This window comes from Pituophis catenifer, unplaced genomic scaffold (genome assembly GCF_029215685.1).
Source record: "Pituophis catenifer annectens isolate HBS135680 unplaced genomic scaffold, rPitCat1.0.hap2 SCAF_3, whole genome shotgun sequence".
Taxonomy (NCBI): Eukaryota; Metazoa; Chordata; class Lepidosauria; order Squamata; family Colubridae; genus Pituophis; species Pituophis catenifer.
Genome location: NW_027256883.1, coordinates 74,712,875 through 74,784,963, shown reverse-complemented (window position 1 = coordinate 74,784,963; position 72,089 = coordinate 74,712,875). Strand labels below are relative to the sequence as shown.

At 41.0% G+C, this 72,089-nt stretch overlaps 1 protein-coding gene across 1 annotated transcript; it reads left to right on the top strand.

Moving 5' to 3' along the window:
- Positions 1-33,542: 33,542 nt before the first annotated feature.
- Positions 33,543-57,028, top strand: LOC139316010 (serpin B3-like). Its single transcript, XM_070942553.1, has 7 exons — positions 33,543-33,710; positions 49,206-49,256; positions 52,386-52,529; positions 53,147-53,264; positions 54,071-54,213; positions 54,451-54,606; positions 56,630-57,028. The coding sequence occupies exons 1-7, from the start codon at positions 33,543-33,545 to the stop codon at positions 57,026-57,028; spliced, it is 1,179 nt and encodes a 392-aa protein (XP_070798654.1).
- Positions 57,029-72,089: the final 15,061 nt, after the last annotated feature.

Below are 72,089 nucleotides of genomic sequence, written 5' to 3'. Positions count from 1 at the left end.
CACAACCTCAACCAGAGTACGACAGACGACTCCTGTGGACTTTGGACAGTGGTGCAGCATTGCATGTTACCTACAGAAAGGAACTTTTCACAGAAATGCACGAGCCTGAACCAGAACTACGTGAACTTTATTCTTTTTCAAATCATCCTTGTCAGGTCAAAGGAAAAGGAACTGTTTATGTTGAAGAGCTCGATGCATTCATTCCTGATGTTTATTACATACCAACAGCAACCTGTAATTTGCTTAGTCAGTGTCACTTGTCTAGAATGTTAAAGTTCCAAGTTCACCACCTTGAAAAAGCAAGTTACATAGTTAAAGATGGAGATATTGTTGCTGAAACCATATTAATTGGTGGTGTTTATTACTTAAAGCCAAAGCCTAAACCACAAACACAGGCAAGTATGCAAACTCCAAAAAGGGAAGGCACAGGCCCAGAGAGAGATGCTCCAGTGAGAGATCCTGTTGCTATTCCAAAGGCTCCTAAAGCCAACAAAAATAGAATTGGTAAACAGGTCGCTCAGAGCAAGCCTGAGGTTCCGCATAAAAATGTTAATGTTGAGAATTCACTAACTGGTAAACCTTTGCATTCCAGGTGTATCCATAAATGGCATAGAAGATTAGGGCATGCCAGTTTCCGTGTTCTTAGGAAGATGCCGGAGTTCGCAAAAGGTTTGGATCTAAAGGGGTGTAAGGTGTTTTTGGATTGTGCTGTATGCAAGAAGGCCAAATCCAAAGCAGCAGCCATTCCCAAACGCGCTACACGCCTGTCAACACGCATTTTTGATTTGGTTCACATTGACATAGTTGGTCCTTTCCCGCCATCATTTGGTGGTAGAAAATATTTTCTAACAATTGTTGATAATTACTCTAGATATGGATATGTATATCCTATGAAAGAAAAATCAGAGACCTTTCAGATCTTTAAAGACTTTGCAACCCTTGTTTCTACCCAACACCAAGTTCGCATCCAGAGTGATCGTGGTGCCGAGTTCATGTCTCAGCGTTTCCAGGACTGGATGCGTAAGAATGGAATTATTCATCAGACTTCGGCCCCTGACACACCGGCTCACAATGGAGAGGTACTGCAAACCATGATGCGTTGTCTCCTAGAAGACGCCAACCTTGATATGATATACTGGGGTGAAGCTATAAAATATGCAAATTACATTGTGAACCATACTTGGAGCAGTGTAACAAATCAGACTCCTTTCTTCATGTTGTATGGCTACAAGCCCGATCTTAAAAACATTCATATTTTTGGTTCATATGCTATGGTGAACATTCCCTTAGCTCAAAGAAGAAAAGGAAGTCCAGCAGCAAAGAGACTGAGATTTATTGGTATTGATGATAATTCAAAATGGAGCAAATTTATTGACTCTAAACATGCAATTGTGATTTCCCAATCTGCTAATTTTGAAGAAGATATTGACTGGTCCAGGATTCATTCCAATGATCCTGGAGTTTATTTTCCCAGAGATGATACTGCTGATGCTACGCAGATTGATGATCAAGATTCCACTGATTCTTCTCAACCTGATGTTCCGTCTTCGCAAGCCGCGGATGCTGATGCTAGCGACGAAAGTGAGGACGAGGATGAAGAAGAAGACTGGACAGTTGTCCCGAGACGTTCCAAGAGGGTCACAAAAGGAATCCCTCCACAACGATATTCTTGGCAACTGACAAAAGCACCCTTGCCTTTGATTTGCAATGTCACATTTCCACCTGATAATTTCACACAAATCAAGCAGCTCCCTGATTCAGAGCAAGATAAATGGTATGATGCAATGCAGGTTGAAATGGACAGTCTAAAGAAACTTAAAGTATTTACACCTGCAAAACCTCCAGCAAACAAAAAGATCATTGGCACTCGATGGGTCTACAGAATCAAAAAGAAACCAAATGGTGAGTCATTGTACAAAGCCAGACTTGTAGCTCAGGGTTTCGCTCAACGTTATCCTGAGGACTACACAAATACTTACTCACCGACAGTCAGAACTGAGAGTGTAAAAATTGCTTTAGCAACTGCAACTATCCTTGGTTTAGAAGTTTTCCAGTTTGATGTTGACACGGCTTATCTACATGCAGACCTAGACGAAGAGATCTACGTGAGAAGTCCTCCAGGATTCCGACAGCAAGAAGGGGATACCTGGTTCCTAAACAAAAGTCTTTATGGTCTGAAACAATCTGGTTTAATGTGGTATTTATGTCTTACTGACAAACTAAATTCAATGGGCTTTATTAAGTCCGAAACTGATGAGTGCGTGTTCACAAAAAGATCTAACAATGCATATGAGATAGTTCTTGTTTATGTTGATGATATTGTTTATATTGGTCCAAATAAGCAAATGAGTGAAATTTTTGCCAAAGCTTTGCAGAGATACTTCACATTGAAATCATTAGGTCATATTAGCACTTATTTAGGTGTTCAGATTGAAAAAACACAGAAGGGGTTTAGTCTTTCACAAGAAGGTAAAATTGAACAAGTTTTGCATCATTGCAACATGAAGGATGCTAACACAACAAAGACACCCATGCAAACAGATTTTCACAACTTGACACAAGAAGCAAGTCCTGAATTCGAGGATCAAACACTTTATCGTTCAGTCATTGGGTCACTGTTATACATTAGTAGTTGGACCAGACCCGTCATTGCACTTAGTGTTAATCTCTTATCTCGACACGTAGGTAAGGCAAAACAGTTTCATTGGACATGCATTAAGAAATTATTGAGATACCTAAAATACACTAAACATTTGAAGTTATTGTTAGAACCAACACATACTGATTATGCAGAATTATGTTGTTATGCAGATTCTGATTGGGCAAGTGATAAGAAATCACGTAAAAGTACTTCAGGTTATATGATGTTCTTAAATGGATGTCCTGTTTATTGGCAAGTACGTAAACAGAATTTTGTTTCTTGTTCATCTACTGAAGCTGAATATGCTTGTGTTTCAGATGCATGTAATTCTCTAACTTGGTTTGATGCTTTAGTCACAGATATCTGGACACACCCGATCCGACCGATCACCGTGATGGAAGACAATGAATCGGTGGTTTATATTTCTGAATCTCATTTTACAGGTTCTAGGTCCAGACACATTGACATTCGTTATCAAAATATAAAGCATTTAGTGAAAAAAGGTTTTGTCAAAATGCAATATGTATCTACACATGATCAAATTGCTGATATGCTCAACAAACCACTTCCAGCAGCTCAACATGAGTATCTGCGTGAGAAGATGTGCCTTATTTGATGATGTACTGATATTCGCTCAACTGGCAAAGAAGGGGAATGTCACTGCGTTATTTTATTTGCCAGCTGAACTCATTATTTCTGGACTATCAGACTCTCCGTAGCTTGACAACTTCTTATCAGTAAGCTACGTGTTTCCGTATCCACCCACATTCCATTCCTTCACTTGCCATTTTTTCCTTTGTTCTCTTTCCAGCAAGGTCCGGCTAAGATAGCCGGCAAGAATTACTTTCAAAAATGTAACAATTAACTTTTCTTAGTTAGTGAGGTGTTTTATTTTCTTTATAACAAATAAATGAGTTTTATTAGAAACCTTTCTCGCGTTTCTTTTCAGATTATTGCAACTTGGATTAAGCCACGATACATCTCCTCTAAACCAGGGTAATTAGTCCCAGAGCCAAACATGGGATTAATAAACGCCCTGACACATTATATGGACATGATGGGGTGAGTAATATAAACTAATCATATTTCTTTTGGCTACTTGTTTTTCTTGAGATGAGAAAGTCTGCTACTTTACTTTAATAATAAATTGTCTGTTCAGTTTCAAGAAAGGCCTTCTACTAAACTCATCCAGTCCCTCTACAGACATTGGTGACTAAATGGCAGGGCTAACAAATGTTTTAATTGTATGTATTTCCATTCAGATGTTCCAATAAATGGTTTTTCTTTTGATACATTTCAAAGGTTTTAAACTATTGTTACCTAATAGATAATTAGCAATAATGAATCCATTATGAGACTTCCATTACCATATCTTTTCTTAGCATATTGCTTGTCTCTTTTTCACTTTATCTTTTCTACCTACTAAACTAATGTGCTTGATAAAAAGTGGCCCTGAGTTCCTATTTTTTATTTCTTTTTTTTTTATTGAAAAGTTTTACAAAAAGTTTACATATTTCCCCCCCTTCCCTACCTCAACCTCCCCCCTCCCCCCCTCCTCTTCCCAGAACAAATTACAGGGTATAACCTTCAACAATCATAATCAATCCTAGTCTAAATAATTATGACATTCCACATCTCTTGTTCCTTCAATTCCCTAATTACCCGCCTAGCTTTATTACTTAAAGACACACCAAATATCTATATAATCATTCATAACCTCTCTGCAATTTCTTATTCTGGTCTTTTATTTTGTATATAATTTATCCATCTTCTCCAGTCTCTTAAATATCTTTCATTTGAATGATCCTTCAAGTATGCCGAGATTTTTGCCATTTCCGCTAGGTTTGTAACTTTCATTGTCCACTCTTGGATTGTAGGTAAATCTTGCTTCTTCCAATATTGTGCCACCAACAGTCTTGCTGCAGTTATTAAGTTCAAAATCAATTTAGTCTCTATAACTGTACACTACGTAACTATACCCAGCAGAAACAGCTGTGGTGTAAATTTCAACCTCTTTTTAAGAATATTTTGTAAAATCTACCAAATTTTAATCCAAAACGCTTTAACCTTTTTACATGTCCACCAAATGTGAAAATAAGTGGCATCCTCACAATTACATCTCCAACATTTTGGTTGTACATTCGGATACATACAAGATAACTTTTTTGGATCTAGATGCCATCTATAAAACATTTTATAAAAGTTCTCCCTTAAATTTTGCGCTTTGGTAAATTTCACATTTGTCACCCATATTTTTTCCCACGTTTCCATCATTATTGGCTGTTCAAAGTTCTGCGCCCATTTTATCATACAGTCCTTAATTAACTCTGTTTCCGAGTCCATCTCTATCAATATATTATACAATCTTTTTATGTGCATTGGGCTTTGGTCTCTAATTTGTTTAATTAAATTTTCATCACTTTGTATAACACCAGTTTTCTGGTCTTTTCTCCATCTGGCTTGTAATTGTACATATTGAAACCAAGTTTGAGTTATTTTCTCCTCTTTCAACACATTCACAGGTTTTAATTTTAATATACCTCCCTCCATAATGAGAATATCTTTATATGTAATTACATCCTGTCTACTTTCTATACTCGTATTCTCTATTGCGTGCCTGGGTGCTGTCCATATAGGTATCTTTTCATTTAACTTATATTGATATTTCTTCCAGACACGCAATAAAGCATTTCTCAATATATGACTCTTAAATGCTCTATCCACCCTTTTTTCATACACTAAATAAGCATGCCAACCATAGACCAGGTCATGCCCTTCAATATTCAATATCCTTCCATTTGTTAGATTAATCCAATCACTAATTGCTGATAAAACAGCTGCTTCATAATACAATTTTAAATTTGGCATTTTCAATCCTCCTCTTTCTCGTATGTCCTGCATTATTTTCAGTTTTATCCTTGGTTTCTTACCTTGCCATACGAACTTATTAATACCTTTCTGCCATTCTTCCAGGTTGGCATCCTTTTTTAGTATTGGTATCATTTGAAAGAGGAACAAAAACCTAGGTAAAACATTCATTTTTATAACTGCTATTCTACCCAACAAGGGCAGTTGTAATTTTTTCCATTTATCCATTTCAGCTTGTATTTTATGCCATATCAGTTCATAATTATGCTTATACAATTTACCATTAGAAGATGCAATATAAACTCCTAAGTACTTAACTTTTTTAACTATTTCACATCCCGTTACCCTTTGTAACTCCTCTTTTTGATTTGCTGTCATATTTTTAACTATCATCTTTGTTTTTCCAATGTTTATCTTAAACCCAGATACTTGACCATACTGTTTTATTATATCCATCAAAACCTTTGCTGATTCCACTGGATGAGTTAAGGTCATAACCAAATCATCTGCAAATGCCCGTATCTTATATTCATAGTCTCTAACTTTGATTCCCTTTATCTCATCTATATTATGTATTTTGTTTAACAACAATTCCAAAGTTAATATAAATAATAATGGCGATAAGGGACATCCCTGCCTCGTACCTTTTTCAATTTTAAAAGTTTCTGTCAAACTTCCATTAATAATTATCTGAGCTGTCTGTTCCTGATATATTGCTTTTATGGACTGCATAAAGCAATTTCCAAATTGCATCCTGTTAACCACTCTCAATAAAAATTGCCAATCTAATCGATCAAAAGCTTTTTCCGCATCCAAAAATATAAGCACCGCAGGGATTTGGTTATTCCTTTCCAAATATTCCAATATGTCAACAATTTGTCTTACATTATTTTTCATTTGTCTACCTTGTATGAAACCAGTTTGGTCAGCATGAATCATTTTTTTGCATTACTAGCATTAACCTATTTGCCAATATCTTAGCAAATATTTTATAATCTGTATTTAATAAAGATATGGGTCTATAATTTTTGGGATGTGTCAAATCTTGATCTTCTTTTGGAATTAACGAAATAAAAGCTGTTTTCTATGAAGGTGGTACCCCTTCACCCAACTGAATTCTATTAAATAATTCTTTAAGAGGTACAACCATCTCCAGTTGTAAATATTTATAATACACAGCTGTTAATCCATCCGTTCCAGGAGCCTTACCAGTTTTTAACTGTTTAATTGCTGAGAGGATCTCCTCCTCTGTTATTAATTGGTTTAACCGATCTCTTTGTTCCTCTGTAACTATAGGAATATTCTGTCTATCCAGATATGTCTCTATCTCTGCACCTTGTATTTTGTCTGCAGTATACAGTCTTGCATAAAATTCTAAAAATGCCTTTTTAATCATATTTTGGTGATACACCTCTTTACCTTTGTACTCTATTTTCTCTATGGTATGAGATTTTTGTTTTTTCCTCAGCATGTATGCCAACCATCTACCTGGTTTATTTGCATTACAAAAAGTATTATGTTTAGCATATTGTAGATTGGTTGCCACTTGGTCTGAAAGCATCATATTAAATTGCCCACATAATAAACTGATCTCTTCTTTAATTTTCTTATCCCCTGGGTTATCAATTAACACCCTTTCTTTTTTCTTGATCTCTTCTTCTAATTCCCTCCTTTTTTCCACTTGTCTACGCCTATATGCATTATTCATATTTATCAAAACTCCTCTCATGTATGCTTTACTAGCAGCCCATACCATATCCATAGATGTTCCCTTGTTCATATTAAGAACAAAAAATTCCTTCATTAGTTTTTTACATTCTATTACATTTTTCTCATATCTGAAAAGGTTTTCATTTAACCGCCAAGATCTCCTAGATCTTTCCCCACACTCCAGTTCCATCCAAACTGGACTATGATCAGTTAAAATTCTGGGACAAATCTTTATCTTCTTTACCCTGGAAAAAAAATCATTTGTAATTAGTATAAAATCAATTCTTGAAAAGGATTGATGTCTATCTGAAAAAAATGTAAAATCTTGTTCTCTATAATTCCGTTCACGCCAAATGTCTCTTAATTCCATATCCTCCATCATATCAAAAAAAGTCTTAGGCAGTCTGGATCGCAATTTAGTAGATTGTACTATTCTTTTCTTATCAATACTAGGGTCTATCACTCGGTTCCAATCTCCCATCAATATACATGAATTATAATCCCAATGTAGTAATTTTGTATGTATCAACTTATAAAATTTCTCTTGTTGTTGGTTAGGAGCATATATCCTCAATAAGAGTGTTTTCTTTCCTTCTATCATTATCTCAATTGCCAGGAATCTTCCTTGTTGATCTGCCTCAACTAATTTAGCCATCAAATCTCTTTTCAAGTAGATCACTATTCCATTCTTTTTTTCCGGGGCTGAAGCAACAAAATGTGTTTATTTGTATTTATTAAATATTTTTGATCAGTTGTCCTTATATGTGTTTCCTGCAGGCATGTTATTTCATTTTTAAATTGTCTCAAGTGGTGAAATATTTTCTTCCTTTTTTGTGGTGTGTTTAAACCATTAACATTCCAGGTTAAAAACCTAGAAGCCATCCTCAGACTCTCGAAGCTTGGTGAGAACCGCTTGATAATCCTCTTGGAATTTTCTTTTGGGTCTCGCCCCTCCCACAGCTTCTGCACCAGTATTCACTTCATGTAATAAAGCCTGCTCTTGTAACTTTTTTAACTCTTCGACTTTACGTTTAGTAACTGCTCTGGTTTGTCTTTGATCTTTGCCTTCTTCTTGTTTTTCAACTATATCCCATGCTTGGACAGCACTTGAAAGCTGCAGTACCTCCTCCTGCATACTCATAGCTCCGCCTTCCAATTGCTTCTGCAGGTCCTCTTTCCTTCCCTCTGTCGCCTCTCTTACTTTTTTAGCTCCTAGCACTGGTGGTTGTCCAGCCTTTAGTATATTACTATAAAAATCTCTTGCTTTGCATATTGTATTGAGACGATATCGCTCTCCTGCATAGTCCACCGATAATCCAACTGGGACTTCCCATCTGTATTGTATCTGTCGATTCCTCAGCTCATCTGCCAGAAAAGCATACTCTTTCTTGGATTTCAGCATTTTGGGTGGTATTTCTTTAAATACTGCAACTTCTTGTCCTGCCACTTGCAACTTATTTTTATAGGCAGCTTGTAGAATCTCATTTCTAATCCTTCTGGTGACAAAGTAAATCACAACATCTCTTGGTAGTTTCCTTTGTCTAGCTACCCATGAATTAACACGATAGATCCGGTCAACTTGCCATTCAAGTTCACCTCTGGGCACTCCTATAAACTGTGCCAGAGCATCTTCAAAAATCTCTTTCAAATTTTCCTTAGGATTTTCTTTCAAGCCTCTTATTCTCACAGCAAATTCCATCATCTTGTATTGTGTCAACAACATTTCAGCTTCTGTTTTGTCAATCTTAGTTTGTGATTCCTCAACTTTACCATCTAAAATCTCATTGGCTTGAACAACCTCATCAATTCTATCTTCTACATGACTAACATGTTTTGCCAGTCCCTGGAGTGCAAGAACTATATCTTCCCTTATATGTTGATTTCTTGTCTTAATTATGTCCTTCATTTCTTCCATTTGTTCTGAGACTCCTTTAAATGCAAATGCAATGTCCTCTTTAAAACCTTCTTTAATTTCTTTCATGGCTTCCTGAAACATCTCAAGTGTTAACATTTGTGCTTGTGGTTGTAATTGTGGTTGTAATTGAGCTTGTGTATCTGCCGGAGGCAATAAAGTTTGCAACCTGCTAGTTTGAGCTGGGGAACTTCCCGCACTCCCTGCTTTAGGCAGCACCAATTTTGTCTGCTTTGAAGCCATTTTAAAATCACACAGTTTCAGAAACAGTTCTTAAAGTTCTTATAGCCAGCAAGGAAAAATCAGAAAATCTTTAAAATCTTTAAATTTTGATTCCCAAAGTCCAAGATATAAGGTTAAATCCAAAAAGTTTTAAGCGGAGTTGTTAACTGATAGGCATTAATGAGTTAACAAGTCTGTAACAACTTTCTTCTTAACTTTCACTTTCGTCTCTTTGTCTTAATGAGCCAGCGCCATCTTCCCCTCCCTTTCCACTCCAGCTCCACTCTTAGAGGCTCGAAAAGAAACGATGTTCAAAGGAATTAAAGTATAAGTACTTGCAATTATGTAGTCTCCTGTCTTTGTTCTGCCTGCTTCAATTTTCTCTTTGTATCAATTGGTAGCAGGGGCGGATATGGCATTTTGCTCTGCCTTCTGGCAGAGGCGTCCCGGCTTTGGAGCTTTCCCAGGTTCTTGGGGAGCTCACACCTTTTGAGACCCAGAATTAATTCTAGGGCTCTTATGGAGCTCTACCCTGCACCTGGCTGCTTGCTTCCCCCTCTTCTCCCGGGGGGGAAGGTTCTTCGCCGCTAGACAGCTGATTTTTTGCTGTTCTAGCGGCTAACAAAGTCGCGGGGCTAGCGCTCACCCAGGGAGCGTCCTCAACGTCCTACGGAGCCGCCGGAAGTCTATTTTTTATTTCTAATATCCAGAAAGGATTGCTTGCTTTTGAATATCATCATTATAAACCAGTGGTGAAATCTGAACTTGTTTGCTACTGGTTCACTGGCCGTGCATCATTGGTGGGTTGCTACCGGTCCTCCCTGGTTCGGGCAAGCCGGTAGTGGAGATGGTGAGATGAGAGCAAACCGGTTTGCTCCGACCGTCAGCTGGGCCCTCCTGCCCACCCCTGCGCTATACCTACCTATATTCGTTCGTTTTTAGCCCAGCTGATAGGCATGGCAGAGCAGATTGCTGTGCTCAGCTGTTGTGAAATTCAATGCGCTTGCATGAAGTGAACCGGTGATAACACGGGTTGAAACCCACCACTGCCGCGCATGCACACAGAGGAAGCAAGACAACAATTTTGAAAAACAGGAAAGGAAATGGATTTCTCCTTCTAAACATTGTTTTTTCACTCCATTTTTTTTCCTTTTTGCAGAATAAGCAGTACACTGTATAATATATGCAAAGGATGGGCATTTACAACACAGCCACTGCTGGTATAGCCAATATGCAAGTACAGGTGTTGGAGAGGGAATGGGACAACTCGCCCCACTCATCTCACTGCAGCTACCTTGCCCCGACTGACTCGCTGTGGCCAACTCATCACATGACAACTTGTGGCCAACTTGCCACAGGACAACTTGCTGTGGGACAATTCAATGTAGGACAACTCAAGAGAGAGACAAGTAAAATTGCAGCTCATCCCAGTCTCGAGGATTCTAATTTGAGAAGGTTCAAATCAAAAGCAAGAGAAGGTCCACTGCAATTCACTTTTTCTTCTTTTGAGTTATCCCATGTTGAATTGTCCCACAACTAATTGTCCTACAGCGAGTTGGCCATGGCAAGTTGTCCCATGACAAGTTGGCTGAGGTGAGTCAGCCAGGGTGAGTTGGCCATGGTGTTGGAGATTCTCTACAAAAACAATGAGCTGAGCTTTTCTATCCTGCTACCAACAGATTCCAGTGCTGAGGTTCTTCAACAGGTAATATAAAATGTACTTTCTAAGAGAATATTGACTCTGTGTAATTATTCAGTGCAATCACTCCTGGCACCCCATAACCTAATTTTGGTGCAGAAATCAGTTGTTAACACCTTGGTTTTGCAGTCCTCCTGATTTTTGCCTCTTGCTATTCAATCTGTTTGTTCCTCTAGCTAGAAGATGGACTTTGCTACAAGAACCTGCATGAATGGTTCTGGATTCTAAAGCATGAAGAAATGTTGGTATCCATTCCAGTGTTCATTTTAGAGGCGAGCCACTATCTTGATGAATTCTTGGATCTTCAAAATCTGTCAGATCCTGAAAGAACAGATTTCTCTGGCAACAAAAGAAGGTGTGACTTTGAAGCAGTTCCACCATGGTACTTTTGTTGAGAGTTTTTTATTTCACTTGTGAGTTGGCTGTCACTCACCTGGCTTCAAAAACTCTGTTGCAATCACCACTCCTGCTCAATACTTAGTCCGGTTGCCCCAGCTTCTTGACAGCTGCAATGTCTACTGCCCCCACCACCGAATCGGAGAGAGATTCCTCTGACCTTCAAGGAACTTGCCTGTTCCTCTTGGTCTTCCAAGGTGCCTCTCCTTCTTCCCTGTCCCTACAGGGGAAGAGGAACTTGCCTGTTCCTCATGGTCTTCTGAGGTGCCTCTCCTTCTTCCCCGTCCCTACAGGATGGTTCCAATCCAAACACCCCTCGGCAGAGGTTCGTCAGTCTGGGTTTTTGCAGAGCTCATCGGAGCCCGCTAAATCCCTGACTGTCTCGCCGTGACGCTTCCGGTTGAATCCTTTGTGGGATTCTTAAATAGGCCTGTTTCTTTAAGATAAAATGACTCAATTCAGTCTTTCCCCCACCTGCTTGGTATCCTCTAACTATATAGACTTCAACTCCCAAAATTCTCAGTTATGGCCATTCATCAGAGAAGGGACTTCAAATTAAGTGCAATGTATTTGATACCTGTTTATTACTTACAGTGCTAGCTGTAAATATTTTATATATCTGATACATAAGAGCCAAAGGATGCCCACCGCTATTAAGAATTATAATTAGAGAACCATAAAGTTAAGAAGGATCTCAGCTGTATTTATTCTAACCTTTGTTGAAAGGAAAACCTACTAAAGCAGGGGTATCAAACTTGATTTCATTGAGGGCTGCATCAGGGTTGTGTTTGATCTCGGGGGGGTGAGGTGGGTATGGCCGGGGGGGGGGGGCATAGTGAGCATGACATAACTTGTGGGGGCACCTGTAGTGCCTGAACACTCTGCCAACGAAAACGAGCTCCTGAGCTGCGTTTTCAGCTGTGACAGCCTCCTGCAACCTTCTAACCATGCACAGCCCTCACAAGCTCCATTTTCACTGGCAGAGGCACTGCGGACTGGTCCTTTGCTATTTCCAGGGTGGCCCCACAGGCCGGATCTAAGCACCCTAGGGCCTCCCGGGCTAAAATATTCTCAACAACTGGTATATAAGCCTCTGTTTGAAAAACTCCAGATTCTTCATCATAGATGACAAATCTAGATGAAGCCAAGAACAGGAAATGAATAGAAATTGTTTTGGATAGACATTAACATGTTGCTTTGGAATACAGCTGCTAGGTAAGATTCTGCTCTCTTACTTTAGCTAAAGTCAATATTGGTCCTGTATTTTTTTACATGGGAGTATGCCCGATTGAACTGAATGGGATACACTTTGGAGCAGAGTTGTGTTGAAACTAATATAATTTGGATTTTTCAAAGAGTGGATTTTAACCATCAAAAATGTTTCTCTGAAGCTTCTGAGATGCTTGCTTTTCATGGAATGTATGAATGTCTACTGCCTCTTTGTTTGTTCCTGCTAACTGGAACACATTTCAATAAACAAAGGATTTGTAATCATTAGTCATTTTCAGATTCACATTTGAATATGTATGTTAAACATATTAAATTTATTCTTCACAATGATTTTATATTTTAATTGTATGTTTTCAGGTCAAATCTTTGTTGTGATAGTTGCTCTCTTTAATTTTCTATATTTAATGTATATAATGGACACTAATCATGAATTTACTGTTTTTTAGTCTCAACCTGGAAAGGAACCCGCCTAACTCACTTTACACACACACACACACACACACACACACACACACACACACACTATGAAGCTATTGCTAATAAACAAATAATTCTCCATGTAACATTTTATTAATTTATCTCCTCTATTATTGAGCTTATCTAGTTCCAATCTTCCTGTGACTTTGGATTTCCCCATTTTTTAAAATTGCACCCTCTGCATCATACTAAACCCTGGGGAATGTTAATAATGAATGTCTATTTCTAGTAAATCCTTTTTGTTTAATTTTAACACATCACAATATATTCTGGGAGTAGAGTTAATAATTTGTGATCCAACTTTTCCATTATCCACAGAATCAATCATAAAAAAACCAGTACAAATCACAAAATAACATCAAAAACACATTTTCTAATAAATGGAAACAGCAAACATAAAACCCAATGTGGTTATAACAAAGACAAGAAATCAGCAATTATTTTTGGCTATGTTTCTGAGCCTGAGGCACTGAATGTGTTAAGGGCCATGTTTCCTGGATATATTAATAGCTGGCCAAATATTTTGCTCTTGTATATGTTGAATTTGGATTTTTCATCTTTTAGCTGTTTTTATCATTCTTATTGTTTTAATTTTGTAAAAAATGTAATTGTAACATATTTTCTGAATTGTAAACCACCCTGAGTCATTGCTTGAGATGGGAGGCCATAAGAATTGAATAACAAACAAATAAACAACCTAGATGATTACAATTTCTGGATGTCCTAGCATTACGTCAAGTATTTTCAATCAGGAAAAAAAGGACCAGCTTTTGATGTTCTGTTCTCTAAACTATCTACTGAATATGTAGTAAACTTCGTAATTCCAGAATTTTTAATAATTAATTTTAGTTTATTATACATGTTCAGTTTGCACAGCATGCTGTTTTCATAATGCATTTTGATTTAGTCAAATTGTTGCAGATTTAAAAATGCAGTCATTGTGTAAATGGACATGGGCGTTGAAGTAGTTCATTATAAATATCTGCACTTCACTGTTGAAGGCATCTCACTCACTGGCAGCCTCAGATTGCGGTATCACATCTGAAGTGAGGAAGCTTTGGCCTACCTTTGCTTTGGCATCAAGACTGAACACAGTAAAGAGGTAAGATGAGAGAAAGAGGTCTCTGCTGGATTATCAGGTATCTTTATGTTGACTCAGGAAATAGTGGACTGCTGTGCTTTTCTTTTCTTTTCTTTTATGGTCAACAAGCCATTGTTTGCCAAAATAACAATTTTGGCAACCACTGTTTGGAAAAAAAAAAATCATTGCTGACCAGGTAATAAATTGAGGATATTATAATTCACTCGTGGATAAATGTTAGTTGCATCCAGGGTTGCTATGATGAGATGGTTAGTTATATTAATGTTATAGATAGATAAATAAGCAAGCAAGCATTAAGATGTGAGAAGAAAGTCTTTTTGAATACCAATATTTAATAAGAGGTTCTTGGATTAAAAAAATATTGTTTACCAGGAAAAAAAAATCAGCTTATGTGTTTATGTAACTGCTGCCTGCAATTTAATGTAGAATTATATTTCCTCTAGGTGTTACATTTATTAACAACTAGCTATTTCAAAGACTTTTGCAGCATCCAATGGTATAAGTCCATGTTTGACTCTCTCTATCCTTATTTAAATCAATCATCCATGTCAGTTTTTAGAAGCATTAAATATTTAAGATACTGGGCTAAGAATAGGGAAACATGTCTTTAGTCTCCAATTAAGCAAGAAGGCAGTCGGGTAATTTTGGGCCAGAGAAACTCTCTCAGTTGAAGGAAGAAGGCAAGCCATCTCTAAAACATATTGTCAAGAAAACTGTATAGACCTGCCCACGTAGCCACCAAAAACCATGTCTTTTGATGTTACTTTTTGCAATTGTTTTCAGCTAAAAGAATTGTTAATTTGTTCACTAAAAGAGTTGTCAATTTTTTAAAAAAGTGATAGGATAATAATTGAAACACAAACTATGAACTTTACCTAGTTTTGGTACAAAATATAGCTTTACTGAACGCCAATAAAAAAATACGTTCTTCCAAAACATTTTATAAGCCGTAACACTGAAGAAAAATGTATCAGAAAACATCTACCATTCCACATAAAATTGATCTTGGTGCTTTACCATTCAAAGAAAGTATCACAATTTTTATTTCATAAATAGTAAATGGATCTACTAACTCTTTTTTTTATTGCAAAAGTTTTACAATTACATTTTCACCCCTTTTTTCATCCCCCCACCTCCCTCCCCAAACTTCCCATCCTCCCTAACCCTCCCTAACCCTCCCCCCCCCAGACTTCCCTATTACATACTCATAACACTAATATATAAACCGGAACCCATCCCTCCCCCTATATAATTTTTCCTCTTTGTCTCTTTACATTAAAATATTTCTAATACATTATTTTCAAATAAAAGCTATTTGATACTTTCTAGTTTGGTATTTGTTCTGAACATATTCTATCCACCTTTTCCATTCCCATTCATAAGTCTCTTGTGAACAATCTTTTAAATACGCCGAAATCTTCGCCATCTCTGCAAAACTAGCCATCTTCAAAGTCCATTCCTCGATAGTAGGCAAAGCTTCATTCTTCCAATATTTACCTATCAACAATCTTGCTGCTGTTATCATATACAATATTAGTTTTATTTCACCCCGTGTAAAACCCTTAACTATACCCAATAAAAACAATTGTGGAGAAAATTGAATTTTTTTCTTCAAAACATTCTGCATGACCCACCAAATTTTTATCCAAAAAGCCTTAACTTTCCTACAGGTCCACCAAACATGATAATACGTAGCATCCAAACATTCACATCTCCAACATTTTGGCTGAACATTAGGGTACATACATGACAACTTTTTGGGATCTAAATGCCATCTATAAAACATTTTATAAAAATTTTCCCTCAGGTTCTGCGACTGTGTAAATTTAACATTCTGAACCCAAATTTTTTCCCATGTTTCCAACATCACTGGTTCTTCAAAATTTTGTGCCCACTTAATCATACAATCTTTAACTAATTCAGTTTCTGAATCCCTTTCTAGCAAAACATTATAAAGCCTTTTAATATGCATTGGACCTTTCTCTCTTATATGTCTAACCAATTCTTCCTCATGCAACATAATACCAGTTTTTTGGTCCTCTTTCCATCTCAATTGTAGTTGATTATATTGTAACCAAGTTAAGTTAATTCCTTCATCCAACAGTGTCTGTAATGTCTTCAGCTGCCATCTGCCCGCATCTGTAAAAAGAACCTCTTTATATAAAAACCCCCCGAGTGACATTATATTTGTATTCCACATAGTATGACCAAGATCCAGCCATAACGGTATTTTATAATCCCATTTGAGTCGGTGCTTCTTCCAAACTCTCATCAAAGAATCTCTAAGTATATGACTTTTAAATACTTTATCTGCTTTGTCGTCATAAAATAAATAAGCATGCCATCCAAATTCAAGATCAAAACTTTCTGCATTCAGTATTCCAGTCTTTTTACTTCCAAACCAATCACTTGTTAAAGTTAAAGCTGCTGCATCATAATATAACTGTAGGTTTGGAAGTTTAAGGCCTCCTCTTTCTGGAACATCTTGCATAATTTTCAGTTTCACTCTCGGCTTCTTCTCGTTCCAGACAAACTTATTCACACCAGACTGCCAAACTTTCAGTTGTTTATCATTTTTAAGCACCGGAATCATTTGAAACAAAAACAGAAATCTTGGCAAAATGTTCATCTTAACTGCTGCTATTCTTCCAAGTAAAGACAGTTGCAGCTTTTTCCAAGTCTCCATATCTTTCTGGACCTCTCGCCACAACACCTCATAATTATTTTGAAACAATTTCATATTTGATTCTGCAACCTGAACTCCAAGATATTTTACCTTAGGTACAATTTCAAAACCTGCCCTCCTTTCAAGCTCATGTTTACGATCTTGTGTCATATTTTTTACTATCATTTTAGTCTTTTTTGAATTCAGTCTAAAGCCTGAAACTCTACCATAGTCTTGTATAATGTCGTTCATCAAGATTATTGATTCCATTGGTTGTGATAGGGTAACCACCAGATCATCTGCAAATGCCTTTATTCTATAATCCTCTTGCCTTATCATTATACCTTTCAAAATTTTAGAGTCCCGTATTGTATTTAGCAAGACTTCCAATGTTAAAATAAATAAAAGTGGGGACAACGGACATCCCTGTCTTGTTCCTTTTTCAATTTTAAACTCTGTCGTCAAACTTCCATTAATAATAATCTGTGCCTTTTGCTCTTGATAAATTGCTGAGATCGCCTGTATAAATTGGTCCCCAAAGTCCATCTTTTTTAAAGTCTTTAGTAGAAAATTCCAATCCACTCTATCAAAGGCCTTCTCTGCATCCAAAAAAGCCAGCACTGCAGGAATCTGTTTATTCTTATCAAGATATTCCAATAAATCTATTACTTGCCTTACATTGTCCTTCATATATCTGCCTTCAATAAATCCCGCTTGGTCCTCATGAATCACCTTTTGGATTACTGGCATCAACCTGTTGGCTAATACCTTCGCATAAATTTTATAGTCTGTGTTCAAAAGAGATATTGGTCTATAATTCTCTGGTTTTTTAGGACCAACTTGTTCTTTTGGTATCAAAGATATATAAGCAGTTGTCCAAGATGGGGGTATTTTACCCCCTTGTTGAATATTACAAAATAAGTCTCTAAGTTGTCCCACCATTTCAGCTTGTAAAGTTTTGTAATACACTGCAGTCAAACCATCCGTGCCAGGAGCTTTGGCTGTTTTTAACTGTTTAATTGCTACTGTTATCTCCTCCTCTGTTATAGGATAATTCATTCTTTCCTTTTGTTGATCAGTAATTTTTATAACTCTCTTATCATTTAAATATTTTTCTATAAGTCCATTCTGCACCTCTTCTTTAGCATATAGTTTAGTATAATAGTCCACAAAAGCTTCTTTAATTAATTTTTGTTGAAAAATTTCTTTCCCTCCAATATCAATACTATCGATAGTCCGTATACTTTGTTTTTTCCTCAATGTGTAAGCCAACCATCTGCCCGGTTTGTTAGCGTTGCAAAATGTATTATGCTTCACATATTGTAGACTTGTTGCAACTTGTTCCGCCATAAGCATTTGAAATTGGTCTTTCAAAAGTTTTATAGCACTTCGAATTCTTTCATCTGTTGGGTTTTTAATAAGTAACTGTTCTTTATTCTTTATCTCCATTTCCAACTCAAGTCTTTTCTTTTGTCGGAACAGTCTATGTTTAGAATTCATATAGATAAGTACCCCTCTCATATAAGCTTTACTTGCGTCCCAAACAATTTCAATTGGAGTACCTTTATTCAAATTTATTTCAAAAAATTCTTTCAGATGCTTTTTAAGTTCTATTATATTTTTTTCATATCTAAACAAGTTCTCATTTAATCTCCAAGAGCGTCTCTCAACCTTGTCCATCTCAATTTCTATCCATACAGGGCTATGGTCAGTCAAAGTTCTTGGAAAAATCTTTGTTCTTTTTGTCTTGACAAGTAGATCATTTGACAACAGGATAAAATCAATCCTAGAAAAGGATCTATGTCTATCAGAGAAAAAAGTGTAATCCAATTCATTTAAATTATGTATTCTCCAAACATCTTTTAGTTCCATATCTTCTTTCATATCAAAAAAAGTCTGTGGTAGTCTAATTCTAGACTTTGCCAAGCTCTTTTTGTCTAGTTTAGAATCAATTACTCCATTCCAATCTCCCATAATTAAAATAGATCTATAGTCCCATTGCAATATTTTAGTATGTAATATCTTATAAAAATAGTCCTGTTGTTGGTTGGGAGCATAAATTCCAATCAGAAGAATTTGGCCATTTGCTGTAAGCAATTCAATTGCTACAAACCTACCATCTTGATCTACTTCTATAACTTTCGCTGTTAATTTTTTATTTACATAAATAACCACACCATTCTTTTTCTGCGAAGTTGAAGATATAAAATGTGCTCCTAGTTTTGAATTTATCAAATATTTTTGATCTTGAGTTGTGATATGCGTTTCTTGTAAACATATTATATCATTATGAAATTGTTTCAAATATGTAAATAATTTCTTCCTTTTCTGTGCTGAATTCAACCCATTGACATTCCAAGATAAACACTTAAAGGTCATCAGCCTCTTTCTGGAGCGCAGAGCAAAATATTTGAAGTTCATCCGAGAGCTTCGATCTCGCTCCTCCCATAGCGCCACTCTCTTGTACGGTAGTCTTAACTGCCTTCTTGTCTTGTCTTTCCTGTTGTTGTTGTTGCTTTTGTTTAAGTAGCTTGGATTGAGCTCTAGTTATACGTTGATCTTTAACTTCAGCCAACTGAATCAAATCCAAAATTGGAGAAGAGTCCAGCAAGGGCTCACTCAGAAAACCTCCTTCTGCACCTTGCACTGTTTCTAATTCCTGCTTAGACTGTTCTTTCAGTTGCCTCTCTTCACTCTCCTTAATCTCCAAAACCGTAGATGTACATGGAGATGGTGTTCTTTCCTTAAGAATAGTACTATAAAAGTGTTGTGCCTTCTCCACGGTATTCAGCCGATATCCTTCTCCCTTATATCTAAAAATTATCCCAGCTGGTGCGTCCCACCGGAAGGGTATCTGTAAATTTTTCAATTCCTTAACAAGAAAACCAAATTCTTTTCTGGCTTTCAGCATTTTAGGAGGTAATTCTTTAAAAATTTCAAGTCGTGAACCCCCCACTTGTACAGAAGTATGAAAAGATTTTTGCAGGATATCATTTCTAATTTCTCTATCAGTAAAATATATGACCACATCTCTGGGCAGTTGTCTTTGTCTGGCCACCCAAGAGTTCACTCTGTAAATTTTATCTATTTTATGAAATACCAAATCAGGATTAGCTTGTAAAATCTTAGCCAAGGCTTCAGAGCAAACTTGTCTCAGATCCTGTCTCTCCTCCTCTCGAATTCCCCGAAGCCGTATGGCAAATTCCATCGCCCGGAATTGTATCATAACAATCTCATCTTCAATTCTCTGCATTTTATTGTCAACTTCATCAATTTTATAATCATTGTCTTTCATCTTAACATTAACTTCTGATTTAAATTCTTCAACTTTAAAATCAACTTTCCCAATAAATCCTACCAGGCCAGACGCCACTTCTGATATTTTTTTGGTCACCTTTTTTTGATTCTGATTCACCATGTCTTTAACTTCATTAATTTCCTGCATAAATTTCTGATGTGATTTTTGAAGTTTATCATCTATCTCCTGTTGAGATTTTTGAAATTTATCATCCAAAGTTTTAGAAATAAATTCTTTTAAATCTCCCACATCAAATTCTTTTTTCTGAGTTTGTAGCTGTTGAGCAGGGGGAAGTTGCGTTTCATGTTTGTGTGTGGGGGATCCCCCCCCTGATGCCTTCCCTTCCTGCTTCTTTGAAGCCATCCTGGCTCGTGATCTGGTTTTTCTAAAGAGGGAAGTTCCTTTTCCTTTCCCTCCTGCACAAAGACTTCTAAAAAAGTCCCCCAGATTTAATCAAATAAGGGTTAAAATAAAGCAAAGTCCAGTATTAAAAGGGGAGAAATTGTTGTTTCTCTTATAACAAACAAGGCAACTTTGTAGCAACTTGGAAACTTTGTAACAAAACAAGATAACTTCACCAATCCACATTCGCTGGCTCGTTAACTCTGAGGCTAGGCGCCATGTTTTTTCAAAGCACTTTCACTCACTCGCATTTCTCAAATTGAAAGTCAATAAAGTGCTGATACTTGCGTTTCCAAATTTCAGGATTCAGGTAGTTTCGCTGTTTATTGAATCCGGTTCTTTCACTTTAAGTTTCCTGCAGCCGGCTTGTTCTGCAAAAGCAGAATCGTCCCACGTCGCTCGGAGTTTCAGCAGGCTGGAAGGGAGCCACGCCTGTTCTCTCCCCAGAAACTTCCCTGGGGGGTTACAGGGGCTCAACCTGTGCCCTGCGATCTCTCTTCTTCAATCCTTTAGGATTTAGAAGTTTTCGAGCCGCTTCTTCGTCTCGAAGCGGCTCTACGGGCGGCGGGGCTGGCGGAGCTTCAAAGAGCGCCGCCGTCGCCGAAGACAAGGAAACTAACTCTTCTTATAAAAATCTTTTATAAGATCGGGGTGTTCTTTTAAATGCATATGCATAGCATAAAATTGAACTAGCTGGGCATGCATTTAATTCAAAATCTTGAAATGTTTCTGAATCAATCTGTTTTAGAAAATTGACATTATTCAACAAATCTATAATGAAATAATAATGGCAAGCAGTTAAGAATATTGTTGAAAATGTATTTTTATATAGTTGAACTATGATCCTATATGCATATAGTATCAATATTAAAAGGAGAAGAGATAAAAAATTATAATTGAAAAAGGTTTTGGTGAAGTGTTGAATAAAACCTGTATCCCCATTGTTTAAGATTTGGGAATCACCAATGGTAAATTAAATTTATTGGGTGAGCAAGGGCGAGCTGAGGATTTTGCGCATTATCTGCATGATAAAATTGCTTGAATCCGGGAAGGCTTGGACTCTGACTGGGTGGGTTCAGGCAGGATGTCCGAGGTGGGTCTTGAGAATGTTATCTGGATGAGTTTGACCCTGTGACTCCCGAGGACGTGGACAGGATGCTGGGGAGGTTGAATGCAACCACATGTTTATTGGACCCATGCCCCTCCTGGCTGGTGCTGGCTACCCGGGAGGTTACACGAGGCTGGCTCCAGAGGTTTATAAACACTTCTTTGAGTGAGGGTTTCTTGCCTCCCGCCTTGAAAGAGGCAGTGGTGAGGCCCCTCCTCAAGAAGCCCTCTCTGGACCCGGCTGTTTTGGCAAACTACTGCCCAGTCTCCAACCTTCGCTTTGTGGCGAAGGTTGTGGAGAGCGTGGTTGTGCGACAGCTCCCGCAGTACCTGGATGAAACTGTCTATCTAGATCCATTCCAGTCCGGCTTCAGGCCCGGGTACAGCATGGAAACGGCATTGGTCGCATTGGTTGATGATCTCTGGAGGGCTCGGGACAGGGGTTGTTCCTCTGTCCTGGTCCTATTAGATCTCTCAGCGGCTTTTGATACCATCGACCATGGTATCATGCTGCGCTGGCTGGAAGGGTTGGGAGTGGGAGGCACCGTGTTACGGTGGTTCTCCTCCTATCTCTCCGACCGGTTGCAGTCCATTTTGGCTGGGGGGCAGAGGTCAACCTCAAGGCTCCTTGTTTGTGGGGTGCCGCAAGGGTCGGTCCTCTCACTTCTCCTGTTCAACATTTATGTGAAGCCGCTGGGTGAGATCATCAGTGGATTTGGGGTGCAGTGCCATCTGTACGCTGATGATACTCAGCTGTATATCTCCACCCAGACCACCCCAATGATGCCCTTGAAGTGATGTCCCGGTGCCTGGAAGCTGTACGGGTCTGGATGGGGAGGAACAGGCTCCGACTCAACCCCTCCAAGACCCAGTGGCTGTGGTTGCCGGCGTCCCAATATAGCCAGCTGATGCCATTGCTGGCTATTGGGGGTGAGTCATTGGCCCCCATGGAGAGGGCTCATAACTTGGGCGTCCTCCTGGATGCACGGCTGTCTTTAGAAGAGCATATGACGGCCGTGGCCAGGGGGGCTTTTTATCAGGTTCATCTGATATGCTAGTTGCGGACTCCTTATGCACAGTCACTCATGCCCTCGTTATTTCCCGCCTGGACTACTGTAATGGTCTCTACATGGGGCTCCCCTTGAGGAGCACCCGGAGGCTCCAACTGGTCCAGAATGCAGCCGCACGGGTGATTATGGGGGGGACATGGCGCTCCCATGTAACACCTCTTCTGCGTGAGCTGCACTGGCTCCCAGTGGTCTTCCATGTGCACTTCAAGGTATTGGTTCTCATCTTTAAAGCACTCCATGGCTTAGGGCCTGGGTACCTACGAGACCACCTTCTGCCACCGACAACCCCCCACCGACCAATACGCTCCCACAGAGAGGGTCTCCTCAGGGTGCCGTCGGTCAAGCAATGTTGACTGGTGTCCCCCAGGGGGAGAGCCTTCTCTGTGGGGGAACCCGCCCTCTGGAACGAGCTACCCCTAGGGATACGATTGATCTCGGACCTCCGTACTTTCCGCCGGGCTCTGAAGACCTTCTTTCAGCAAACCGGGCTGGCTTAAAATTTTTAGTTGTTTTATGGGTAAGGAATTTTAAATTGGGGAAGCCAAATGGATTTAATTATGTTTTAAATTATTTTAATTTTCATATTGTATGTATTTTAATCCTGGCTGTTCACCGCCCTGAGTCCCTCTGGGAGAAGGGCGGTATAAAAATTTAATCAATTCAATTCAATTCAAATTCAATTCAAATTTAACCCTACCACCAATCTTTGAATTGTAGCTTTCTGCTAATTATTATTAGGTAACTTCCGTCTAGTTTAAAGACAGAAATATCATGAAGGCTCACTTCCATAATAATGTAGGATATGATAACTCTGCTAACTTATGCAATATACTAGAAGAGTCCAAATTAGGTCCCTATATACACTGCTCAAAAAAATAAAGGGAACACTTAAACAACACAATGTAACTCCAAGTCAATCACACTTCTGCGAAATCAAACTGTCCACTTAGGTAGCAACATTGATTGACAATCAATTTCACATGCTGTTGTGCAAATGGAATAGACAACAGGTGGAAAGCATAGGCAGTTAGCAAGACATCCCCAATAAAGGAGTGGTTCTGCAGGTGGTGACCACAGACCACTTCTCAGTTCCTATGCTTTCTGGCTGATGGTTTGGTCACTTTTGAATGCTGGCGGTGCTGTCACTCTAGTGGTAGTATGAGACGGAGTCTACAACCCACACAAGTGGCTCAGGTAGTGCAGCTCATCCAGGATGGCACATCAATGCAAGCTGTGGCAAGAAGGTTTGCTGTGTCTGTCAGCATAGTGTCCAGAGCATGGAGGCGCTACCAGGAGACAGACCAGTACATCAGGAGATGTGGAGGAGGCCATAGGAGGGCAACAACCCAGCATCAGGACCGCTACCTCTGCCTTTGTGCAAGGAGGGACAGGAGGAGCACTGCCAGAGCCCTGCAAAATGACCTCCAGCAGGCCACAAATGTGCATGTGGCTGCTCAAATGGTCAGAAACAGACTCATGAGGATAGTATGAGGGCCCGACATCCACAGGTGGGGGTTGCGCTTACAGCCAACACCGTGCAGGATGTTTGGCATTTGCCAGAGAACACCAAGATTGGCAACTTCACCACTGGTGCCCTGTGCTCTTCACAGATGAAAGCAGGTTCACACTGAGCACATGTGACAGACATGACAGGGTCTGGAGATGCCGTGAAGAACGTTCTGCTGCCTGCAACATCCTTCAGTATGACCGGTTTGGCAGTGGGTCAGTAATGGTGTGGGTGGCATTTCTTTGGGGGGGGGCGCACAGCCCTCCATGTGCTTGCCAGAGGTAGCCTGACTGCCATTAGGTACCGAGGTACCGAGATGAGATCCTCAGACCCCTTGTGAGACCATATGCTGGTGCGGTTGGCCCTGGGTTCCTCCTAATGCATGACAATGCTAGACCTCATGTAGCTGGAGTGTGTCAGCAGTTCCTGCAAGACGAAGGCATTGATGCTATGGACTGGCCCACCCGTTCCCCAGACCTGAATCCAATTGAGCACATCTGGGACATCATGTCTCGCTCTATCCACCAACGCCACATTGCACCAGACTGTCCAGGAGTTGGGGGATGCTTTAGTCTAGGTGTGGGAGGAGATCCCCCAGGAGACCATCCACCACCTCATCAGGAGCATGCCCAGGCATTATAGGGAGGTCATACAGGCACATGGAGGCCACACACACTACTGAACCTCATTTTGACTTGTTTTAAGGACATTACATCAAAGTTGGATCAGCCTGTAGTGTTTTTTTCCACTTTAATTTTGAGTGTAACTCCACATCCAGACCTCCATGGGTTGATAAATTTGAGTTCCATTGATAATTTTTGTGTGATTTTGTTGTCAGCACATTCAACTATGTAATGAACAAAGTATTTACTAAGAATATTTCATTCATTCAGATCTAGCATGTCTTATTTTTATGTTCCCTTTATTTTTTTGAGCAGTGTATTAATCATGAGTATAACCATGTCATACTCTTTGAGAACCAAAAATAAATTGATCATTCTTATTGGTTATAAGGGGCTGAATCTGACATGGGAAGCTTACATGATATATAGTACATCCTTTTGCTCTGATTAAAATATCAGTTGGATAGATGTATGTAAAATGTATCTCCAACCCGATCAGTGGTGTGTTTCACATTTTTTTTAAAAAAAAATTACTACCGGTTTTGTGGGCGTGGCTTGGTGGGCATGGCAGGGGAAGGATACTGTAAAATCTCCATTTCCACCCCACTCCAGGGGAAGGATGCTGCAAAATCCCTATTCCCTCCCCACTCCTGTGGGAAGGATATTGCAAAATCTCCATTCCCACCACACTGTGCGGCCAGCCAGAGGTGGTATTTGCCAGTTCTCCGAACCACTCAAAATTTCCGCTACCAGTTCTTCGGAACTGGTCAGAATCTGCTGAAACCCATCTCTGAACCTGATGTAAAAAAATGTTGAGACTCTAAAAAAAGTACAGAGAAGAGCAACAAAGATGATTAGGGGACTGGAGGATAAAACATATACAGAACGGTTGCTGGAATTGGATATGTTTGTTTAATGAAAACAAAACTAGGAATGACATCATAGGAGTAATGTTCCAATGCCTAAGGGGCTGCCACAAAGAAGAAGGGGCTAACCTATTCCACAGAGCACCTGAAGGCAGGACAAGAATCAGTGGATGGAAATTAATCAAGGAGAGGTCCAACCTAGAACTAAGGAGAAATTTACTGACCATTAGAACAATTAATCAGTGGAATGATTTGCTTCCAGAAATTGTGGGTGCTTCAACACTGGAAGTTTTTATGGAGAGATTGGACGTCCATTTGTCTGAAATGGTATAGGATTTCCTGCCTGAGCAGAGGTTCCAAGGTCCCTTCTGTTATTCTGTTAACCCAATCTCCAAGTTAAGTCACATTTAACTTATGTTAATAAGACGCTTTTCCTTTTCAAAAGAAGCATGGATGTTGTTGATAGTAGAATATAATTTACAATTTACAGCCCTCTCCCTCCATAGTGTATTCTAAATGAAATATTCATACTGTATTCTATACCATTAAATACCCTATCTTACCACAAAAAAGAAGAAATAATATTAATATTAACATAATTACAGTGGACCAAACATCTTACTCTGATAGAGTTCTGGCCTTGCTCACGTCTTGGTTTCTGTGGAGATCTTCCCAGGCTAATTGCAATCAAAACACCATCCGTTCCATGGGCATGTGAATACATGTACAATGCACCTGATTCAAAATCCCAGATGAAAGAATATAATTCTTAAAATGAACTGACTGATTTGGCATGCTGGAAAAAAGGAGAGTTGAAGTCAAACTCCATTGTTAATCAGACAAAGCTCAAGTCAAGCAAAGAGTAAAGAGATGTCCCATTAAGCAGAGAAGGAGATCACAGCAAGAAGACTTCCTCCACAAGAAATCTGTTCACGAAGAATCAGAATAATCTCTGGCCATTGTGAACAAGGTGTAACCTCTATTGTTCAGTGGATTTAGTTGTGTTCTATTCGGCAAGCATTACTATTTATAGCAGATCTTCATGTTAAATGTTCAAAATGAGGACCATAAAAACTAAAAATACTTGGGATATCTTAAGGGCAGTGAAACACAGTTTACTGTGTAAGCTGTGTAAACTGCATTTGGCCAACTTAAAGAAACCCAGGAACAATGGTGGGATTCAGCCAGTTTGCACCACTTCGGAAGAACCGGTTGTTAACTTTCTGAGCAGTTTGGCAAACTGATTGTTGGAAGAAATCATTAGGGCAGAGAACCGGTTGTTAAATTACTTGAATCCCACCACTGTCCAGGAAGTAAGTAAGTAAGTAAGCTTTTATTGCGGTCAAAGACCAAATTAAAATACACATAGAAGGGGAGTATAATTTTACAAATATAGATAGATCATGTGACAGTACACCATCTACTGCCTTAGATACAGTCTGTACTAACAATACTAGTGATCCTCTGCCGTAGGGGTTACCCGTCTCTTCCCCCATTTTTTTTCAGCCACGACTGCAGCAAATTTTTTTTGCCACCTTGGGAGTTATATTGGGGTCTGTGTCCTGGAGTAGGAAATAAAGGCTGAACAGATCAGGTGAACCAGGGAATCTCTGGGAAATAGGAGAAATGAATCTTGATCTTATGTCTCGGTAGTGGGGACATACGAATGTAATGTGGAACAGAGATTCCGGGGATCGGCCATCACATGTACAATAGATGGATTTTACTCCCCCCGAGAACCTACTGTCGAGGACAGTTGAGGGGACCACGTTAAATCGTGCCTTCATAAATGTGAGCCTATGTTTGATAGAGTGTAACGTGGAGAGATAAGGTGGAGGGTGAGGCAAAGGAACAATACCAAGGGAAAAAGGTGAGCATGTTCCCGATCCGTTTGCCAGATTTAATTGTCTATCAATGTCGTCCAGCCGTTGAAAAATCAATGATTTGGCAGCATCAGGGCCTAAAGTAAAAGCTTCAATGGGGGAAATCGCGATCTTCAAAAGTTTTGTATGGATATTATGGGCCCAGGGACTATGAAAAGGGTCCCGCCATAGGCATTGGCCTAGGTAATAGCCTGGGAGTCTATTCCACAGGGACAACCAATAGCCAATTGCACATTTCCACAAGATTGTAGCAAGTGAGGATATGTCCAGTTCCAAACGAATTGCGGCATTACTTACGCAGGGAGGGACTCCCATCAAACGGTGTAGGAACTGGCTGTGGACAGACTCAAGAGAGGAGATGTTGGACTGGACCCATAGGGGGGCGCCATAGGTGATAGCAGCTATTACCTTTGCCCTGTAGACTTTTATTGCTGAGGGGATGTGATGAGCTCCCTCAGTATGAAAAAAGTGCACGAGGGCATGGGTGGAAATCTTAGCCTTATTACAGAGAGACTTAACCTGCGCAGGCCACTTGGTATTGAATTGAAAGAGGATACCTAGATATTGAAATCTGTGGACCTGTTCCACTGGGATGCCATCAAGGTTCCAATGATAAATTTTCCTGCTTCTTGCAAAAACCATGATTTTAGACTTAGAGTGGTTTATATGCAGTTGGTTAGCAGAGCAATAAGCAGAAAGGATTTTTAAGGCTCTACGTAGGCCCACCCGGGAAAATGAAAGTATTGCGGCATCGTCAGCGTAGAGCAGGAGCGGACATCTATAATCAGCTAATCTAGGGGCATGGATGTAGACCATGTGATCCAAAAATGCCTTTCTCCAGTCACTGATATATAAATTAAAGAGAAAGGGTGCCAGTATACACCCCTGCCTAACACCCTTGTTAACTGGGATAGTATTAGAAAGATCCCCCTGCGGGGTAAGGCGCACTTGTGCTTCTGTTCCGTCGTGCAATTGGGAGATAAGACAGAGTAATCTTTTGTCAATACCCCAGGCAGAAAGTTTGGCCCACAACTTAGCTCTAGGGATGCTGTCGAAGGCAGCCTTTAGATCTATAAAGGCAATGCAGAGACGACCCTTCCTGGGGGTAGAATATTTTACGGCAAGATGGTGGAGGATCAAAGCATGGTCAATTGTAGAGTGGTCTGGACGGAACCCCGCCTGCTCATAACCGAGCAGGTCGGCCTCTTCAGCCCAGCACTCCAGTTTGGACAGGAGATAGCGGGCATAGAGTTTCCCCAAAATTGAAAGAAGACTGATGTTACGGAAGTTGCCAGGATCGGAGTGGGCGCCTTTCTTATGTATTGGGATGATTATGGCATCCTTCCAGAGCTTGGGGATAAGGCCCGTTTGATTGATCGCATTGAATACCTCAGTAAGAACCGGGGTCCAGCAGTCCTTATGGGCTAGGATGGCTTCGGCTGGGATGAGATCCGGGCTGGGAGCTTTTCAAAGTTTGAGTTGTCCGATTAGCTTGGCAATCATGGATGGTTCAACAGGAGGCCATCTGGGAAGGTGGTTAGGAAGAGAGCCTGAGGTCGAAGAAACTGGCAAGTCAGTGTCGTAAAAGACTTGGCATAGAAAGAGTTCCCATGTAGTGGCAGAGATGGAATGAGTGAGCCTACTAGTTGGCCTCCTGTTTAACAGACTCCAGAAATCTCGAGGGTTGCTGGATTTCGCGGCCTCTAATAATTCGTTCCACCTTAGCCGGTGCCAGTCTTGCTTAGCTCTTGAAAGGGCTAGCTTGTATGCCTTCTTGGCCTCGAAATAAGCGGGGGGGGGGGGGCGGCGGCGATGAACCTGTTTGTTTATGGGCAGAATATATAAATCTCATATGGTTCCTGGCTTGTTTGCACTGTGAGTTAAACCAAGGGGCTCCCTTCCTCCAGGAAACTCTACCAGGGATAAGGGTGGGGGGCTGAAAAGAGGCTATAAGACTGCTTAGACACTCAATGAAGGTGATCAGTAGCACACCAGGTGTGGCCTTGGTGCCGGTTAAGGCTGACAAGGTATTGGTTGCTTCTTGATGATAAAAGCGTGCGTGGAAAAGGGCCAGAGACTTTGACCATTTTGGCAACATTGAGGAGCCTCTGGGATTAGAGTCTATTGAGACAACGTGAGCGGGATGGCCTTGAGGTCTATATAGCCGTGCAACCATAATGAGAGGAAGGTGGTCACTGAAAATCCTGTCATCTACTTTGAAGGAAGAAATGTATGGCAAAAAGGCTCTCGAAACCAAGTATAGTCTATTGTGCTGTTGCCATTTTTGGCCAAGTGGGTAAATTCCCCAGGGACATCCGGGGCACATCTGCCATTAAGGGGGAAGAGGTCTAGTTTGACAGTAAGGAGAGCTAGACAGGTCCCCGCTTTGTCAACTTTCCGATCCTTGGAAACTCTCCCTTTCAGGTTATCCAGGGGATGGTCATCCGTGGCCGGGCCTGTCCATCAGCGAGAGGCAACTAGGGTTTCCCAAGTCCCCGCAATGTGGGCGTTTAGATCCCCCACCAGAAAAATTAGAGAATGAGGGAATCTAAGTATGATGGTAACGAGAAAGTCTTCCAGACCGACCCACAGCTCATCCAAGTCCTGGTGAGAGCCCCTGGGAGGAAGGTAGACATTAAACACCAGGAGCGAGAGCTTCCCGATGGATATCAGATTTGCCTGGGCATAAGGGGGAAGAGAGTCCACAAGAGCCACGTTTGCGTGCAAATCCAGGGAGATACCTGTTGCAAGGCCGCCCTTCAAACGACCACCAAGCAGTGAGGGAGAGAGAAGAGAGAAAGCTTATGCTTCTGTTGCAGAAAATGAGGTTTCTGTATTAATTGGGTTTGTATCTTTCTTGAAGGAACAGACACAACTGAACAAAGGTTCTCCATGAATGGCTAGCTCACACTTTATTTAAGGCTCTCTCTGCTTCCTTCCTTTCCCTTTAATCTAGGAGTTTTAGTGTTGAAGGTATACATCCAATGATGCAGATTCCTGACCATAAGGAGGCAGGAGGGTATATATTAATAATAATTAATTGTTCTGATCCATAAGAACAATGATGTGCAGAAAAAAATGGTGAACAATATTAATGAGCAGAAATTAAAATTAAAATCACATAAAAGTGAGGATCATGCTGGAGATTGACTGAATGATCCTATAGAGCCTGGAATCATTAAATCCTGGTGTAAAATAATAATAATTATTAAAAAATAAAAAAGCAATAAGGAAATTGCTTATTGCAATTAATAATAAGGAAGTACTGGTTCAATGTAAAATGAAATAACGATATTGTATGCACAATGAAGTAACGTATACTTGAATGCTCTCAATCTGCCAGACACTCTCCCTCCCTCCCTCCCTCCCTCCCTCCCTCCCTCCCTCCCTCCCTCCCTCCCTCCCTCTCTTCTATATAGCCCTCCTCAAAGCCTTGTTCTGAGTCCTGTTTTTGTCTTTCCATGTTATTGCTTTCTGTTTTTGATATATCAAATGATTTGCCAGTTGGATCAGCTTGTCCCCATACCTGGCATTGTCATTCTCATTTTCAAAAAAATTGAAACTGGAGCCACTTTTACTGGTTATTAGTTGCACTTGCCCAGATCTGTGGTTCTGTTTGTTTTGGAAAGATCCTTAACAGAAGTTTTCCTCACAAGTGGTAACAGGTTTTGCCTTCCTATATAAGATCACATTAATTGCATGCTTTCCAAAGTAGAAACACAGGATAAGAATAGGAGCAAGCTTTTAAAACCAGACTTAATCAAATATGGCTTCATATCAAACTGCCACACTGCCGTACTCCATCTACCATTTTTGCCAAAATAGTTTGGCTTGATCACATAAAAAAAAAAAGCGTGGCTCCCAATTTTTGGTTCCTGGAAATTAGAATAGAATAGAATAGAATTCTTTATTGGCCAAGTGTGATTTGGACACACAAGGAATTTGTCTTGGTGCATATGCTCTCAGTGTACATAAAAGAACAGATACGTTCATCAAGAATCATAAGGTACAACACTTAATTATAGTCATAGGGTACAAATAAGCAATCAGGAAACAATATCAATATAAATTGTAAGGATACAAGCAACAAAATTACAGTCATACAGTCATAAGTGGAAGGAGATAGGTGGTGGGAACGATGAGAAGATTAACAGTAGTGCAGACTTAGTAAATAGTTTGATAGTGTTGGGGGAATTATTTGTTTAGCAGAGTGATGGCATTCGGGAAAAAACTGTTCTTGTGTCTAGTTGTTCTGGTGAATGAAGAAGATGAGGTGGCTGCAAGGTTGCTATAGACAGTGGCCTTATTTGCATACTACCTAATAAATGGAGAATGAAATATGTTTTTTTAAATTACTTTATAGCAGGACCTTGTCAAACTCAAGGTCCGTGGGCCAGATCCGGCCCATGGGGTACTTAGATCTGGCCTGCAGGGCCACCCTGGAAACAGCGAAGGACCAGCCCATGGTGCCTCTGCCAGCCAAAACGGGGTCCTGAGCTCCATTTTGGCTGGCAGAGGGTTGCAGGAGGTGGTCACAGCTGAAAACGGAGCTCAGGAGGTTGTTTTGACTGGCAGGGTGCTCAGGCCACCACAGTCACACCACGCCCAATACGAGTGACATCGATCTGGCCATACCCACCTCAACCATGCCCCCCCCCGCCCCCCCGAGGTCAAACACAACCCTGATGCAGCCCTCAATGATATTGAGTTTGACACCCCTGCTTTATAGCCTTGTCTTTCCTTTTTTAATGGTATGTGAGAATGATTTTGGGAGACAGGGGGAACAGGTGAAGCCAAGACAAAGATGGGATAAACCAAATTTGAGTCTGAACAGGGAGGGGTGGCAAAAAGCAACTCAGAAGGGACCCTCCCTAGTTTTCAGGAGAGTGAAAGTGAGGGACTGGAGAGGTACTTTCAGACTTGCAAGATTCTGTTAATGAAATCTTACAATAAAGATAAAGTTAGTACTCCTATCTCCTTGTCTGGATCTCCCCATAGGTCTGATGGAAACACAGTGGCTCATGTAGTTAGGACACTGGGTCGACAATTTAGCAAGCCCATGTTTGAAACCAAGTGAGGCTGTGGGACAGTGCGCTCTCCAATCATTGACAACCGAGCAGTTCAAAAGAGAACAATTGCAAGTAGATAGATAGGCATCCTTTGGATGACACATTAATGGGAGTGTGAAAGGGGCTCTCAATTGGGTGTCCCTTGGGCAACGGTGATGTCACTTGTTAATTCCTTCAATCTGGAAGCACCTTGGTGCTTCTGACACAATTGCATGCATGCCTAAGACTGACATCAATCTTGCAAGTCTGAAGATACCCCTCCCATTCCTCACTTTGGTTCTCCCATAACCTGCATCCATAAGAAGCTTGAAAGCAGGTGATTCAGTTTTCAGCTCACCCAGTTCATTGATGAATGAATGAAGACACGGTTTAGCATCAATTTTGATTTATGGGAACATGGGAAGCAAAATGTAGTTTTGATAGGATGGTGTTTTTAAACAACCAAGATTTCAAGCTAATCATGACTTTTGCTAGTTCAAATGTAATGACAAAAAATCCTGATTCTTTAAAAAGTGCTTAGGAGTTCTAATTTTCAAATATATTAGAAGAGGTAGATACTTAAGCTTCAGATATATTTATTTGGCCCACCTTCACCTTAGTGTGAATGTAGACAATGAAAAGGGAGGGCTAAGCCATAAAAATGTACCATCAGTGTAGTTTCTTCATGCAGCAGTTATAGATTAGCTGGTATTTGTCATTTTTCCATTATTCTCTCTTGTACAAAGGAAAAAAACAAATGTCAGTACAAACTACTGATCTCATTTCTTTACTGTTGCAGGTACTATTAGCTCCACCATGAAAGACTTTGTTCAGGCTATTAGCAAATTTGCTCTAGAACTTTTCAAATTGCAACTGAAGGAGAACCCTGAGGAAAATTGCATTTCATTCTCAATGGGTGCGGAAATGGAATTAGGCATGCTCTTGCTTGGCAGTGACAAAGCCACTGCTGATGAAATAAGAAAGGTAAGTGTCCTCAAGTACTTGTGTTCCTTAAAATAGTTATTTTAAGTCTTATTAAATTATTAACTATAGGTCACACATATAATCACATCTATGTTATTGCTAGAAAATGTTTCTTCCTGGTATCTGTCACATGAATATCTGCATGTGGGAAATCTCTCCTGATTAGTAGCCTTTCTTCCCAACTGGACTTTCCAAAATTCCTTGGAAAGGAACCTTTTTGGATCTTCAGTGAGGAAATGATATAACAAATGTAAAGAAATCTGTGCATTTTTGCAATAAGCATGTCACCATGCACAAAGGAAATATTTATTTATGTACCTCCTTATTCAATCTTCATTCTTGCTGACAGCCACATTCCAACAAAACTCCTGATGGGTTAGAATATTCACACCAAAACTAGTAAAATTAATATATAACTAACACACACAGAGTCACACATGCACAAATCCCCAAAACTTCTTGGCATCCAGTAATGACAATGGCTTATTAATTTAATGCCCCATAGAAAACTCCTGTCTTTTCTATCTTCCTGAGTTTTAAAGCTTTGTATAGTGATGGTATTTGTATAAAGCAGGGGAGAGGATGAGTGGCTAGAATATTTCTGCCCTCCAGCTCAGCAAAAATGACACAGAGCAATGGTTTTCAAACACCTTTTTGGAAAATTATCATAACCCTAACAAGTAGACAAGGTGATGCAAGAAGCTCAGGAGATAAGATGATCAGAAACAAGAAGAGTCGGTGATGTCCAAATATGGCTCTGTATTTGTGTCTTGGTATGCTCAACCCCAATGAAGCTACTGGGACAGGAAGATCTATTAATTTATGATACATTTAGAAATATTCCAAGATAAAGAGGATTCTCTTAGAGAGAGAACCTAGAACATAGACTTACATTTCTTTTTATAGTTTGCACAATAAAGACATTTCAAAGTAAAAGTTGATTGGGTTAAGAAAAATAATCTCTCCAATTACATCATGAAAAATTAGACATTCAATAATATGTAAGTGTAAGAATGGAGAAGAGTGTTGTATTCTGAGTAAAAGTAAAAGAAAGATTTCCAAGGGAAAAACATCAGACAAGATATTGATGAGATACATTCACATGGCTTTCCCAGCTCTGGACTCATAGACTTGTATCAAATATTTGGCCAGTCCTAGTTTCTAAAAGAAATGCTTTTTACATTCTTCTAGGACAGGGGTGTCAAACTCAAGGCCCGGGGGCTGGATCTGGCCTGCAGAGTGCTTAGATCTGGCCCACAGGCCACCCTGGAAACAGTGAATGACCGGCCTGTGGCAAAAACAGAGCTTGGGAGGGCCATTGTGAGCTCTGTTTTCGCTGGCAGAGGGTTGCAGGAGGCCGTTGCAGCCAAAAATGGAGTTTGGAAGCCCATTTTTGCTGGCAGAGTGCTCAGGCCACCACAGGTACCCCCAACATGAGTGATGTCACACTGGCCATGCCTCCCCTGCCCCCCCCTTACCCCCCAAATCAAACACAACCCTGATGTGGCCCTCAATGAAATCAAGTTTGGCATCCCTGTTCTAGAAGGTTAAGGTTTATGGCAAATTGTAAGCAATACATTTAAAAGAAGGAAAATAAGGCAAATTAAAATACAAGAAAACCCATGTTAGCTAGCTGGTGCAATAATATTATTTACAAAACCTATATTTTAAGTATTACAAAGTCCGTATTGCATGGCCCTCAGCAGCAAACTGCAATCAGACTTTAGCATGTTGCGAGTTATCCCCTGAATTCTCTAAATTTGCCTGCTGCCCTCAGTGACAACTGAAGAAGTGATCCCACTAGCAGTCTTGAACATTAAGTCAGGTGAATGTATTTCTCTAGGATCCTTAAAGGGCAATACCTTGTCCCTCACTTCAAGCAGAAAATAATTCCTGGATACTACCTACTACATTCATGTTGAAAGCACAATGTTCTTCCCTACTGAAGGATTAGCTAATGACATCACCATTGGCCAGTGGATGCCTGAGGGGACTTCTTTCATGTCCCCCAGGTATTTTCCCACCAAAGTGGTGCCTATTTATCTACTTGCATTTGCATGCTTTCAAACTGCTAGGCGGGCACGAGCTGGGTCAAATTGATGAGGGCACTCATTCCATTATGTGGCTCCCGCTCCCGGGTTTAGAACTTCTGAGCTGTCATCCTTTCAATGGCCTTCTGATTCGGTGTCCTAACTGTTATGTAAAATGTCTAACCTCTCTATATCTCATCTGTATCTCTACCTTCTTACAGTCCTGCAAGGGTTAACAATATCACACACCCTCTCATTTCCATAATCCTACCTTATCCCTGACTCCTCCCCTTGGGTATATAAGGACTCATCCTGAGGTGATTTGTTGAGTTCCAGACGTATATCTGTAAGAGATAAACAGAAAGTCAATAACTATAGACCATAGGGGCCTAGGATCTATCCAGGTACAAAATAAAAGACTGAAAATAAAATACTCTTTGCTCTGTGAGTTATTTGGTTAGATCCATCATCCTCAACAAATTGGTAGCAGAGGATGGTTACCCATAACTCTGAAAAATGTCTGAACCATACGCTTACTCTGACAAAATAAACAGAGTAAACACAAGAGCCTTCACCAGGCAAATGGCTGCAGAACTGACACCCAAGGTGCCACAACAAGAGCCACATCAACGGTAAATGATCAGGATAGTAATCTGAACTCACTGCTCAGGAATGAGGGACAGCACGAAAAAACAAATGATCGCAAAAAAGAAACACCACAGAAAGGAGATGAACTGAGACTGTCTATACTGAGGTTAATGGAGGCGCCAGCCAGCGAAGAAAGTCTTATCGCTAACCTCCAAAACCTACTTGTAAGCCATGGAACAACTATTGAAGCCCCAGCGATGATTCAAAAAATCATCTCTTCAGTAAAGGATAGGCTACCTCAGTCGGATGACCCAGAGCTAGTTGAATCCGTCCCCGTTTTTTTCCTCCGGCGGCCATCTTGGAATGGCCAACAAGCAATAGAAAGTCGGAATTCAAACTGAACAGCGCGAATCAACCAGAACCCTAATACAAACGGGGGACACCCCGAAAGCAACTATGAAAAACAAATACAAGGCAACAGGAGCTCGCCTACCGAGCTCGAGATAGAAAAAGCCATCGAGACTCTAACAGCAGCCTTCGGCTCCACATCAAGCCTCCCGCGCCAATCACAAACTACAAAAGGAACCCCGAAAGCCAAAAACACACCAAAATGACTGCAGGCAACGAAACACCGACCCCATCACTGCATAGAGAAGAGACACACTACCGCAAAGAGCAAAAAACACCAACTGCCTACAAATCAACTGTCAGGGCATTTATTAATCCCATGTTTGGCTCTGGGACTAATTACCCTGGTTTAGAGGAGATGGGTCGTGGCTTAATCCAAGTTGTCAATAATCTGAAAAGAAACGCGAGTAAGGTTTCTAATAAAACTCATTTATTTGTTATAAAGAAAATAAAACACCTCACTAACTAAGAAAAGTTAATTGTTACATTTTTGAAAATAATTTTCCTGCCGGTCCAAGACGGACCTTGCTGGCAGGAGAACAAAGGAAAGAGAGGTGTGAAGCAAGTGAAGGAATGTGGGTGGATACGGAAACACGTAGCTTACTGATAAGAAGTTGGCAAAGCTACGGAGAGTCTGACAGTCCAGAAATAATGAAGCTCAGCTGGCAAATAAAATAACGCAGTGACATTCCCCTTCTTTTGCCAGTTGAGCGAATATCAGTTCATCATCAAATAAGGCACATCTTCTCACGCAGATACTCGTGTTGAGCTGCTGGAAGTGGTTTGTTGAGCATATCAGCAATTTGATCATGTGTAGATACATATTGCATTTTGACAAAACCTTTTTTCACTAAATGCTTTATATTTTGGTAACGAATGTCAATGTGTCTGGACCTAGAACCTGTGAAATGAGATTCAGAAATATAAACCACCGATTCATTGTCTTCCATCACTGTGATCGGTCGGATCGGGTGTGTCCAGATATCTGTGACTAAAGCATCAAACCAAGTTAGGGAATTACATGCATCTGAAACACAAGCATATTCAGCTTCAGTAGATGAACAAGAAACAAAATTCTGTTTACGTACTTGCCAATAAACAGGACATCCATTTAAGAACATCATATAACCTGAAGTACTTTTGCGTGATTTCTTATCACTTGCCCAATCAGAATCTGCATAACAACATAATTCTGCATAATCTGTATGTGTTGGTTCTAACAATAACTTCAAATGTTTGGTGTATTTTAGGTATCTCAATAATTTCTTAATACATGTCCAATGAAACTGTTTTGCCTTACCTACATGTCGTGATAAGAGATTAACACTAAGTGCAATGTCGGGTCTGGTCCAACTACTAATGTACAATAGTGACCCAATGACTGAACGATAAAGTGTTTGATCCTCGAACTCAGGACTTTCTTCTTGTGTCAAGTTGTGAAAATCTGTTTGCATGGGTGTCTTTGTTGTGTTAGCATCTTTCATGTTGCAATGATGCAAAATTTGTTCAATTTTATCTTCTTGTGAAAGACTAAACCCCTTCTGTGTCTTTTCAATCTGAACACCTAAATAAGTGCTAATGTGACCTAATGATTTCAATGTGAAGTATCTCTGCAAAGCTTTGGCAAAAATTTCACTCATTTGCTTATTTGGACCAATATAAACAATATCATCAACATAAACAAGAACTATCTCATATGCATTGTTAGATCTTTTTGTGAACACGCACTCATCAGTTTCGGACTTAATAAAGCCCATTGAATTTAGTTTGTCAGTAAGACATAAATACCACATTAAACCAGATTGTTTCAGACCATAGAGACTTTTGTTTAGGAACCAGGTATCCCCTTCTTGCTGTCGGAATCCTGGAGGACTTCTCACATAGATCTCTTCATCTAGGTCTGCATGTAGATAAGCCGTGTCAACATCAAACTGGAAAACTTCTAAACCAAGGATAGTTGCAGTTGCTAAAGCAATTTTTACACTTTCAGTTCTGACTGTCGGTGAGTAGATATTTGTGTAGTCCTCAGGATAACGTTGAGCGAAACCCTGAGCTACGAGTCTGGCTTTGTACAGTGACTCACCATTTGGTTTCTTTTTGATTCTGTAGACCCATCGAGTGCCAATGACCTTTTTGTTTGCTGGGGGTTTTGCAGGTGTAAATACTTTAAGTTTCTTTAGACTGTCCATTTCAACCTGCATTGCTTCATACCATTTGTCTTGCTCTGAATCAGGGAGCTGCTTGATTTGTGTGAAATTATCAGGTGGAAGTGTGACAAATCAAAGGCAAGGGTGCTTTTGTTAGTTGCCAAGAATATCGTTGTGGAGGGATTCCTTTTGTGGCCCTCTTGGAACGTCTCGGAACAACTGTCCAGCCTTCTTCTGCTTCGTCCTCGTCCTCACTTTCGTCGCTAGCGTCAGCATCCGCGGCTTGCGAAGACGGAACATCGGGTTGAGAAGAATCAGTGGAATCTTGATCATCAATCTGCGTAGCATCAGCAGTATCATCTCTGGGAAAATAAACTCCAGGATCATTGGAATGAATCCTGGACCAGTCAATATCTTCCTCAAAATTAGCAGATTGGGAAATCACAATTACATGTTTAGAGTCAATAAATTTGCTCCACTTTGAGTTATCATCAATACCCATAAATCTCAGTCTCTTTGCTGCTGGACCTCCTTTTCTTCTTTGAGCTAAGGGAATGTTCACCATAGCGTATGAACCAAAAATATGGATGTTTTTAAGATCAGGCTTGTAGCCATACAACATGAAGAAAGGAGTCTGATTTGTTACACTGCTCCAAGTACGGTTTACAATGTAATTTGCATATTTTATAGCTTCACCCCAGTATATCATATCAAGATTGGCGTCTTCTAGGAGACAACGCATCATGGTTTGCAGTACCTCTCCGTTGTGAGCCGGTATGTCAGGGGGTGAAGTCTGATGAATAATTCTATTCTTACGCATCCAGTCCTGGAAACGCTGAGACATGAACTCGGCACCACGATCACTCTGGATTCTGGCGATGCGAACTTGGTGTTGGGTAGAAACAAGGGTTGCAAAGTCTTTAAAGATCTGAAAAGTCTCTGATTTTTCTTTCATAGGATATACATATCCATATCTAGAGTAATTATCAACAATTGTTAGAAAATATTTTCTACCACCAAATGATGGCGGGAAAGGACCAACTATGTCAATGTGAACCAAATCAAAAATGCGTGTTGACAGGCGTGTAGCGCGTTTGGGAATGGCTGCTGCTTTGGATTTGGCCTTCTTGCATACAGCACAATCCAAAAACACCTTACACCCCTTTAGATCCAAACCTTTTGCGAACTTCGGCATCTTCCTAAGAACACGGAAACTGGCATGCCCCAATCTTCTATGCCATTTGTGGATACACCTGGAATGCAAAGGTTTACCTGTTAGTGAATTCTCAACATTAACATTTTTATGCGGAACCTCAGGCTTGCTCTGAGCAATCTGTTTACCAATTCTATTTTTGTTGGCTTTAGGAGCCTTAGGAATAGCAACAGGATCTCTCACTGGAGCATCTCTCTCTGGGCCTGTGCTCTGCCTTTTTGGAGTTTGCATACTTGCCTGTGTTTGTGTTTTAGGCTTTGGCTTTAAGTAATAAACACCACCAATTAATATGGTTTCAGCAACAATATCTCCATCTTTAAGTATGTAACTTGCTTTTTCAAGGTGGTGAACTTGGAACTTTAACATTCTAGACAAGTGATACTGACTAAGCAAATTACTGGTTGCTGTTGGTATGTAATAAACATCAGGAATGAATGCATCGAGCTCTTCAACATAAACAGTTCCTTTTCCTTTGACCTGACAAGGATGATTTGAAAAAGAATAAAGTTCACGTAGTTCTGGTTCAGGCTCGTGCATCTCTGTGAAAAGTTCCTTTCTGTAGGTAACATGCAATGCTGCACCACTGTCCAAAGTCCACAGGAGTCGTCTGTCGTACTCTGGTTGAGGTTGTGGATCATTGGTTAAAGCCAGTGTGGCGAGTGGAGTTTGTGGATCACGCCGGGGACCACGACGACCTTGTCTACTGCCTCTGCCTCTGCCTCTGGAATCTGTTCCTCTGGGCTGGTACGTGACGGGAGCTGGAACTCGTTGGGGACAATCCCGGGTGGCATGTCCCACACGGTTGCAGGTGTAGCATCTTGGCATCCTTGGAGCATAGGTCCTTCCTCGGAAGGGGCGCCTAGCTGGAGCTTTTGATGCGGGTGGTCCTCTCAAGTGTGGCGTGGCCAACATGAATGCCTCTTCTTCAATTAAAAGTCTACAAACATTGCCCACTGTGCGTTGAGCAATTGGGACTTGGTTAATTTTTGTAACAGCATCTTTCCATTCATAATTCAAAGAGTTAATAATGATGCTGATCATTTGAATATCTTCAATGTTATGGCCTCTTTCTCTCAATTCTGTTCTCAGACCTTTCAGTTTGGTCAAATGTCCTCCAATTTGTTCACCAGGTTTCAATCTCGAACCGTGGAGTTCAGACATGAGTAAACATGAAGATTCAATTGAGATAGGCCTGTAGCAATTTTCCAATTCAGCCCAAATTTGTTGGGCTGTTGTATTTGGTGGAAAAGTGACCTGCAGTTCAGTATCCATGGACATCAATAATGTTGTACGAGCCCTTATCTCTAAATCTCTTATTGCAAAGTCCCATGGTTGAGCAGGAGGGTTAAATACCATAAAATGCGTGCCTTCTCTAAGAAGCAATAGTGTAATCTCACTGACCCAGGCTTTGTAATTGTGTCCTGACATTTTTAGTTTTGACTCACCAGTTAGTGGAGAGACAGAAAATGCCTGGTGAGGAGCCTGCACTTGGTATGCTGGCTGTGCTGGCAGAAATGCCTGTGGTATTTGCTGTGCCTGTTGTGGACCTAAAAATGGTCTTGGTTGTGCCATTGGAGGCGGGCCAGGAGGTGGCCCTATTTGCACTTGTGGCTGGGGCACATATGCAGGCATTTGTAGCTGCTGTGGCTGATGCACTGGAATCTGCTGTATTCCAGTTGCCATTTGTGCTTGAGCTGCAATATTGGCATGACCTACTGGAGATGCAGTCATTTGCCTTTGCTGTGTTCCATCTAAAAAGGCACCATCACCGCCAGGGGGTGTTTGAGTTTGGGCCTGTGGAAACACTTGTGGCATTTCAGTTTCCTGTAGTAAATTACTTTCGCCAGCAGATGGCGCTGCACCTTTGGGCAGCTTTGCAGACGTGGCATGTTTATATGTAACTTGATCAGGGAGACTTTCATGTGACGTATGCAGTGCCGTCTGTCTTAATTGGCCTGACACAGAATCCACCAGGGGGAGTGTCTTTGGCTCTGAAGAAGAAGGCAATATGGCGCTTTTTGAAAAATTTAAGTCACGGGATTCTTCCTTATCATGCTCAAGCATAAACAAATCTCTCTTAAATCGAGACAGTTCATTTTCATAATATTTTACATGCTCACGATAGGATTTGATGGCCATCTCACGCGGGGTTTGCTCAGGGCTTTGAGAAGAGTAATGAATTACTTCTCTCTCTGCGTGGGGGTGAAAAAGCTTTGCCGTTTGTGGAAACTTTCTTGGCCTGGCACCATGCACATCGTAATCTGTGGGCTCTGGTAGAATAGATTCATAGCATGCAAATTGAGAAGAAGAAGCTACCGACCTCAGTCGCAGTTCATTATCTTCAAAAGCAGCTGTTCTGATATCTGTCCTTTGATGTGTTTCCGAAAGCATTTTCAGATCTTCTTCACCCATGGCACCTTCTTGTTCCAATTGCGTAGCCGTAGCAAGAGGCTGGAATCTTGAGGGCGTTACTATCTCCTGTTCTTCTTCCAAAGAGGATAAAGCTCTGTGCTTCATTTTTCCTTTTTTCTTCTGTTTCGGCATCTTAGCAATATAATTAGCGTACCTCAGTAGCTAAAAACTAATTGCCTATGCGCTCTTATCAGAAGTAACAAAAACAAGGAAAAAGCCATAAATCAGACCATCCGATCTGCTACCAGTTGTCAGGGCATTTATTAATCCCATGTTTGGCTCTGGGACTAATTACCCTGGTTTAGAGGAGATGGGTCGTGGCTTAATCCAAGTTGTCAATAATCTGAAAAGAAACGCGAGTAAGGTTTCTAATAAAACTCATTTATTTGTTATAAAGAAAATAAAACACCTCACTAACTAAGAAAAGTTAATTGTTACATTTTTGAAAATAATTTTCCTGCCGGTCCAAGACGGACCTTGCTGGCAGGAGAACAAAGGAAAGAGAGGTGTGAAGCAAGTGAAGGAATGTGGGTGGATACGGAAACACGTAGCTTACTGATAAGAAGTTGGCAAAGCTACAGAGAGTCTGACAGTCCAGAAATAATGAAGCTCAGCTGGCAAATAAAATAACGCAGTGACATCAACTACGCAGCAGGACTCGAACCCACCACCCCTACTACTGCTGGAACGAGACCCAAGAAAAGAAAACTAAAACAGCAGCTCACCCATCCTACAACCTCCACCAGGCTTCTCTGCCCATCCAGGGGCCAGCATCCATGGACCGGGACTTGCTGCCGCCACCGCAACACCGAGCTCCAATGGTCCTCGTTCAATGACCGCCATGCCGCCGCACCTTCTACCGATCTTTACTGGGGATCCAACTGCCCAGCAACAACTCCCTGCATCCAGCGTGAAGTCCAGGTGTGCAAGGAGTGAATCCAACATCCTATTGACAGGCCTAGGCCTAGGCCTGGGAGCCGCGGCCACGAGCTCCTCACCCGATGACTTCCAGCATGAAATGAGCTTCGCGCATGCTCAGTCCTCACCTAGAAAGAGAAAATTTTTTTTTTGGACTGACAGTTTTTTTTGCATTAGCTCAAGCATCCCATTGCCCTACTGCGAATTCACTCGCATTCTAGACCATGGACAGCTACCCTCAGTAAGTAATTATACTAACAATTCTGGAACACTACCTATTAATTTTCCAAAATTACAAATAGATGGAGGAAACCTTTTAGAATGGAGCCAGCAGTTACAAATTATTTTTATGAGAGAAAATGTACTTTTTAAAATTTCTAAACCTTCAAAAAAGCCATTGTCATTTGAGATTGATTGTATCCACCACAAGGCATTCTGTCTATTGTTAACTAGTATAGCACCTACTATGTACCCTAGCATAGGTAACAATCTAACTGTGTATGAAGTTATGCAAAAATTATACAATTTATTCTACAGTCAAAGCAGAGCAACTACAACTAGAATATCCAGAGAATTTCACTCTGCCAGACTCAGGCCAGGGGTCCCCATGAGCGAACACATATTGAAACTTAATGCTACTAGGGCTGAACTATTGCAGAGAGGGGAGATAATAACTGAAGAGAGCATGATGAGTATTATTATAAATTCATTGGACCATAGCTGGGACAATTTTGTAACTCAATTAGATAGCCTAAGCATAGAACAGATATCCCTGAGCACACTCACAAATCGCTTGATTGTGGAAGATAACCTGAGAAAAGACCGCCATCTATCTAGAAGAGAACCCAGGCCTGTAAAAAGAGTTGAATTCCAAGACAGAATAAGCAATACCCAGGAATTTTTTTCTTGCGGTTCTAGGAACCATTTAAAAAGGGATTGTCCCAGGAACCACAGAAACAAAGGGTACAGTGATCGCAGAGAGAGACCTGAGCCCGGAAGGAGGCACCAAGGGGGATGCTCACCAGATAACAGAACGTTTAGAGAAAGAGGACGTGAGTGGTCTCCCAACACCAGGAGAAATAATGAACTTAGAGACAGCTCAAGAGATAGACACACAGAATCGATGTACAGCTTTAAACATGAGGACACAAACACCAAGCAAAGAACATATGAAAACATGTGGCTTCTAGACTCAGGAGCCACTAACCATACCACACATGACCCAAGACTATTCACCTCTCTCACAGAGACAGATTTTGAGATCAGAGTAGCCAACCAAAGCAGGGCTAAAGTAATAGGTAAAGGAAGCATAAATATCCCAGGAATAGGAGAAATAGAAGGGGTATTACATGTGCCAGAGATTCCATACAACGTGCTGGCAACCACAAAGCTCACACAAGACACAAACACTGAAGTGATGTTTAAGAAAGGCAGAGTATACATATCCAATCAGGGGGAAAACATTGGGGAAGTAATCATACACGACGGGCTACCTTATTTTACGCCCAAAAAAAATAAAGAGGGAAGCGTTAGTATAAACTCTGTTGATAAGGCAGAAGGAAACATAAAAACAGAGGAAACAACCAACTGTAATTTACCAAATAAAAGTAAAATATCTGTAGGCAAACCCTTACACGACAATTGTGCTCACCTTCTCCATAGAAAACTAGGGCATATCAGTTTCCCAATTGTCAAAAAAATGTTGGAATGCGCCGAGGGTTTAAAAGTAAAAAGTTGTGACAATTACTTACAGTGTTCTGTGTGCAAATGTTCTAATATTAAGGTAAAAGCAAGGCCAAAAAAAATCAGGGCGAACTATTGACTCTATATTTCAACTGGTGCACATGGACCTAGTAGGACCACTGAGACCATCCATTAGATATAGAGAAAGATTCTTTCTAACCATTGTGGATGATTACAGTCGATATGGTTATGTGTATTCACTCAGACACAAAAATGAAGCGTTCCAAAGGTTTAAAGAATTTTACAAAAGAGTAGAATTACAACATAATGTCAAAATCAAACAAATAATGACTGACCGAGGTTCAGAGTTCATGGCTAAAGACTTCACAAGATGGGTAAGAGAACGAGGCATATTACACTTTACTTCTTCACCTTTTTCTGCATTTCAAAATGGAGTCGTAAAACAAAAAAACGGTGTACTCCAAACACCGATGAGGTGTGTCCTAGAGGATGCAGAAATGGGCCAATCATTTTGGTCAGAAGCATTGCATTACTCAAATTACACATTAAACAGGTTGTGGTCTAGTTCAATTGACAAAACTCCATATGAGATAATGTACAAAAGAAAACCCAAGGCCCACCTACACATATTTGGCGTTCCAGCAGACGTTCATATCCCCAGACAATTAAGGAAGAAGGGAGATAAAATATCGAAAAGAATGAGATTTATGGGATATGAGCCAGGAACAAAAGGCTTCAGATTCATAGATCAAAATAATAAATTTATTGTGTCAAGATCAGCTGACTTCCATGAGCATTCAAATTGGTCAAGGCTGCACTCCAATGACATTTTTGCTGATAGAAATACACATACACAGAAACAAGAAAATGAGAAAGTGATCACTGAGGGAGAAAAAGGAACAAAGGCACACAAACCCAAACACTATGAACTAAGAGTCAAAGAATGGAAGGAAGGGCACCCCACTTTGAACCTAGATAAACTCACTGACCAAGAGACTGAATACATGCACGAAACAAACAGACCAAGTGACAGACCAATCAGAGAAAGTAGAAACAAGATACCAAAAAGATTCGAGGACTTCATCATGTCCATCCAAACCAATAACATCACACCTAGTTCCTATGAAGAGATACTCAAGCTCCCCCAAGAGGAGAGAGAAAAATGGGAAGAAGCAATGGAAAAGTCTCCGGGACCTGCAAGTATACTCACCAGCCCAGACACCAGAGAACAAAAAACCCATAGGGACGAAGTGGGTGTACAGAGTCAAGACCCTAGAAAACAACAACGTACTGTATAAAGCAAGGCTAGTGGCACAAGGCTTCGCACCGAAGTACCCAGAGGACTATACTGATACATACTCCCCAACAGTCAGGGCTGAGAGCGTCAAAAGTGCCCTTGTAATAGCCACCATTCTAGGACTGGAAGTATTTCAATTTGATGTTCAAACTGCATACCTCCACGCAGAACTGGACAAGGAAATTTATGTCAAAGCTCCACCAGGATACAATGAAAGAAAAGACAACATATGGCTCCTTAATAAAAGTTTTTATGGACTAAAACAGTCAGGCAAAAGGTGGTATGAGTGCCTGGCTAAGGCCCTCAACTCAATGGGTTTCACTGCCATCTCAGCGGACAAATGCTTCTTTATAAAGAGAGAGAAGGAATCTTTCGAAGGCATCCTTGTCTACGTGGATCACATATTGTATATAGGGAAAGAAAAAGCCAAATGCAATAAGTTCACCTCTGAGTTAGGGAACCACTTCTCATTAAAATCACTGGGAAGAATTGACAAATACCTGGGAGTTCAAGTGATAAAAACAAACAAAGGTTTCCAACTATCACAAAAAGAGAAAATAACAGACCTTTTATTAAAATGCAACATGTCAGAAGCAAAACCCAGCGAAAATCCCACGCAACAAGATTTTTTGAAAAATATGTACAATGAAGCAGAATCCTTTTCTGATAATAAATTATACAGATCCACAATTGGATCACTACTGTACATTGCAAATTGGACTAGACCAGACATTGCTTTAGCTGTTAACTTATTATCCAGGCATGTAAGCAAACCTACTACATTCCACTGGGATGCCATAAAGAAATTGCTCAGGTATCTAAAACGTAGTATTAATGCTAAATTGTGCCTTGAACCTAACTTATCCACAAAACCCAAATTATCGTGTTATGCAGATGCAGATTGGGCAGGAGATATTAAAAGTAGGAAAAGCACTTCTGGATATGTATTCTTTCTTAATAATAGCCCAATACACTGGTATACTGGAAAACAAAAACTAGTGGCTACCTCCACCACTGAAGCAGAATTCATTTGCCTACCTAAAGCAGCAAATAATCTAATTTGGTTCGATGACTTGCTCAGTGACATATGGACAGAACCATCATATCCTATAATTATTTATGAAGATAATAAAGCAGCCATTGAAATCTCAAAGTCTGACGCTGTTGGCCAAAGGTCAAGGCACATAGATATTAAATGTACGCACGTTAGACAGTTCTCAGAAATTGGGTTCATTAAAGCTATACATTGTGATACAGAGGAACAAATAGCTGATATACTTACCAAACCTTTACCCAACAAGCAACACTCATACCTTATGTCAAAAATCAATATTTGTATTTGAATCACTTGTTTTTATGTTCATTAGTATTCATATATATATGTATATTATGTATAAGACATCAGTTAGACATTTAGAGGGGGTTTTGTTAGTAAAATGTCTAACCTCTCTATATCTTATCTGTATCCCTACCGTCTTACAGTCCTGCAAGGGTTAACAATATCACACACCCTCTCATTTCCATAATCCTACCTTATCCCTGACTCCTCCCCTTGGGTATATAAAGACTCATCCTGAGGTGATTTGTTGAGTTCCAGACGTATATCTGTAAGAGATAAACAGAAAGTCAATAACTATAGACCATAGGGGCCTAGGATCTATCCAGGTACAAAATAAAAGACTGAAAATAAAATACTCTTTGCTCTGTGAGTTATTTGGTTAGATCCATCATCCTCAACACTAACCACATGAGCCACCACAGCCCCTATTGGATGGCATATAATTAAAGATGAACGATGACAAACAAGTTTTCTTGGTTCAGCACTTTTATGTCAGGTGCTGAAAGATACATTTGCCATTTTGAGATGATACTTGAGCATCCAAGTGGCCTGGCCATGTCTCCATGTAATTTAACAGCACACAACTATTTTTCAGTATTTTCTGCAGGAACAGCATTTATTAGAGGATATGTAAGACTAGCAGGAAAATGAGGAGTTTCCAAAATGGACATATCCCCACTTCTTGCAGTTTTGCTTGCCATATTGCAATAATAATAATACTAAAAATACAAACCCCACTACGTTTTAAATATCTTTAAAAAAATAACACACTCATTAGTTTTTTGATTTCTGGCATCTGTAAAGCCCCAAGCAGAAGAAAGCTTGATTGAAAGCTTGACAGGTTAATTAATCAGGTGTATTGCGAGGGAAAATATGAGTTAGGTTACATAATGTTGGTAGCTTTGAGGGCAAGGCAGACGTGGTGCTATCTGTTTATAGCCATGAAAGGAATGTCCCATCTCTTCATATTCTTCAATATTTTGGAAACATCCGTCCTCTTTTCCAAGCTCTGAGAATTCCATTGTATCACCCATTATCATTGGCCAGGTTGTTGGGGTGGGGCACACGCACACACACACTCATCCACAGTTGCCCATGTCCTAGGCTGGCAGACACTAACCAGAGAGATGGGAGTCGCTAAATCCGGATTCAAAGATGACTCCTAGAGTAGGCAGGCTTTGGGACCCCTTTTATCCCCAAAAGTCATTGCTCTGTTGATTTAAAAGTCTGGTAGCTGTTCAGAGGATTTGTGAAGGGGTTTCTTCTCCGCTCAAGTTCAACTTCTTTTGTCTGGTTCAGGTGACATTTTTTCCTTTGTTTCTTTAACAACTTTGTTCCATGTTTCCTTGCTTGCTTCATCTTGAGGTACGTCAGCTTTAGCCTGATCTTATACCCAACAAAGACAAATTGGGACAAAACTTATATATTTTGTTTTGCAGGCTCTTCACTTCTGGAGATGGCCAGAAACTGTGACCCCTACAGATGGGCCTGTAAGAAAATTCTCAGTTGAATTTCATTTTACTAACTCTACTAAATGAACTATTTGGTATAAAGTGTTCTAAGCACTTGAAAAATAGAAAATAACTTCTTTCTTAGTAAAGAAATATTAAATATCGGCAATCAGAATTGTATATCCTAACCCAAATCTGTTATGATGTTTAAGTGATTGGGCCCAACCTGTATTGTCCACAAAGTAATGGATAAGAATAATGGCTCACTTCCTAGACTCTCATCTTAAAGGAGAATATCTCAAGGATCAGGACAATGACCCCTAAGAGGACTTCTGCTGTAAAAATAAAACATATATTCACATCCTGAAACCGTTTAGCTAAGAATTGTCATATATGTGTTGTTATGAGCCATGGTGCAGCAGTGAGTTAGAATGCAGTACTGCAGGCACTGCTGATTGTCAGCAGTTTGGCAGTTTGAATCTCACCAGGCTCAAGATTGACTCAGCTTTCCATCCTTCCGAGGTCAGTAAACCACTTAGAGAGGCTCTGTGAAATGGTATATAAGCAGTGGTGGGATTCAATTTTTTAAACAATCAGTTCTGTGGGCGTGGCTTAGCTGGGGGTGTGGCTTGGTGGTCATGTGACCGGGTGGGCGTGGCTATGTGCATAGGGACTACTCAGAGGGCTGAAAAAAGACATTTCTGACTGGTCCTCGCACTTATGACCATCCTCACATTTATGCCCGTTGCGGCATTCTTAACAACTGTGTCAGTCATTTCACCACTACTTGTCTTCACCACAGTGACAAGATAGGGCGCAAAACGTAAAATGTGAGGACAGTCATAAGTCCGAGGACTGGTCAAAAGTGCGAGGACCGGTCAAAAATAACTTTTTCAGCCCTCTGAGTAGTCCATATGCACAACCCCCCCTTTCAGCCCTACCCAGAGGGCTGAAAAAAGTGATTTCTGACAGGTCTTCGCACTTTTACAAATTTAAACAGTGTTTAGTCATTTCAATTAAATTTACAATTTCTATATTTCCTTTTTGGCATATTTATTCCTTATCTATTTTTTTAAAAAACCAATATTACCCTTCATCTTCATCTCTAATCTTAATCAAATTCAATTTTTCCCTTCTATATTATACCCGTTCCCATTGTCATCTATTTTTATATCCATCCTCACATTGGTTAATTATGTAATATTACAGTTGTTTAATATAAATTCAACATTTTAATATAAATCAATTATTTATATAACTATCTTTTTTGTATATTAATCAATATGAACATGAATATTCCAATTATTTCCATGCAATCCAATTTCTTACAAATCAATTAATTATATTTACCAATAATAATAAACCAAATAATTTCCCCCATATATTCCTCCAAACCACAACTTAACCATTTCTGCTTTCAACACAATATACAATTAATAGTATCTCAATTATTACAATTCCCTAGTTAAATAGAGCTTTTTTTCTTTTGTGTTTTAAAATCTTGAACTCTCCTCTTTTCCCCTAAATTTCCCATTGTTTGCACCTACCTTTTTTGGTGAAGAAAAAGAAAAGAAATCTGCCTGCCTAATTTTCCAACGTTGCAGCAACAGCAAAGCCAACAGCCTGCTTTACTTTCTGTTTTATTTTTCAGCATAGCTAGGGGAAAAAAAATCTGCTCCAGCACTCTTTGCAAGCAAGCAGCAGAGCCCTGAGCAAAACAGTTGAGAGCAAATCAGCTGAGAGTCGGGAGGCCAATCTAATCAACGGGCTAATTAGCCTATGCTGAAGCTCCGCGGGCCAATAAAATTAAAAAAAAACACCGAACCGTTTATTAAATTGCTGGCTCGCCGGCCCCTCAACCACCACTATTTATTGGCAATAAATAGTGGTGCGGAGGGGCAGGGCAAGAAGCGGGGCGAGCCAGCAATTTAACAAACGGTTTGGCCAAACCGCCTAGAACCGGCAGAATCCCACCACTGTATATAAGTCTAAGTGCTATTGCTATTATGAGTTACTCTGTTATGAGTTATGGGAAATGTAAATATTTAGAATAGAATAGAATAGAATAGAATAGAATAGAATAGAATAGAATAGAATAGAATAGAATAGAATAGAATTCTTTATTGGCCAAGTGTGATTGGACACACGAGGAATTTGTCTTTGGTGCATATGCTCTCAGTGTACATAAAAGGAAAGAAAAAAGAAAAAAAAATACATTCATCAAGAATCATAAGATACAAAACTTAGTGATAGTCATAGGTTACTAATAAGCAATCAAATCATACTAGGAAACAGAATAATATAAATCATAAAAATACAAGCAACATGGTTATAGTCATAAGTGGGAGGAGATAGGTAATAGGAAGGATGAGAAGAATAATAGTAATACAGTCTTTGGAGGATATTTTGGAGCAGTGGTGACCAACTGGTGGTCTTTGGACCACAGGCGGTCCACGAGAAAATTTTGGTGGTCGGCAGAAAAATTCAGGGTCTTCTTGTGTTGGTCAGGGTCGAGAAGAAATTCCAACTTGAGGTCTGCTTCAGCCTCCTGGTGCAGGGCTTTGGGAAACGCTGGAGGGAAGTGCTGCTGATGGCAAAGAGCTTTGTTCCAGTGGGAATGCATCATGGATGGAACTGGCTGACCATCTCAGCTCACTGAGCCTCCAGATGCCAATACCTGGCCTTGCACTCCCGCAGGTCTTCCCTCTGCTTGGAAAGCCTATGCTCATAGTTCTCAGTGAGGTGCTTCTGCTGAGCCTCCTTCTCAGTCAGATCCAATTTGAACTGAGCTGTTTTGCTAATTCTTTCTCGTGGTGGCTGCTTAGCTCCAACAACTGCTTCCTGTTGGGGCCCTAAGGAGCCTGGGTGGGGAGAGGAGGCTGGGAGGGGAGGGGAGGGGAAGGGTGAGTAGAGGCTGGTGAGGAACCCCTCGATGTGAGTGATGTTGAGTTGACCACGTCCACCCAGCCACATTCCCACCCAGTCACATGACCACCCAGCCATGTCCACCCAGCCGGTCATTAGGCAGATCGTATTAGTGGTCCATGGGATTTAAAATTATGAATTTAATGGTCCCTGAGGTCCGAAAGGTTGGTGACCCCTGTTTTGGAGGATGTTGGCAAATATGATTTATATGATTGTAAATCTGCTATTCTTTGCTGCTTGAAGCATTCTGGGACTGAGTGTGATATACCTGGAGGATTTCACAGCCAGTTCAAGCAAATCCTAACAATCCTCAACCAGCATTCCAAATATCATATGCTGAAGATAGGCAGCCGGATATATGGATCAAAGTCTGAAGATTTCCTGGAGGTAAGAAAGAACACTTTTTCTCTCTTCCCTTCTTAATCCAATGTTGATGGATTCTAGTGGTTTACTAGAATTTCTACAGGTATCATGTTTTGTGAAGCAGGAAATTAGGTTAGGTCAGGTATAAGACTTCTGGCAAACTGCAATGCACACGTGGGGAAAAGTCTGGGTTAACATATTAGGTTTAATGTATGTGAAAATGTTCCTTCACCTAGGAATATAACATGCATTGCTCCATTATTAGAAGCAATTTCAAAATCTAGGACCATGTTCGTTTTCCACGAATATTCATTTCTGCATAAGAGCAAACAAAACATAAACAGTAAAATAGTGGATGACATCCAGGCAATGATGTCATTCAAATACTAGGAACTTTATTCTTCTAGGACAAAGTTTCTCAACCTGAAAAGCAATTTTCAGATGTGAGGACTACAACTCCCAGAATTCCCCAGCTCCAGGATTATTTTCAACTTTCCAGTCTAGCCTACTAACTCAGCCACAGCAAATTAGGTGCTGCCATCTAGATTGTCCAGTAACCAGTGTCAACTAGATTTATTGATTCAGTGCATGTGATAATAGGTGAATGAATATATTGCTATGTCTTTTTTCATTTGGTGCAGCATTACAAAAAGTGCGTTAAAGAGATATACAATTCGGATTTCGAAACAGTTGATTTTATGAATGCAGCTGAGGAAGCTAGACAGAAAATGAATTCTTGGGTTGAAAGGAAAACAAATGGTAAGATATCATACACTGCTCATTGGATTTCCCACATTGAATATCAAGAAGCAGAACGTTTAGTCATTGCGAACTAACGGGAGAGGACAGACAATGGACTTTCTGCTGCAAGAAAAATCAGTGATGTGCAGTGGATTTTTATGGGCTGATGTGCTGTGGAGTGAGATGAAGCATGAGGCCAATTCCTGTATACTTTAACCTGCCACTTTAAATGCCAAAAAGATCATTCATGAATTTTAAATATTACAGGTATACATACAAAAAGATTTGTAGAGCAGGGAAGGGTCAATGAATATGCCCTACCAAGATGCTGAAGAAGAGAAAATTAACCTATGGTCTGGGGTAGGCCTGAGTGTATTGCCAATCTGCAATATATCAGAGGCTCAGAGTTTCAGGCCTTCAGCTCAATGAACCTTTGTGATCCTCATCCATGACTTTAGATAAAGGATTTGCAGAGTTGGGTCCAACCTTCCCTTAGATACAGGGAACCCACAAGATGGCTCCATTATGTCTAAGTTTTTAACACTGTGTTATGTGTATCTCTGGTGTCATTCTTCCTTTAAGTTATTGTGGGTTTTTTTTAACTGTATACTTCCCAGAGTGAGATAGGTGGCTTCATAAATATAATGAGTGAATGAAATCAGGTCATTTAGGCTTACATTTTCACTCTTTCATTTATCTTGAATTTTGATGTTTTGTGTATTTTTTTCTATTCTCAGACTTAAAAATAGTATTGTAGAAAGAAGTGATTCATTGACAGTATTCCACCATTTGCAGATATTTTCATTCAATGTCTTTTCCTAAAGGTGATATCAAGAATTTCTTTCCTCCTCACTCCCTTGACCCATCAACTGTCATGATCTTATTAAATACAACCTCTTTCCACGGAAGGTGGAAATTACCATTTAATCCAAGATATACACAAAAAGGAGTCTTTTGGAATTGCCAGGTACAGTATATAAAAAACTAGGGAAAGTCATAATTCTGTTGAACAATTAAAAGTAACAGCCTTGTTGACCATGGTGGGAATACAAAATCTATATATTAGGTGGTATCCTGAATTATCAGAGTCTGAGGTGAAAAATTGGTATTACAGTTGGCCTTGGCCTACTATACTCAACATTTCATCTTGAAATTCCTGATATTGTTATTGTTTTACTTTTAAACATTGCTTTCCTTCTTATAGGATCAGTTCATGTACGTGGATATGATGACTCAAAGGGGCAGATTTAACACAGCTTATGTATCGAATCCATCAATGCAAGTGGTGCAGCTTCCTTATGTTGATGACATTCTGTCTATGTACATTTTTCTGCCAGATAACCGCCTATCTACAGATGAGGTAATTTGAGTTTTGAATCTGTATTTTAATAATATGCTTGGTAAAAGATCTGAACACACATCCCTAAATTTACATCTACAACTTTTTAAAAACCATAGAATTACAGGAAATTGTGTTTCTAGTCCTAAACAATTCTCAAATCTCAGCTTGGATATATTTTTTTCTCATATTGTTTAACAGTATAATAACTTAACTATAGGATTCCAAATCTGTTGGTATACTGAACATATTCCTTAGTTTGTCTGCAACAATATACTAGCTTGCAATGGTAGTCTAGAGATCAATGTTGCTAGCTATCATAGAGTAGCAGGAATTATTCTAGTGACACACTAGCCAAAATTTGCTGACCAATACTGTCCTGAGGACTTTATCAATGGGGGGTGGGGGGGATAGAAACTCACTATCCAGAATATAGCCGATTATCCAGTATCAGCAAAAATACTTTTTTCAGACAATCTCTCCTTAAAGCCACTGATTGGAGAGTTTCCCAGATTCCTGCCTTCTCTCATCATAATTGGGAAGGCAGGTGTTCTTTTGCAGTGGATGGCTGTCTGCATCCACTGGCATTTGTGAGTTGTCATGTATATCTCCTTACATTGAATCTCCACATGGAGGTATTGGGCACCTTTGCACAAATCTATTCTCTCTCCCACTCCCTCCCTCCCTCCCTCTCCCTCCCCGCCACTCCCTCTCCCTCTCCCTCTCCCTCTCTCTCTCTCTCTCTTTCTCTCTCTGTCAGTCTCTCTCTCTCTCTCTGTGTGTGTGTGTGTGTGTGTGGTCCTTGGTGCTCCCTGAGCTTGGTTATGTTCTTGCAGACATTTCATTACCCAAACTACTTAATATCATCAGTGCTAGTACTAAGACTAATGATATTACTTAGTTTGGATAATGAAACTTCTGCAAGAAAACAACTAAGCTCAGAGAGCGCCAAGGACCCCCCATTCAACTCTGAGCTATAAATATTCTCCTTATCCATCTTCTGAGTCAAACAGTCTTCCCCAAGACCACTGGTTCATGTCTGGTCTCAGGTTCAGTGATGTGCTGAGAACACTACTTTATATACAAGAGATATTTCTATCTCTTCTACAACGACCAGTATATGAAATATTTGGCCATGTTGTTAGGCAAACTTATGCAAAACTTGGAAAACAGAGGGAGCAAACTGTTGTGTATGCTTTTGTACAATATTTTTCTTTCTCCAGTAGTATCTCTCTTCTGTATATGTGTGTGTACTATTGAGAGTCAATTTTTATTAGTGTGGTTCTCTTACTCCAACTGCTACAATGGCCACCATATATGAAAATATGATACCTGCTAGCACTAGGAGGCTCTCGACTCTGTGCTGAACTGTGGCCTGGCATTTGGGAAAAGCTGCATTTTGACGGCTGAACCTGCACCTTCTGCCCTTAATTCCTGTATATTGAATTAATATGATTTAGGAAAGACATTGCTCTATTGGGTGACATGAATGGATGAGGGGTGAAAAAAGTAAAACCTAGATAGGAAAAAAAAAACATACAGCATATTAATAAATTGTATGTATGACCAGCATTTTTATTTCACTATTCCTCTAGGAACAAAAAACAGCATGCATGCAGTAATTTTCTCTCTCCCTCAGCATTCTCACAATCTCTGTTAGGTTGACTGGGTTGAGAGAAGAGTCAAACAGTGAAATCTTTTGAATCTTGGCAATGCTAGTTTTTACCCTTTATCTCTACAGAGATTATATCCCTCCCTTTCCTGGGATTCCTGATTTTAATCTGAGGCTGGTGGGAATTGGGAATTAGTGGAAACCCCAGCCGTCACTTCTCTTCAAATTCTGCCTTTTGTTTTAAAAGGGCTCACTTTTTCTCCCTTCAGCAAGGAGTCTAGATCAGGGGTCTCCAACCTTGGCAACCTTAAGACTTGTGTCGAAACGATAATGTGGTTATTGTGAAGATGTTTGGCATTTGTCTGTTTTGTTCTTTTTTCCTCTCCAATATTTTTTTTTCACTCTTGGATTGGTTTCTATTTTACTTGACAGGTTATAATGAGTCTCACTTTCGAACAATTGCAAGGATGCACCAATCCAGCAAATATGAGAAATGCAGAGATTAAAATTTTTGTTCCAAAATTCAAAGTGAAAATGAACTATTCAATGAAAGATGTATTTTCAAAAATGGGGGTGAAAGATCTGTTTATTTCAGGCAAAGCCAATTTAACTGGCATGACTGGGAATACTCAGTCGATGGTGTCTCAGATTAGTCAATCAATTATCTTTGCTGTCAACGAAGAGGGTGTAGAGGCAGCTGGAGCCTCTCGTACAGAGATAGTAGATGGGACTTGCCGTGAAATTAAAGTGAATAAGGATTTCTTTTTGATGGTGAAACATATGGCAACTGGCTTCATCATTTTTTTGGGCAGGATTTGTGTGCCAAAGTAGGAGGAGCTGCCATAATAACAAATGTTTTCCCAGGTGTTGTAAACAGTGGAGCCTTCTATATTCTTAATTCTATTTCAACTTGGCTAATATCTTGTCTAAATTTATAAGCCCAAAATCAATTTCCTATTTGCTTATCTGGGTAAAAAAAAAAAGGCTTTTACTTTGTGAGTTTATTTACAATTCCTTTCCAGTGCAAAAGTGATGAATCCATAATAAACTTTTCTTATACTGTGCATTAAACTCCTTTTCAACAGCAAAACGTGCATATTTGGGATTTCATACATGGAATACGGAACAATTGGGGAGAATCAATAGAGCTACTTTGAATCCTCCTTAGAGAATAAACCTAAAGTAAAAGAATGTCCTCAATCATCCAGGTCAAATCCAGTTGCCTTTTAGAAAAAACACCTTTGGGACTAAAGACCTTGGATGTTGTAGGGCAAAGGAGGACAAATACAACTACTGTATTTTTCAGAATATAAGACACACATTAGTTTTGGGGGAGGAAAATAAGAAAAAAGCTGATTGGTGGGTGGATCGGCCTCCCAGAATACCCCCAATCAGCTGTTCCCAGAGGTGAATTTTAGAAACAGGTTCCTTGGTTGTGAGCTCTGTGCCTTCCTTTCCCCCCCTTTTTTTTCCTGCCTCTGAAACTTCTGAAACTCCCTTTCAGAAAAAACTTTTTTTTCCTGCCTCTGAAAGCCTCCGAAAAAGAGCTTAAAAAAAAAAAAGCCTCTGAAGCTCTGTTTGGGGGTTTCTTTTCTGATGCTTTTTTCAGCCTCTGAAACCTCCGTTTGAGAAGCTGGGTGGGGCTACATTCGGAGTATAAGACGCACCCAGATTTTCACCCTCTTTTTTTGGGGGGGGGAATGTCATGGTAAATGTCTAACTACAACACCTCCCTGATCACCCAGCCCTGCAAGGGTTAACCAACCATATACCCCATAACCCCTGTAACCACTCCTTACCTCTTTGCTCCTCCTCCTGGGTATAATAGCTCTGACCACGAGGTCCACAGGTTATTCCAGATGTATACCTGAAAGAGAAAGGTACAAGGTCAGTGACCTCCAGTACCATTAAATCTACAATAAAGTTACAGAAAAGAATTGAAGTCTGTCTTTGAGTTATTGGGCTAGATCCAGCTTTCAACAAAATGGTAGCAGAGGTCGGTTGCCCATAACTCCAGATAATGACTGAACCCAACATTTACCCTGAAGAAGCAGACAGAGTACAGACCAGAGCTCTTACCAAGAAGATGGCTGAGAAACTTGCAACCAAAGCCACAGCCATGGAGGAGACAGAAGCTGGAAGTGAGCAGGACTCCAGCCTGGACTCACAATCAGATGAAGAGGGGCCATCCAAGGAAATCACCGCCCTGGAAGAAGAAACAGCACAGAAAATGAATAAATTCAAACTCTCCATCCTGAAACTGATGGAGGCAAGCAGCGACAAAGAAAACCTCATCGCGGACCTTCAAAGCCTCTTCGAGCAGCAAGAATCAGCGATTGAGGCCCCAAAGACCACCAAGAGAGAAAAGCTAGCAAAAAAGGGTAAGCCACCCCAACCCGAAGATCCCGAGCTGGCCGAATCCATTTTCGCGCCCTCTTCCCGGCGGCCATCTTGGGACGAGCACCAGCCAATGGGATGCCAGGATTTGAATCCCTTGGCGCAAAAATGCCCGAACCCCGAAAGAGACGAGGGGGACTCAGAAAGCGACAACGAAGAGCCCAACTCTGAAAGCGACCACGAAGAAACTACAATCACTAAGAAAAAAACACCTACCGATCTCGAGTTGCAAAAGGCAATCGAGACCATCACCGCTGCCCTTGGCTCCGCTTTCGAGCCTCCTGCAGCACTCAAAAAATCAAAAAAAAAAATCCTGGAAAACACAAGAAGGCCAGGACAACCAACGACGACCAAGCGACCGAGCCACAGCCAACTAAAAACACCGCGCACACCAACAACCGGCACAAAAAACCGCCCACCTGCAGGAAGGATCAACCGCAGGACTCGAACTCGCCACCCGCTACACCAACTACGCGAGGCCCGAGGGAGAAGAGAAGAACCGGCTACTCACCCGCGCCACGACCTCAACCAGGCCGATCCATGCGACCAGGGACCAGCGACCACGAGGGAGGATCCACCGCCGCCACTGCCATCACCGCCAAGCAGCTGGGTGCAGGGAATCCTCAATCTACGACCTCCGCTGCTGCCATGCCGCCGACCCGCGGAAGTCCTCGATTTACGACCGTGTCGCCTTCTCACCTTCTTCCCTTCTTCGCCGGGGATCCAGCCATCCAGCAGTGGTGTCCACCTTCAGGAGGAAACTTCGGACCCACCGGGGGTGGGTCCAGCCTCCCACCGACAGGCCTAGGCCTAGGTCTGGGAGCTCCAGCAACAGGAACCTCACCCGATGGACTCCAGCGCGGAATGAGCTTCGCTCATGCCCAGTACCTGCCTGTAACAAGAGAAGCAAGCTACATAGATCCAAGTACAGAATGGCCACAGACATCCCAAATCCTTATTGTGAGTTCAATCACAGTTTGGACCATGGACAGCTCCCCCCAGTAAGTAACCTTACTAACATTTCTGGGGCAAATTATGCCAATTTGCCAAAATTACAATTAGATGGGGGTAATGTTATAGAATGGAGTCAACAATTGAGAATTGCTCTCATGAGAGAGAATGCACTGTTCCTAGCTAACAGACCTCCCCAAAAGCCCTGGTCACTGGAAATTGACTGTATTAATCACAGGGCATTTTGTATCATGTTAACCTCCATTCCATCTACTATGTATCCGTCTATTGAGGATAACCTGACTGTTTATGATGTTATGCAAAAACTATGTAACCTGTTTTATAGCCAAAGTAGAGCCACTACCACTAGAATATCTAGGGAATTCCATTCCACCAAACACAAGGCAGGGGTCCCCATGAGTGAGCACATTTTAAAGATGAATGCTACAAGGGCAGAGCTCATGCAGAGGGGGGAAATCATCACTGAAGAGAGCATGATAAGCATAATCATAAACTCTCTTGATAACAGTTGGGACAGCTTCATAACCCAACTAAATAGCCTCAGCTTGCAATACCTAACGCTAGGCACACTGACCAGTCAGCTCATTGCAGAGGACACTCTGAGGAGGGACCGCCAACTGTCCAGAAGGGATCCTAGACCCACGAAGAGGGTGGATTTCCAAGATAGGGCCAGGGACACCTCAGAATGTTATTCTTGTGGTTCAAGGAACCACTTAAAGAGGGATTGCCCCAGGAACCATAGGGATAGGGGACAGCACGACAGCAGAGGGGGGAGTTCACCTGAACTCAGGTACCCAAATGAAAGGGGGTGAGGGTGGTCACCCAACCCCAGGAAGCACCACGAGCGCAGAGGCCACTCCAGGGACAGTAACTCTGGCTCCATGTACGAGATCAGGCACGATGACCCAACTGATAAACATAAGGGAAACAGAGGGAAACACATGGCTCCTGGACTCAGGGGCCACAAGCCACACTACTTGTAACCCAGAGCTGCTAGACTCACTCACAGAAATAGACTCAGAAATAAAGGTAGCGAACCAAAGCAAGGTCAAAGTAGTGGGGAAAGGAAATGTATACATCACACAGATAGGGGATTTAAAAGGGGTACTGTACGTGCCAGAGATACCCCACAACGTACTAGCCATCACAAAACTGACACAGGACACAAACATAGAGATAAAATTCAAAGATGGAAAGGCACACTTGATCAAACGAGGGAAGGAGATAGGAAAGGTAACCATAAATGAGGGACTTCCTTACTTCACACCCAACACAAGGGAGAAAGAAGGCATTGATACCAACACGAACCACACAGTAGATGAGTATCCAGAAATAGAGGGGGTGCAGCAAGAGGCAGGAAGTGGCCATGGGAATGCCAACAAGTCTGTATCTATCGGGAAGCCATTGCATGATAACTGCGCCCACCTCCTCCACAGGAGGCTGGGACACATAAGTTTCCCCATTGAAAAGAAAATGACGGAATGTACCGAAGGTCTCAAAGTAAAGAACTGCGAAAACTATTTGGAGTGTTCGATCTGTAAGCGTTCTAAGATCAAGGTTAAGGCCATCCCCAGGGGATCCAAATGAACCACACAGTCCCCCTTCCAATTAGTGCATATGGACTTGGTAGGGCCATTGAAACCCTCTGTGGGGCATAGGAAGCGATTCTTCCTCACAATTGTGGATGACTAGACTAGATACGGGTATGTCTACTCCCTCAGACACAAGAGCGAAGTATTAGGTTAAAGAAAGGTTAAAGAATTCCACAGAAGAGTAGATATACAGCATAACATGAAAATAAGGCAAATAATGACAGACAGGGGCTCAGAATTCATGGCCAAGGAATTCACGAGGTGGCTGAGAGAACAGGGCATAGTGCATTACACCTCTTCACCTTTCTCCCCCTTCCAAAATGGGGTCTCAGAGAGAAAAAACGGAATGTTGCAAACCATGATGAGATGCGCCCTGGAGGATGCTGGGATGGGGCAGCATTTCTGGTCAGAGGCACTACACTACGCCAATTACACCCTGAATAGACTGTGGTCAAGCTCTATCAATAAGACACCATACGAGATGCTATACAACAGAAAGCCCAACATTGCACACTTACACATATTCAGCGCCCCAGCTGATGTCCACATCCCCAGGCAGTTAAGAAAGAAAGGGGAGAAATTATCAAAAAGACTGAGATTCGTGGGTTATGAACCGGGTACAAAGGGCTACAGTTTTGTTGACAACAACAACCGTTTTGTGGTTTCCAGATCAGCTAATTTCCACAAAAATGCAAACTGGTCGAGGGTACACTCCAACAACATTCCCACCAACAGGGTTACATTCGAACATGGCCAAGGGAAAAAGGAGGCCAGAGAGGTCGGAGGGCATAAAGCCAACAATCGCAAAGCAAGTGTCAGAGAGTGGAAAGAAGGACACCCTTCCCTGAAAATAGATGACCTGACAGACAAAGAGGCAGACAACATGCAGGAAACCGAGCCAACCCCCAGCAGGCCAGTCAGAGAAAACAGAAACAAGCTGCCAAGGAAGCTGGAGGACTACGTCATGGCCATCCACAACACCCATTTCACGCCCAGCTCATACAAAGACATCCTCGGGCTCCCCCAGGAAGAGAAAGAAAAATGGATGTCGGCCATGGAGAAAGAGATGGAGAGTCTAAGGAACCTCCAAGTATACTCACCTGCCCAAATTCCAGAGGACAAAAAAACAATAGGAACCAAATGGGTATTCAGAGTTAAGACATTAGAAGACAACAAGGTCCTGTACAAGGCAAGGCTAGTTGCACAGGGCTTTGCCCAAAGATACCCCGAAGACTATACAGACACCTACTTGCCTACCGTCAGGGCGGAGAGTGTCAAAAGCGCCCTGGTGGTGGCCACCATCCTGGGCTTGGAAGTTTTCCAATTCGACGTACAAACGGCGTACCTGCACGCCGAGTTGGACAAAGAGATATACGTCAAAGCACCGCCTGGGTACAACGAGGGCGAGAACCAGACCTGGCTGCTGAACAAAAGCCTGTACGGGCTCAAGCAGTCGGGCAAAAGGTGGTATGACTGCCTAGCCAAAGCTCTCAGATCCATGGGCTTCGAGGCCACCTCAGCCGACAAATGCTTCTTCATGAAGAGAGAAAACAACTCATTCGAAGGTGTGCTCGTCTACGTGGACGACATCTTGTACATCAGCAAACACAAGGACATATGTGACAAGTTCGCCACTGAGCTGGGTAGCCACTTCTCCCTAAAGTCACTTGGAAAGATCAATAAATACCTAGGGGTCCAAGTGATAAAAACTGACAAAGGTTTTCGCCTCTCCCAGAGAGAAAAGATCATCGAGCTGCTGTCCAAATGCAACATGTCAGAAGCAAAACCCAGCGAGACTCCCATGCAACCAGAGTTCCTGAAGACCATGTACGAAGAATCTGAGCCCTTCACAGACAATAAGTTGTATAGATCAACGATAGGGTCACTACTGTATATATCCAACTGGACCAGGCCCAACATCGCCTTGGCAGTCAATCTGCTGTCCAGACATGTAAGCAAACCCACAGTAACACACTGGAATGCCATCAAAAGACTACTTAGATACTTAAAATTCAGCACGGACGCCCAACTCTGCCTAGAGCCAGAAACATCCGGGAAACCAAAACTACCCTGCTATGCTGACGCTGATTGGGCTGGGGACATGAAAAGCCGAAAAAGCACCTCTGGCTACGTGCTACTACTCAACAATTGCCCCATCCATTGGTACACTGGAAAGCAAAAACTGGTGGCCACATCAACTAATGAAGCAGAATTCGTTTGCCTATCCAAGGCCGCAAACAACTTAGTGTGGTTCGATGACCTGCTCTGCAGCATTTGGGCTGAACCCTCATACCCAATAGTCATTCACGAAGACAACAAAGCAGCGATAGAGATCTCAATGGCTGATGCTATAGGACAGCGATCTAGGCACATTAAATGCAAACACGTCAGGCAGTTTTCAGAGATAGGTTTCATTAAGGCAGTACACTGTGACACAGGGGAGCAAACAGCAGATATTCTCACTAAACCCCTACCACATAAACAGCATGCGTACCTCATGTCCAAAATGCGTGTTTACATGTGATCCGTGCCTGTGCATGTATATTCTCTGTATGTATACCACCACTTCTCCAGGTACCCAGTTAGACATTTAGAGGGGTTTTTGTCATGGTAAATGTCTAACTACAACACCTCCCTGATCACCCGGCCCTGCAAGGGTTAACCAACCATATACCCCATAACCCCTGTAACCACTCCTTACCTCTTTGCTCCTCCTCCTGGGTATAATAGCTCCGACCACGAGGTCCACAGGTTATTCCAGATGTATACCTGAAAGAGAAAGGTACAAGGTCAGTGACCTCCAGTACCATTAAATCTACAATAAAGTTACAGAAAAGAATTGAAGTCTGTCTTTGAGTTATTGGGCTAGATCCAGCTTTCAACAGGGAAGGTGCGTCTTATACTCTGAAAAATATGGTATTTATTTGTTTTAAGGAAAAAAGTCACCAGAGTCTTTGTGAAAGCTGAAAGCTGACTGCCTAGTGGAGCAATACATTTGTATAGCGAGCATACAATCTCCAAATTTTCCTTTCGGCTGGCTATTACAGAAGGATGGGTAGGAATACAGAAGGTGGGGAAAACCCCTTTTTTCTTTTTCTCCTCATTCCTGTCTCACTCCCTCTCCATCTAAATTTGATTTAGTTTCTAATTGGGTGATGAAGACTTTTGGAAAACTCAAAAGCATGCATGCCACCTGTGAAAGAAATTGCTCTATTTTTCTATTGGTATGCCTTCGAACAGATTTTTATGAGATACATCACAATAAAACAATGCTAAATAATAAATAACTTTTGCTTCTACAAATGTCATCATATTTTTATTGTACAGTGGCATTATGCCAATCAGACAAATGATCAGAATCCAAGCCCTGGATTTATTCAAATCTTGGTTTGGAAGAGGTCTAAAGGTGGGAATTGCAAATTGTAACTGATGCAAATGGAACGTACATGATTCTGTAAATTTGTCTGATGATGTTAATAACGTAGCCTAATATGTAATAGGTTTTCTGATCAATAGCCAAGATGATTTATTTTGGCTGGGCTGCAGTTCATTCAGTTCATTCTGTGTGGTTGGTTCTTCCTTTAAAATAGCTGACCTTCTGGGATTGTGGAAGTAGCTTCTTTTTGCTGGTCAAGAAATCCTGCCCGTTAGAAGCTTTCAATGTCTTATGGTCTCTTTTCTCTCCTTGAGAGATTCAAATGTGGTGGCATATCTCTGTGCACCACTCTTAATTTTTAATCTGGGGAATAATCTGAGGCATCAGGAAATAGATATAAATAGAGATAGATATATGATAGATAGATAAATAGACAGACAGAGGAAAGCAGTGAATCAATCTAAGTGATCTATATATTCTATATATCTATATCTATATATTTCCCTGAGACAATCAGTCCTATAAGGCAGACCAAATTAGGAAACAACAATGGAATTTGAAACAATAGAGTTTTAGTAGTCCTTGTGATGACTATTTCCTAACCTGGCCTACCTCAAAGGGCTGATTTCTCCAGATTTCACTGCATATGTTAGGACTGGAGGCAGAGTTGGACAACCCAATTTTTATGTGTAAAGGGAGGCCAGAGAAAAGAACGTGTCAGGCGTGATTTAGCAGAAGAACTTTCAGCATAGTTGAAAGAAGGAGGGCTAGGTTCCATTTTCTCTCTTGAGAAATAGCTTCCTGCTGAAATCAAACCATGGGCTCTGCTGAAATATTTCTCTGTGTTTTTTTTTTAAGTTTTGCAAAGCTTCTAAATGTCAGAATGGAATTCTTATTCATTTCCCCAAGTGGTAGGTGTCTTAACAGCGACAGTACATGTCAAAGTCCCTGCAGATTGATTGAATGGACCAGCCACATAGTGAGTGGGTTTGAAGAGATGAAAGCTAAGGTTCTGCCAGGAAGTTTCTGAATCAGCAAAAGGCAACTCTTATGAAACCCTGTCTATTAACGCTACTGTTAAAAAAAAAAAAGCCTAATAAAGCGCTATCATGCAAGTACTTTACAGTGTCAGTATGAATTTCTTTAAATTATTGGCTACTGCAGTTGGAAGGAATGAAAGATAAGAAACAGCTTAGGTGGAGGGAGAGGGAGCAGGCAGAACTATTGCCTTTAATAAGGAATTGGGGCTAGAGACATACTGATGATTACCAGCAGTAACCTAAACATAATTTACAGCCCTTTCTAAATGTAGATTATTGTTTAGATCAGGGCTTTCAAACTTGCCACCCATGGGCTGGATGCATCATGCGCTGGCCACGCCCATGCCCAGTTTAGCGAAGGGGAAAAAGTTGCAAAATGTCACATGATGACACCATGATGATGTGAGTTTGACATCCCTGGTTTAGATGCTCAGTGAGTTTATTTGGTGCCCTTTAGCATTACAAGTTATCCTTGACTTTCAACCATTCATTTAGTGACTGTCTGAAGCTACAAGGGCACTGAACCCTATGACCTGTCCTTGCACTTATGACAGTCGCAGCATCCCCATGGTCCCGTGATCAAAATTTGGGCACTTGGGAACCACCATGTATTTATGATATTTGCAGCCTTCAGGGATCATGTGATCATCATTTGTGACCTTCCCAGCTGGCTTCTGATAAATAAAATCAAACCAGATTCGCTTAATGATCACATGATTCCCTTAACAACTGCTGTGATTTGCTTAACAACAATGGTAAAAAAGATCATAACACCTGACTTAACAAACATCTTGCTTAGCAATGGAAATTCTGATTGGAACTGTTTGTAACTTGAGGACTTGACGGTTTATATATTGCCTCTCCTGCATTTCCCCCTTGACCTCATGGAGGTTGCTCATGGGCTTCCATGCTCACAATATAATTGTTATGTCCTTATATGGGCATCCCCGCTTGATTGGCTAGTCCACCGGCGGGAGATTTGAAGATCTGTCATTGGCCGGATTGCCTGCCGACTCCCTTTATAAGGCGAGCCCGGCAGCACAGTCAGCTGTTCTGATTCTCTCAATAAAAGTGCTGAACGGACCACTTGCTACTCGCGTATTCTGTTTCCCCTGCGCCAATCTAACACTGGCGACGAAGGATTTCAAGAACCACAGCGAAGAACTTCGTGGCACGATCGCCAACCAGCCCGACTCAACAGAGCAAGTCACTGAGCTGGAGTCACTTAGAGCTGATAGCACGAGAACCATGGCAGCGCCACAAATCTTGCTGGCACCATTCAACACCGATCAGGAGAAGTGGAAAGCCTATATGATTAGGTTCCGCCAATTCCTGACTAGCAACGGCTATGAAGACCTGGAGGACAACCACAAACGAGCCTTGTTCCTGGCACATTGTGGATCGGCAGTCCTGGAGATGGCCATCGACCTCGTGGCACCCCAGAACATCGAGACCATGGTGTGGAGCGATCTCCAAGACGTCCTCCAGGAACACTACGCCCTAACTGGCACACCGATGGCGAACAGATTCTCCTTCCGCCAACAGAATCAACAGGAGGGCGAATCTGTAAAGGACTTCGTGGCAGCACTGTGGAAGTTGGCTGCCAACTGCGAGTTCGATCACATGGACAACGCCATCTGAGATCGCATCGTCTTTGGGATGCGAGACATCTCCCTGCAGAGAAAGTTGCTGAGCAGGAGAAAGGTCTCGCTAAGAGACGTGATTGAAGAGGCCACAGCCGCAGAAACATCAGAGGTGGCAGTGGCAGCGATGCGGAGATGTTTGTTTAATGAAAACTAAAACTAGGACTGACATGATAGGAGTGATGTTCCAATACCTAAGGGGCTGCCACAAAGAAGAAGGGGTTAACCTATTCCACAGAGCACCTGAAGGCAGGACAAGAATCAGTGGATGGAAATTAGTCAAAGAGAGGTTCAACCTAGAACTAAGGAGAAATTTCCTGACCATTAGAACAATTAATCAGAAATTGTGATTAATTCCAGAAATTGTGGGTGCTTCAACACTGGAAGTTTTTATGGAGAGATTGGACGTCCATTTGTCTGAAATGGTATAGGGTTTCCTGCCTGAGCAGAGGTTGGACTAGAAGAATTCCAAGGTCCCTTCTGTTATTCTGTTAACGCAATCTCCAAGTTAACTCATATTTAACTTATGTTAATACGACGCTTTTCCTTTTCAAAAGAAGCATGGATGTTGTTGATAGTAGAATTTAATTTACAGTTTACAGCCCTCTCCCTTCATACTGTATTCTAAATGAAATATTCTATACCTCCATTAAATACCCTATTTTACCACAAAAAAGAAGAAATAATATTAATATTAACATAATTACAGTGCACCAAACATCTTACTCTGATAGGATTCTGGACCTGCTCACGTCTTGGTTTCTCTGGAGATCTGCATAGGCTAATTGCAATCAAAACACCATCCCTTACATGGGTGTGTGAATACATGTACGATGCACCTGATTCAAAATCCCAGGTGAAAGAATATCATTCTTAAAATGAACTGACTGATTTGGCATGCTGGAAAAAAAGGAGAGTTGAAGTCAAACTCCATTGTTAATCAGACAAAACTCAAGTCAGGCAAAGAGTAAAGAGATGTCCCATTAAGCAGAGAAGAAGATCACAGCAAGAAGACTTCCTCCACAAGAAATCTGTTCAAGAAGAATCAGAATAATCTCTGGCCATTGTGAACAAGGTGTAACCTCTATTGTTCAGTGGATTTAGTTGTGTTCTATTAGGCAGGCATTCCTTTTTATAACAGTTCATCAAGTTAAATGTTCAAAACGGGTGAAAGTTCCAGTTCAGACTGGATTGCTCGATCCGGTAACGATGGAGGTGGGTGGTTCGGAGAACCAGTAGCAAAAATCCCTGCCCCCCTCCCATGCCCAGCTGAGCCGCACAATCATCAGAGGCTTCTTTTTTTACTTTTAAAAGCATTTTTTCTACAACCTCTTCGGCCGAAAAAATGCTTTTAAAAGAAAAAAAAAATGACCACGCACACCCAGTCACATTGCCCCCCCACACACACACACCAAATCACGCCCACAGAACCGGTAGTAACAAATTTTAGATTTCACCACTGGTTCAAAATGAGGAACATAAAAGCTATAAATACTTGGGATGTCTTAAGGGCACTGAAACACAGTTTATTGTATAATCTGCATTCGACCAAAGAAATGCAGGAAGTCATTTTGCAGTTTGAGTGAACCCAAAATCCAATTGTTTAACTTCCATCTAAACAAGCTGCAACATGTTATATCGGGTTCTTTAACCAATCATCCTCCTTTCTAAGAAAAGATGCCCTTTATCCATACACAACCTCCCTACCTATCTGTGCCTTCTGATTAGACTTCATGAAGGCAGCTTTTCTTTCTGTTTCAGCTTTGCCAGTCCACTGGATACTCATCCCAAATCTTTTGTAAAGAAAACCCAGATTAGCATCATTCCCATTGTACCATAGTCCCCATACTAATGGCAGCTGTGGTTGTAGAGGAAGCAGCCAATGAAGGCAAAGCAAGTAAAATCAGGAAGACAGAAATCTTAAACTTCTGCTGGAGACAATGAGGTTTAACCTTGTAGTAATTGGCTTTGTGTCTTTCTTGAAGGAAGAGATAGAACTGAACAAGGGTTCTTCATGAATGGCTAGATCACACTTTATGTAACACTCTGTTTCCTTCCTTTCCCTTTAATCTAGGACAGGGGTGTCAAACTCAAGGCCTGGGGGCCAGATTTGGCCCACGGGGTGCTTAGATGTGGCCCACAGGGCTGCCCTGGAAACAGCAAAGGACTGGCCCATGGTGCTTCTACCAGAGAAAACAGAGCTCGGGAGGGCTGTATGCAGCCCCCTGCCCCCAAGCTCCATTTTTGCTGGCAGAGGATTGCAGGAGGCCCTCACAGCCAAAAATGGAGCTTGGGAGCACTCGGGCCACCACAGGCACCCCTGACATGAGTGACGTCAAGCTGGCCATGCCCATCCTGGCTGCACCCACTCTGGCTCTCTGAGGTCAAACACAACCCGGATGAGGCCCTCAATGAAATTGAGTTTGACACTCCTGATCTAGGAGAATAGAAACCCAGGACAAAAATAGGAGCAAGTTTTTAAAATCAGAGTTAATCAAATATGGCTTCAAACTTGTTAAAGAAATTGCATTGCAGTGCTCCATCTATCATCTATACCAAAATGGTTTAGCTTGAACACAGAAAAAAACATTTGTGATCCCTGAGTTTTAGTTCCTGGAAAATAATGAAGACAATGGGGTAGCTATCTTATTTCCATGCAAGTATATGGCTATCTAAAAATGGAGAGTGGGCCATGGATTTCTTTCTCTTTTTATAGTCTTGTCTTTCCTTTTTTAATGGTATGTGAGAATTTTGGGAGACAGGGGGAACAGGTGAAACCAAGACAAAGATGGGATAAACCAAATTTGAGTCTGAACAGGGAGGGGTGGGAAAAAGCATCTCAGAAGGGACCCTCCCTAGTTTTCAGGAGAGTGAAAGTGAGGGACTGGAGACTTCAGACTTGCAAGATTCTGTTAATGAAATCTTACAATGAAGATAAAGTTAGTACTCCTGTCTCCTTGTCTGGATCTCCCCATAGGTCTGATGGAAACACAGTGGCTCATGTAGTTAGGACACTGGGTCGACAATTTAGCAAGCCCATGTTTGAGACCAAGGGAGGCTGTGGGACAGTGCGCTCTCCAACCATTGACAACCTAGCAGTTCAAAAGTGAGCAATTGCAAGTAGATACTGTAAGTTCGAATCTCACCAGGCTCAAGTTTGACTCAGACTTCCATCCTTTCTAAGGTAGGTAAATTGAGGACCCAGTTTGTGGGGGCAATATGCTGACTTTGTATAAATATACAAAAGTATGAAGGCTATTGCTTAACGCATTGTAAGCTACCCTGAGTCTCCGGAGAAGGGCAGCATATAAATCAATTTTTTAAAAAAATGCTTGTTGTTAGTTGCGAAGTCGTGTCCAACCCATTGTGACCCCATGGATAACATTCCTCCAAGCCTTCCTGTCCTCTACCATCCTCTGGAGTCCACTTAAGTTCACGCCTACTGCTTCAGTTACTCCATCTAGCCAACTCATTCTCTGCCGTCCCATTCCTCTTTTGCCCTCAATTGTTCTCAGCATTAGGCTCTTCTCCAATGAATCCTTCCATGTCATTAGGTAGCCAAAGTATTTGAGTTTCATCTTCAGGATCTGGCTTTCTAAAGAGCAATCAGGGTTGATCTCCTCTAGGACTGACCGGTTTGATCACCTTGCAGTCCAAGGGACTCGCAGGAGTCTTCTCCAGCGCCATAGTTCAAAGGCCTCAATTCTTTGGCGCTCAGCCTTTCTTGTGGTCCAACTTTCACAGCCATACATTGCAATTGGGAAAACCATAGCCTTGACCATACACACTTTTGTTGGCAGGGTGATGTCTCTGCTTTTTAGAATGTTGTCTAGATTTGCCATAGCTTTCCTCCCTAGGAGCAAGCGTCTTTTAATTTCTTGGCTGCAGTCCCCATCTGCAGTGATCTTGGAGCCCACGAAAATAAAATCTGTCACTATCTCCATTTCTTCCCTATCTATTTGCCAGGAATTGAGAGGGCTGGATGCCATGATCTTAGTTTTCTTAATATTGAATTTCAAGCCAACTTTTGCACTCTCCTTCTTCACCTGCATCAAGAGGCTCTTTAGTTCCTCTTCACTTTCTGCCATTAAAGTGGTATCATCTGCATATCTAAGGTTGTTGATATTTCTCCCGGCAATCTTAATTCCAACTTTTGATTCATCTAACCCCACCTTTCTCATGATGTGTTCTGCATATAAGTTAAATAGGCAGGGTGACAGTATACAGCCTTGCAGGACTCCTTTCCCAATTTTGACCCAATCAGTGGTTCCGTGTCCAGTTCTCACTGTTGCTTCTTGACCAGCATATAGGTTTCTCAAGTGACAAATAAGATGATCTGGTACTCCCATCTCTTTAAGAACTTGCCACAATTTGTTGTGATCCACACAATCAAAGGCTTTAGCATAGTCAATGAAGCAGAAGTAGATGTTTTTCTGGAACTCCCTAGCTTTCTCCATGATCCAGCGTATGTTGGCAATTTGATCTCTAGTTCCTCTGCCTCATCGAAATCCTGCCTGTACTTCTGGTAGTTCTCGATCCACATACTGCTGGAGCCTAGCTTGTAGGATTTTAAGCATAACTTTACTACCATGTTTCCCTGAAAATAAGACCCTGTCTTATATTTTTTTTTGAACCCTGAAACAAGCGCTTGGCCTTATTGCCATGCACTCAAAAGCACAATTGGGCTTATTATCAGGGTATGTCTTATTTTGGGGAAAACAGGGTAGCATGTGAAATGAGTCCAATGGTGCAATCGTTTGAACATTCTTTGGCATTGCCTTTCTTTGGAATTGGAATGTAAACTGACCTTTTCCAATCCTGTGGCCACTGTTGAGTTTTCCAAATTTGCTGGCAAATTGAGTGTAGCACTTT

Excerpts from the sequence above, each read along its gene's own strand:
- LOC139316010 (XM_070942553.1), top strand. The coding sequence starts at position 33,543 with ATGAAAGACTTTGTTCAGGCTATTAGCAAATTTGCTCTAGAACTTTTC. Across the intron at positions 33,711-49,205 it reads CTGCTGATGAAATAAGAAAG|GCTCTTCACTTCTGGAGATG; the intron begins GTAAGTGTCCTC and ends TTTGTTTTGCAG. Across the intron at positions 52,530-53,146 it reads AGTCTGAAGATTTCCTGGAG|CATTACAAAAAGTGCGTTAA; the intron begins GTAAGAAAGAAC and ends CATTTGGTGCAG.